Source organism: Mycena indigotica (assembly GCF_014461135.1).
Source record: "Mycena indigotica strain 171206Taipei chromosome Unknown Mind.scaff0002, whole genome shotgun sequence".
Taxonomy (NCBI): domain Eukaryota; kingdom Fungi; phylum Basidiomycota; class Agaricomycetes; order Agaricales; family Mycenaceae; genus Mycena; species Mycena indigotica.
The window spans coordinates 1,581,738-1,646,927 of NW_023503001.1; the positions used below are offsets into that span (position 1 = coordinate 1,581,738).

Genomic DNA, 65,190 nt, shown 5'->3' on the forward strand with positions numbered 1-65,190 from the left:
CGCAAAGCGCGCGCAACAAGGTTGTGGTGGAAGAAAGTAAGGTGTAGATCAAGGTGACGTGACGGTGACAGTGATGATGGCTGGCATATTTTCACACACAATTGTAACCACATTGGGAAATTTCGCACACGATTAGGTACGATTGATTCAAAGTAGACTAAAATTATCACACATCCTCCGATTCGACTGAGAGACTACTAAGGCTACTTGTATCCGAGCTTTCAACCTCAACTCTGTGTGCGGCTTAATAAGAACAACGATGAGCATAAAGATGATAACTTACTTCGCCCGAGCCTTGCCCTTTGCCTTGCCGGTCTTTGCCGTCGGAATGGGCTTGAGGGTCACAGTCTTCTTCTTGGCGGAGGGGCCGGCTTCAATTGTGCTGCCGGCCTTGGCGGACTTGCCCGCCACGTTGCCCGCCCGCGGCTTTGTCGGCTTTGCCGGCCTTGTTCGGCTGGGCACCGAAATCAGGACGGAGATGAGTGTTCAACTGCTCAAGAAGTTCTGCTTTCGCGGCGGCCTCCTTGTTTGCCGCGGTACTCGTGCTGTGGAGACGGTGGATAAGGAGAGCTTCGACTGGCCAGTTGCCCATGTACTTGGCGAGCACCGGAAAAGCTTGCTCAATCTATAAACGGGTTAACTTCGACACCATGCTGATCAGCTACTAACTTTGTGATAGACAATAGCTAGCTGCTGATCGTCCTGGCCCTTGAAGCTTTGTTTTGTGTCGAGATGGAGGCTGGCAAGCGATCGGACTGTGTCCTGTGAAAGATCGTTCAGATGACAAGTAAGACGAAGAAGCAAAACACACTTTGAGTTCCTTTGTAAACAGAGCGCTCTCCTTCCATTCTGCACAGAGGTCCAAGTTCAGTTTTGACAAGGGACCAGGAGGCGGAATCTTCTCAGTTGCCGCGGGCGAAGGAGGATATGTCCCTTGACGACCAACAAGTCCGAGTGGTTTAGTTTTGGCGGGAAGATCGCTAAGACCCTTGGCGGGAAGATCGCCTTTCAAGTCTTCGTGCATCAAAAGCCTCACATTCGAAATGACTTTCGTATCAAGATCCGTGTGGGCAAGACTGAGAACGAGAGGAGGCGGCGGAAGTTCTGTCGCAGCAAACGGGGAGATATGATAGGTGAGTGCCATTTCTTGAGGACGTTGATCATGACAGGCACATATTTTATATGCAAGCGTGATAATACAGAGACAATAGTGGTTGACAAGGTGCTAATAACAAGGGTTGTATGACGAAGCATAATAAGTGACCCAGGTTTATAATGATCCTAGAACGCAAGTGACGCGAAGTTCAGCTATGTTTTTTCGCGCATCACGTTCGAAAACCGGTGAATACAGCTTGCGCGGCGAGCTTCCGCGGTCATACAGGTGCCATTCTGACCATGAGTGCGAACGACGACGGGCGACTACTTGCAAGTGGAGGTTTGACGAATTGTTTTGTCCATATGCTATTACTGAGCGAATGGTAGGAAGCGACGGCACGAAGATTTGGGATATTCAAGCGATGAGGTCGGTAACCGTGCCGAACACGGCGGAAACGTGTGGAGCAACGACGGCTCTCACGTGGGCGGTGCATGAAGAGGTCATGGAAGAAGGAGTCTTTTACGGGACAGAGAGAGGCTATTTGGTCTGTTGGACTCTAGCGCTGGATGATGCGGTTCGTTTGAATCCCAAGTCAGACTGATTCCCATCCTGATTACAGTTCCAGGGCTCGTTGAAGGTTGAGCAGACGCAATGTAAGCGCATCGTCAAGCCAGCAGAGATTACTGGTATGGCTTGGGACTCCGCAACGTCACGCCTCGCGGTTTGCCACCGGGGTGGAGTTATCCAAGTATACACCTTGCCCCTCAAAATGATATTTTCCGTCGAGCTGCCGGGTGTCGTACCGAGAACCATTGCGTTCGGCCAATTGAAGGGCAACTCGAGGGAAATCATGGTCTTCGGCCTGTACAGTGGCGATGTGTGAGGTAAAGTTGAGCAGTTTGACGATTTACTAACCTTTTTTCAAGGTATGTGCTGCACGATGCTGGCCAAGGAGTGGTGGAAATGGATGAGCCGTGGAATGTCGGAGGTCTCATGTGAGTAATGGTCACGACTTTGGGAAGCAATCTTATCGCCGTTGTTTAGTGGCCACGCGGTCGTCGACACGAGAAAAGGGATCGCATGTTTAGACGACCCTTCGAGCGGTGCTAGACTGTATCGTCTAGACAGTTTCAGGCTTGTCAAGACTTTCAGAGTTCCCGTGACGAAGAAGAGGCGCATTCGGAACGTGGCCTTGATAGACGACGCCCAAGTCATTGTTAGCGGCAGCGACCATGGCTTGATTTATGTGTTTAATCGGCGGACTGCTGAGATGATTGACGAATTAAGGGTGCATCCCAAGGAGTGGGTTCAAACAGTGGCAGTAAGTCGTTACGAATGCTGGACTGGGTCTGAACATACACTTAGGTTGCTGAGCGGGGTCGAGCTTGTACGATCTTTGCAGCCAAGTCGCGCGACCTCGAAGGGCCAAATGCCATTACGGTTTGGGACAAGCAGCTCGGAGAAAGAGAGAAAACTAATGTCGGCTTGCTTGCTCTTCGAATTTTGCTGGAAGTCATCGTCGCGGTTGTTGTAGTTGTTGGGGCGATCGTGTACTCGGACAGCATACGTTTCCCACTTCATCGCATGTAGTAGTCCATTTCAATGGAAAATCCCTTGGTTATTAACGCAGGGCGCGTTCAACAACACTCTGATTCAACAACACTCTGACCAGCCATGGCGCAGTGCGCGCGCCCAAGGTGGTGGTGTGGATTAGAGAGAAGACGAAGGCTGTGTTGATCGATGGGGTCACGTGCCAACGACGATTCAGACAAGAAGAAATCGGCGGCACTTATTATTGATTGACAAAAAATACAGCACTTATTATGGATTGACAAAAAATACAGGATATGATACAGCTACTGATCACGCTTGACTACTACGGGGCAACGGTCCAAGAAATAGGCAGAATGACTGGTATGCTTATCAGCGAGAGTCTTGGTTCACCCATTCAGTCGAATCGCTGATTTCCATTCGTGGGATTTCATCAATTTGGCCCCACCTGCACGCATCCCTCGCAAGCGTGTCTGGAACCAGTGTTCGCAATTAGCATTCCACCAACCCGTGTTGAGACCGGACGGTTGGAAACTGCCTGGAGATGGCCACCATGAGATATACTTGCGTTGCGATAAGTTGTTCTCTGTAAAGTGTTGAATTAAAATGGCCTAGCCAGTAAACCAAGATTACCTGTTGGAACCGAATATACTCCACAGATGAGGTCTATCTCGTCATCTTCCAGAGCACATTGATATAGTCCATCTCCGTCCAGATCCAGAATCTTGCAACTGAAAAAAAGGTCTTCGTCTGAGGGGTACGACGAAACCAAGTCCTCCACGTTCTCGATTACCATGCGAGCGAGCCTACCGACGAATCCCCCCTGTAGCAGTGCCAATGCGCCACGCGGTGTACCCAGAAACTCTTCCCGGCGCTGAACATAGGCGTAATAGTCGAGTATGTCGCCTTGGTGCTGCTCCGGTCGCATACCGAGTGGTTTGGGCAGGTACGAGCCATCTTTATATGTCGACATATTAGCACATTTGAAACTCGCAGGTCTGCGCCAAGCGGGGTAAAACTCTGCACCGATGCGGGCAAGATGCCTGACAATCTCGATTGTGCTTTGTTTACCCAGTCGAAGGCATTCTACTACTAAAGCAGCATTGTGAATCACGATGTATGGCTCCTTCAACTCGTCAAAGACCGGAGCAAGGACATAAAAAACATAGGATTGCCGCCGAATTTGCAACACAGAAACCGACCAGCCTTCTTGTTGCAGGACACTTCTACGGTCGGACAAGTCGGACAGGCCAAAAGGAATGGTGTCCGGGGTCTCCTCAACCGTGATGCATTCGAAAAGAACCCCAATGTTGTTCATCAGAATCATCTCCGTAGACCTGCGATTTCCTATTGCCCATTTAACGTCATTGACATTGAAACGTTTCGCGTCATTGGGGGCATTGTTCGCAAGTAGGAATCCATAATGCCGGAATAGCTGGTCCTGGTCGACAACAGGAAAGTAACCTTGGTCTGCAATTTCATCCACTTGATTGTATGCTTTGGCGACCAATGGTATCAAACTATTGACATCGACATCCTCAACAATTTTATGGCCAGGCACGTCTTTAGGGACTTCAAGCGCCTTGCTCGTCGACATTTCGATCGCGGGCAAGTTCCCGTAATCGTAATCTTCGTCGTCATCGATGTCAGAAGATGGTGGTGTTGTTGCTTCGGGGTCCAATTCCTTGGCAAGATCCCATTCATTACGCAGCCCGTCATATTTGCGTTGAGTGGGCGCATAATCATCCCAAACTTCTGCTGCTCTTCTGACATTGTATGGTACACGAGTGGTTATTTCATCTCTGGGATTGACAAATTCCCAGACCCAGACGCGAGTGCGATGTTTCCCGTTCAGAGAAGGGTGACGCCCAGTTGCTGCAATTTGTTCCCGTTGAAGTCGTTCTTGTGCTTGCCTCTCTGTTTCTTTTGCCAGTCGCTGTTCCGTGGATGGCGCTCGCCGAGCCATAAATTCATGGAAAGTCTCCCCTGGTTTCTGCCCGCTGGTTGGATCAACAGCCGGGAAAACCTTCACAGGCGCTTCCGGAAGTGGCCCAGTATCTTCCCAGCCTGGAGGTGCTTGTCTATTTTCCCAGTCCATCCACGACGATGGATCATGAGGTGGAGAATCATGAGGCGGAGTTTGCCTTTCCGCTGGAGTGAAGTGAACACGAGAAGGCTCGGGAGGGCGTTGGAAGAGATTGGGGCGAGGGGCTTTTGGCAGTGGACGTGGCGGAGGGCGAGCAGGTTCAAATCCTTCGGGAGCGTTCCGCAAACTCGTCCAAACAGACGAATGGATGTCCCACGGACTAAACACCACTTCGTGGAGCCGCATTTGCAGATACTCGACCTCCTGTAAATCTGGTACGAGTCCTTTGTCGATCAATGCTGGAGGGATAGGCTCTGTGAAGGGCATTTGATTTCCATAGTAAAAATACAATGGTACTGGTAAGCGGCCGAGTATGAATGGCAAAAGCCAACGAATATGACGAGGAAGACGATGCTCTTGGTGGGATTTGCTCTCGGTAAGGTCAATCATGCCGCCTAGACGTCTGACGCGCATGTCGCCGACGACTGAATCTTGTAAATCGTCGAGCCATTGAAATGACACGCCTGCTGCCCGCTGAACGGAGCTTCTCCAGTCGCCCGTATCGATCTTGTCGAGAATAACGATTGCCATGGTTATCGCTGCCATGAGAGGACGAAATGCATCGCGTGAACGGAGAGCAATTCGGATTGCATCCTCGCGCGTACGGGCCATTCGGAGAGTGTAGCCATATTGAAGGGGCAGTGGGAATGTCCACACCATAGAGTCTCTAATGTGGGTCTCTATGAAGTACCACATTTTCAGATACATTTTCCGAAGTGCGCCTTCGAGGTGTGTCCACTCGTCGATCGTCTTCTGCGTCAGACCCCAACGCTCTATCCTCCGGGGACGACTGGCAATCTCGACATCGTCGTCCGCACGTTCGACAATTACGGTTCGGGCTGTTATGTCGAGACAGCCGAAAATGGGCCCTTTAAAAGGGTTGTCGACGCGCGGCAGAAAGAGGAGGAATGGATAGCTGGGATGAATCCAACTTGGGCGTTCGAAGTCACCTCTTTGAATTCTCGAGGAATCCGGCAGTGGCGCGCGGTCTTGAGATGGTATATCCAACATAAAATATGGGTCCCCGCAATGGACGCCGAAGATACCTTGGGCGTTGCGGAAGAAACCATCGAATTCGTCCAGCTAGAGATGTGTCAGTGTAAATTCAATAGAGAATTGGTCCAGAAACATACCTTGGGGAACGTTGGGATGGTCGATGAGCGAAATTTAGACATGGCTGTTTGCCAACCACGGGGGAAGATTCAAGACGCTGCGCAGTGCGCGCACACGTTTGCTTCTGTCCCAAATTCCCAGCGATGAACCGAAGCGCAGAGCGCGCGCTCTCGGATTCCTCGGTGGTGATGGTCCAAGTCAGAGTTGTTTTAGATTCGTGATCGCAGTCACTGTTCTGAATCACGACTCTGAGTCGCGTGCAAGTCGCGTCAAAGTCCCGTGCCGTTAGTCACCATCAGTCACGTCACATCAAGCGATTTTCTTGCTAAGTCCACCACCACCGTTGGGCGCGCTCTGCGCCATCGGTGGTTGGTCTCGCGTCTGGCCATTGTTGGGCGCGCTCTGCGCTAACAAACCACGGGCTCATGACACCGCGTCGTTTCCATAAGGGCGAATCACCCTGAAGACGTCGGCTACTTGCTTTGTCCTGAGTCTTTTTGTCTCGAGGATTCAAAAACAGTATCGCTGTCCTTCGCTTCCACCCATCTTTGCTTCGATGAGCAACAGTCTCACTCAGGCTACCCCCAATCCCCGTGCTTTGCGCATTAGTGCTTCTGGTTCTTGTAAGTTTCTGAACTTTGTCCTCCGCCCATTCTAACCGTTTGTTAGCACACCATGTTTGTCACCACTGCAATACTTGTAGTGCTTGTGGCTCAGTCCCCAACCCGCTCGTTCTTTCTGGCTCAGACTCTCGCGCCGAACTAACGGATTGTAAGTGTCCTAAAGTGTGGTCTGTGCTATCGTTGATCCTCCTCCAGATCATCTCCTGCCCAAACTTCCCAAACTGCCGTTCGCATTTATGGTCCTGCTTTTTTTCATCCTGCTCATCATGCGGGTGAACTGGCTCCTGCTCGTCATATCTTTCGGTGTAACGTATTATCTTACGTTGGGGTGCATGTGAACTCTTTGGAATAATAAATCACCCTTTCCATTGTCTTACATTGTGTGAAAGACTTGGCATACTCCACCCACTTTGTCCTGGACGTCTTGCGTCTTGACAATTCCTCCACATATGCCCCCAGGTGGTTCTCGATACTACAAGTGTTTAAAATGCCCATTGAACGACGACAACGCGCATTTCGAGGAGGTCACCCGGCGTGGCATACATAACGCCGAGATTTCCGCCCAACGGGCCCTTAGGGACCTGGACAGGCATGCCACTCTTGTAATGGGGCTTGTTGTGTCAGACGACGGTCCCAACGTCAGAGGACAACAACACTCCAAACTATTCAGCCCTCGCGACGAATTTCAAGACTCACTTTCTCGTGTACCAGTCCAACTCAAGGCGCCTTCGTTCCAGGAAGCTACAATCAGCCTGAAAGCTGTAGCTGTCCCACCAAAACGCGAGCCGCAAACAACCCGAAAAGAGCGCCGACAAATTACCCTTGTTGAGCTGCTTGGTCGCCTCCACGCAGCGCACGAAGAGCTTGATTTTGCCCGGGTCATCTATGATGAGTCATCAAATGTCGATGCGACGAGAGCGGCTTTGGATGCTGCAGCAAAACTGGTCGATGAAGCGGGCACAACCTTGGCAAAACAAAAGGCTGCGAGACGAGCACGCGAACCTGAGACCCAAAAGTTGTGGGACGATGCCTATGCGGCAGCCTTGAAGCTCGACAAGCTTGTAGACTGTGTTGGGGCTCTTCTCCCTGAGTTTGGAGCAGTCGCTGTGGAATCTCAAGTATACGATACCGGTAAGTCGTCGATCGCTAATCTTATAACCGAGAAACCTCATATTCCTTTTTGCAGCACATCATTTCGAGGATCCAGTGGGAGACATGAACGTCTTATCCCAAATTCTCATCCTTCTTGCTGTTATTGCCAACATAATCATGGGCTTGAGCAGGGAGGCTGTCAACTTCCTCCTCGACGTTGTCAACCTGGTCGTTCCGATAAGCATGCAATCGTCGCCGCCGCATGAGTTGACAGCTGACCAAGACCACATCATCTCCGAGCTTCCCAAAACTCTCGAAAGTGCATTGCAATCGTTCCAGCTCGAGCCTAAAACCCGAATTTTTGCTGCTTGTCCCGAATGTCACCACACGCACGATCCAAAAGTGAATCGACTGACCAAGGAAGCAAATTATCCGAGGCTTTGCCAGAACAAAGTGTTCCGAGACAAACACGGGCCGGCGATGCTCTGCGGGACACCATTGCTCGAAAGTCGTCAAGGCAAAGAACGCCCAATCAAGCCTTTCATTTATCCCGAGTTTAAAGATTACTTGGCGGCAACACTTTCCGATCCCGATGTTGTTCAAATGTGCAACAGCGCCTGCGACAAAGCTTGGGAAGCAGTACATGCATGCATGGATACAGATGGGAACAAGTCCGCCGAACGAGTCAACGACATATTTGAAGCCGAGTTCCTACGGAGCTTCCCAGGTCCGGTACCCGACGAGCTTTTCATTAACCGAGGCGGTCGAATGAGACTGGCTTTCGAAATACTTATCGACTTCTTCAATCCACACGGCTTAAAAAAGCGAGGCAATCACGATTCTGTTGGGATTATGGCTGTCGCCAATCTTAACATCCCCGAACATCTTCGATACAAGCCGGAGTTCTTGTGGCTCAGTATCATCCTCGGCCCCAAAGAACCAAATCACGATCAGATTGGCTCTTATATGCGTCCTTTGGTCGACGAATTTGTTACGGGCTGGAAGGATGGCTTGAGTCTTTCCCGCGTCGGCGGCACTGACGATGCTGATGGGCCAATTCATGTCGATATCGCTATCGCTCTGACCATAAACGACCTTCCCGCTTCCCGCAAAATCCTTGGTCTCGCTGGTGTTGGCTCAAACCATATATGCACCGTCTGTAATTGCAAGGGTGCACGGAACGCTCATCGGACCGATACTGACCACCCCGACTGGGCAAGGAGAGATGTCGCAGATCTTCGTCGATGGGCACTTCGAATGGAAGAACGCCGAGAGTCAAGCCAAGCGAGACGAGCTCTTTAAAGATCATGGAGTCCGTTGGTCCGAACTTTGGCGGTTACCCTATTGGGATCCGACCAAGATGGGCGCTGTCGACTCAATGCATTGCATCCTCGAGGGTCTTGTGCATTATCACTGCCGTCGCGTATTGCGAATCGACCACGACGTTGGAAGAAGAAAGACAGCCCGAGTATCGCATTCCACCACGATTGGGTCGACTACGAGCCTTCTGATTTGCCTGAATCATACCACCTCTCCAATCCTGATACCGAGTTATCGCAAATATATCGCATTCACAACACGCTTGTCCAGTCTCTGCAAGACACTCCAGAGAACCAACAATCACTTAACGCGCCCAGAGGCAATGAAACCCACTCTGTAACCGAGGCAGCAATGGAAAAAGCTCTCAAGACCAACAATATCGCCGCTCTCCGATTTGTTGCCTTTACTCTCGGGGTTGATACTGAAGGCGCCACGCAACGGGCTCATTTCGCTGCCAAACTCATGGCCTGGGTAAGTACTTATTCGCATTATCTTAGCAGCATGCTAATGAGCTCACAGCGTCGCACCAAACCTCGGAATGGTAATCTGTCCAACTCGAAGGCAATCAATCGCGACCAACTTAAGTTCATCCAGAGGGTTATTGCGGATACTGCTACTCCCTCATGGGTCAACACAGTACCCCACAACTATGGCGAGAGTGCAGCGGGTACCATCAAAGCGGACGAGTGGCGAACATTGTCGACCTTGTACCTTCCGATTGCCCTTGTCTTACTTTGGGGCGATCGTCCTGTCGATGAACATACCCCGCGTCTTACTCGAATGCTTCAACATTCTATGGCACTATTCGCCGCCGTCCTCCTTGTTTGTCGTCACACCATGACCAAGGAACGTGCTGAGAGCTATCGAGAACATCTGCAGCGGTGGGTCGAAGACCTTGCTGTATGCTATCCCCATACCAGTCAACACGCGGAAAGACCCAACATCCACATGGCATTCCATATTTACGACTTCCTGCTTCTCTTCGGCCCTGTCACTTCTTGGTGGTGTTTCCCATTCGAGCGGATGATTGGTTATCTCCAACGCATCAACACCAATAATCGTGTCGGAGGAGATCTCGAGCGCACTCTTGTCATCTCGTATTTCAAAGGTGCCAAGCTGCGTCGCTGGCTTCGACGTCCAGATTGTCCAGAAATCATCAAACAGTTCAAAGCCCTATTCGATCGAACCTTTGCTCCTCGTAGTGAAGCTGGAACTTCTAACCCACCAGCTAAGGAGGGTGAGCGCGCATACTACAGACTCAACGGTGTCCAATACGCGCGTGCTTCGACCCATCTTGGGAACAGCCTTGTTATATATCATCCCACCCCTTCAAGTGTCGCAGTCGCGGGAAGCATCGAAAGGATCATATATAAAGATCAAACGACTTCATTCGTTATCCGCCCACAACTTCCCCTGCTCGAAGGAGAATCAGATCCTTTTGAGCCTTTCCGCCCATATTTTCCCGCTTTTACTTATTCATCCAATATGATGGAACGCACTGATACTGTTGATCCTTCGCAGGTCGTTTCGCATTGCGCACGCTATGAGTTTAGCCAGAACCGAGCTGTAATACTGAACTTATCTAGAAGTTAGCATTCTCATGTACTCTTATCTCTTGTAATCTTATCTCCATAATCTCATCACCGATTGTCTATCATTCGCTGAGTCTGATCATCATGATATCAGCATCACCTCATCACACCGTCACGCACTTCTCTCTGAACCACCACCCGTAACAGCCATCAAGTCCCCCACCTTCCTGGACGCGCGCTCTGCGTCAGGAGTCGTGGGGGTGGCATTGCTTTCTGTGGGCGAGGAAAACTGTCGCGCTCGCAAGCTTATCGCTTTCGGAACCCGCTACGGTGGGGATACAGTATATACTGGACGCGCTCTGCGTCAGTATATACTGTATGATGTCTGCCCAGCTGCTCGCGGTACTCAGTCTTGGACGTACTCAATGCCGTTAAGATTTTCTCCCTGCTTGTCAGCACCGGCTGGTTATTTCCGAAGACAATTAGACAATGCAACTTTTTGATATATAATTCTTGCTCGTCTTGTCCTTTCGAGTTCGCCTCACCGCTCCTCTGTCCCGTCTCCTTTTCAAAATGGCCCACGGGCGCATCGCTATGCCATCAACGGTGCGTTGTGTGCCCCCAATTTCCCCTGAAACTGAAAAGTATCTAGCGAAAAACGTGTTCTGCGTGTCAGGCTTTATTCCACTGACCGCCGTAGTCCGCTCTGTGTTGCGGCACCTATCGTTGCTCAGCCCGGCCTGCGAAATTGGCAATTGCTCGCTGTTGATGCTATCCTTGGCGGGCATGAAGTTCAGCCTCGGGTCCACGAAATGGATGTCGGCCTTCGCCACGGACGCGCAATACACTTACTTCAAAGTTTTTTACAAAGATCACACTCGACTCCCGCAAAATAACCAGCTCGGTGTGAGGGGTGATATGGCTGTGGTCAAGTTGGGCAGAAACGGGTATCCAACCTCAATTGTCAGTAAGCATGACTGCTGTTTAGCGGATTTTGTCGCGATCTCGTATGTAACCTTCCATTATGCCGCCGCCGTCCTGACTTACTTTGATTTCTCAGCGCCAGCGACACCGTCCAAGATTTCCAAGACTATCAACGTCGTGCTCCACGAAGAGGTTTCGCAAAAGCGTATGATATGCCCAGCAACTTTGTATCATTATGGAATGCGTAGTGTGTACACTTATATGTTAGTATCTTTACTATTCAAATATTTCTACCCGTCTCAGACCAAGCCTTGAGTTGACTGGACGGAATTTTCATTTGATCATGATTTGATCATGATCGTCACGTCAGCATGTCACATCAAACCCCTTCTCTTCTCTTCCTCACCACCCCGCCCTCCTGGACGCGCTCTGCGTCAGGAGTGGCGGTGGTGGTGGCTCCGACATTTCCCATCTCTCCATCCCCTCTCCATCGACATACAGACCCGGGCGAAAAACTCGTCCCTGACGACGAAAAATCGTCCTCATCGACGAAAACAAACCACCCACCCGCCTTCCTGGACGCGCTCTGCGTCGGGAGTGGTCGTGGTGGTGGCTCCGGCATCCCTCTTTTCCCCCTTCCCATCCCGCCTCAATATGGACACTTGGGCGAAAAATCGCCCTGTCGGCGAAAAATCGTCCATGTGGGCGAAAGATCGTCACCACCCTGCATTCGTGGACGCGTTTCGCGTCGGCAGTGGCGAAGCCCTTGGGCGATTTTTTTTTCTCCTCAGGCCTCAAAATTTGCATGTAGGCGAAAAGTCGTCCAGGCGGGCGAAAAATCGTCCACATCGTCCGGCAGGAAAACTCCACGTATGTGCTTCAATTTGAGTGCATTATGGTATGCTAACTGATACTAGGGATCTTAGACGGGCCCGCCCGACGAACACCAACCCGTTCACGTCATGTCTTTCACGTCGGCGGCCTTCCCCAACCACCGACCAATCGACAGACCCCCGCCCGCAAATCCCCCTAGCCATGCTTTTCGTTGGCGCGGATATCATCAGCGAGCCAGCCAGTCCCTCTGCCCCCCTCATCGGCTGGCATGGCCATTCCAGCGCTGCTCAGCGCGCCAAAAGCACCCCCTGCCAAGCTCCGGGCCTTATCCGGCAACCGGGCCGTCGGGCCGTCCACACCCACTCATCCGGTCGGCCCACTCGCGCCGTTTCGGGATCCGGCCTCACTTAGCCGGTCACCGGGCCGTTACTCCGTTCCCGATTCACCCGCCCATCCGCTCCTCACTCCCGCCGTTGACCGACGCGTACGCCCGACGCTATTTCCGCGTTACTAGCTCCCATCGTCACCGTTGTCACCATCGTCACCATCGTCACTCGCGCTCGTCGCGCTCCCGCCGTCACACCTCCACTACCACTACCACCCATGCCGTCCGCCGAGAACGCTTTCACCTACCGCCGACTCGACCTGCGCTCGCGTTTCATCGCGCGTCAGGTTCTCTCGGCGTACCCCGTTCCCACTACCCCAGCCGAAGTGGAGTTCCTTAACTCTGAATTCCAAGAAGCCGTTTTTCGATCGCGTTTACACCCTCGGCCAACGTTATATCCGTGTCAACGACAACAAACCCGGGCAGATCTATGTGTTGGAGGTGGTGCTCGATGATGGCCGGCTTGCCTTTAAAGTTGGGTACTCGACCCGGTATAAAGAGCGGTTGGGGGAGTGGGAGCAGTGTCGTCCGCGCCGCTGGGAGGCTGTGTGGGAGGTCCCCGCGCCCGAAGCGGTTCGGTACGCCGGCAGGGATTACCGCAGGGCCCGGCGTTGATTCGCGTTATAGAAAAGATCGCGCATTCGTGGTTGCGTCCGGCATGGCTGCGCCGGGTGCCGTGTCGAAGGTGCCGCAGAAGACATCAAGAATTATTTGGGTTCGCTGCTTGTGGGGGCCGAGTTGGCGTGGTGAGGGCGATGACGTTGATTCTGGAGGGCATGGATGTGCCTGTTCGGCGCGTATATATATAAAAACTAAATGCAATACAAGCGCTTTTCGCGCGATTCCGGGCGCTCTCGGGCGAAATCGCCCTCCCTTGGAAAAACTTTAAGTTTTTATTTCACCACATTCGGCCCAAAAAACTTGTTGTTTTCCGGTTCAAAAAACGGATTGAAGTACCTAAAGTTTTCCGGTTCGGAAAACGCATTAAAATACTCGACATTCTCCGGGTCAAAAAACGCATCTAAATCTTAGATGTTTTTTTTTTCATTAATCGGGTCAAAAAACGAAGTCAAAACACTTGAGCTTTTTCGAGCAGAAAAACTCATTCGAATACTTCCCCTTTTAGAATACATTTTCCCTCGTTCTCAAAACTCGTAGAAAAGCCTCATGTTTTTAGATGACTTTGTAGCTAAAGAACATTTGTAGTAATACTTGCCATTTGTAGCGCCAAAATACCTATTTGTAAATTTTACTTTGTCCAATAAATTTTTCTCCCCCGAAAACTTTGCCTTTTTGGTCCAGTTTGTATGATGAAAACGTGGGTTAAAAAACTTTGCCTCTTCCCACTAACGTTTCCGCCCTCAACATTTTTGAAACGCGGCTGTGAAAGAAAAGATGAGGTGACTGTGACGTCGGGCAGCATGGCAACAGAAAATTTGCTGTTGCCTGATGGCAAATCCGTATCAAATCTGCTGTTTCACCTGATGGAATGATGGTTTTGCCAAGTGATTACAACCGCAATGGGCCTGGCCGCCTGAGTTTGACATAGGCCCGGCCCTAAAGGTACAATCTGGTGTCTATATAATATATTGCGGTGTTCAAACTTCCAAGATGTAATTGGAGTATAGTGATTAGAGTAACACTACAATAACCATGTAATTCGATGTTATATATCTAGGTGAGACTTACTGGCACTGAGCTGGCAACATTTGCTATTCTGGAGCCCACTGGCTCCAGTTCACCCAGTATCCCAGTTCTTCCAGCTCCACCCAGTAAATTTGGGTTTTCCTGATGTGGTCAGACACCCGGTGCTTGAAAAGGATTTGTTATGTACATACTTTATACCAGCAGTGAATCTATGTCGATGTCGACTAGCCCATGCGAGATGAGGACGCTGATGTTCTATGTGGATTTCAGATGGGCGCACAAAACCCGCTGCGGTTGTCCGAGTCGGGTATCGAAGCGCCGGGAAAGACCGACAGATGGAGACAAGCACGGGGCTATGCGCGGTGGATCTGCCGGCCGCCACGTTTTTGTGGCAACACCGACGGTGACCGACCGGGGGTCTCACCATTTGCTCTCCACTGGCATAGAAGCAAGTATGGCGCCTGTTCTCGTCGGGAGCATGTCCATATCTGTCAAGGCAAGTGCCACGTCCGAGTCACTAGTGGATGGCGCCTAATCCATCATGAGGGGGAGGCGCCAGCAGAAGCGCGCGACGGATGGACCGGCTGAGAGCGGGCGCGTCAAGAAGGAGAAAACCAAGACGCGTCATCGTGCCGTCATCAATTCACACAGTCACACGGTGATGACTCAGCGTGTCAACAAACTTTTCCTTCCGCCTTCATGACAGAGGCCGCCCTCCTTAGCCGCAGCCGCTTTCCAGCCTCTCCGTCCACGAGGCTGAGGGAGCGACCACGCAAATCCATGTCCTCTCTTCCCAGCCTCATGTCCCGCGGCCAAGCCGGACCCTGAAGATGTCAGATAACCTGGCCACGCCGGCGGGATTCTTCATCGATTTCAGGGTAAGTAGGGTCCTCTTCTTCCGTCACCCGGGTTACTTACATGACATGTTCTGTGTATCCTCCCATTACAGACATGTTTCCTTCCAATTCGCCTGCGCCGACTACTCCTACGAACGCGCCAGTTTCGCCAACCCCTAGTCAGACTGGTGCCGCCCCGGCCGCCCAAGAGCAACCGCACTCCCACTCGCATGGTCAGCCGCATACGCACGTGTCGCACGCCATGCTCATCACCGTGCTCACGCGCGCGCTGGACGACAAGCAGCGCGAGGTGGACGGGCTAAACCGCGAAGTCGAGCATCTCGAGCAGCACCTTGCCAAGGCCGGGGCACGTCCTGACCTTATTCTTGTCATTTGTTCCTCATGTTCATGTTGCTGTAGCATGTCCACTCCCCCCCTCGTCAGGCTGTTCCCGCCCCTGCGATGATGCCCATGCCGACGCCGACCCCGATGCCGTTTCGCGTCGAAGAGGGGAGCTCGAAGGGCAAAGGCAAGGAGGTGGGCCGTGCACGCTGACGTTGCCATATCGCTCATTGTCACCAAGAAAGCGCATTTCCCGGCGGCCGACATGATGGGATTTGACTCCGACTTGCTGCAAGCCCTCGACGACTACAAACTCGTGTGTCCCTGTCCGCTCTGCTTCCGTCTATGACCATCTCCTCCAGAACGGGTCCTCCCCCCAGCAAGCTGAGAATATCAAGGCCCGGCTCGATGCAGAGATCGCACAAGTGCGGGGGTCTTTTGGCGGTCCGTTTTTTCTCTGTCCCATCCGTGCACTAACTAATTCTGTCTCAGGGTTCGGGCTACGCCCTGCCGGATATGCTGCCCATGAGCTCGCTGGCTCACCAGGTGCGGCCTAGGGGCGCGTCTTCAAGCTTAGTTGCACAGTAGCTGATGCTCTAACAGAGCCCACGGGACCAGCTCGAAGAGGAGTACGAGCGCGCGATAGCCGAGTCTGAGAAACTGCTCCAGGTGCCATCGCTATCGTTGTGCTTTCAGAAACTAAGTGTTTTTAACAGTCACCGTCGTCGGTCCTCAGATCGTCGCCTCCCTGGCGCCCCCATACGCACGCCCAGTCGCACATGCACGTGCACGGTCACGCTAAAATCCCAGAGCTCGCACCGGGCCCGCGGAACGACGCATTCCTCGCCCAGCTCACTCGTCAGATGGTGGGCTACGTGCCAAGGTGATTGTTGGGATTGGCATAGGAACTGGGGCAACTTGAACTTGATTTTGCAATCATATGGGGTCATGAAAGCTTTGCCCAATATCATGGCAGAAGGGGAGTCTTGGGAGAGAAAGAGTGAGAGAAAGGGTTCAAGGGGAGGTCAGGGAAGAAGTTCCATTTTAGATCCTCGCAATTCTGATCTGCCCGCACTGGCTAGATCCGGCGAATTCTGATGCTGTGGCTCGGGGATCTTGGCGCTGATCGGCGGGCTAAAGTTTTTTTTCTATCAAAGCCATTGCAGTTATAAGAGACTCAGCCCTTCCTGTCCGACTCATCACAAGACAATGGGAACTTCCCCAGGCGACCATGAGGACACACACTGGCAGGCCACCGACCGTGTCTTACGCGCGTGCACGCACTGCCGTGCCAGCAAAACCAAGGCAAGTTGCCACCCCCCTGTCTTTGCCTATGACAGAAGCGGGACTGATCACGAGTTTCAGTGTATGACGGATTCCCAGAGTCGAGAGTGTCTGCGCTGCCGCAAGAGCGGCCGTGTGTGTATCTATAAGCCGGTGCCAGCGCTGAGGGCGGAAAGCTACCATGGCCGGCGGCCACCGCGGGGCGGAGTAAGTCGCAACGCGCGCGGCGCAGACCCGGGGTCGGGGCCGTCGGAACAACGTGCGCGCCGAGGCAGAAGACGCTTGCCTAAATCACCATTTCCCCGAGCCGCAATAGACGCTGCGGCCGGTCCACCGGCCCGGTCTAATGCGGCCCGTGTTACCGCACCATCAATGACTGAGCCTGAGACTGTTCTTCAGAGTACTCGTTGGGATGCCGATCTGGAGTTTCCCTGGCAATTCTCCGAGTTTACGGATACAGAGTCAAGTTTCCACTCACCGGCTGCCTCTTCTACATTGACATCGACGATGTCAGCCGTTGATACCCATGCGGTGCCGCTTCAGGACCACTGGCTAGCAGCCGCTGTGCCGCCGCTGCGACCGGCGGAGCCACTGCCGACCAGTGACTTGAACTGGCTCGGCACAGCCCATTCCACCGCCGCGTACTCAACAATCCCACCATCGATCACTACCCATGAGTCCGGCCTGCCGAGTTCCAACCCCGGCGTTGAGCGGCAATGGCTCGGTGCCAGTATTAGCAGGGGCGACGTTGACTTCCTCCGGCCGAGCCAGGCTTTTCACTCCGGCTGGAAGCCAGCCGACACCACAGCATCGGGAAATCCAGGTTTCAATAGCACTTCGGATCCATTCGGCGCAGCTCACGCCACCGACGCCACGCCCCAACAACCGGATGTTGCCTTCGCGCCCAGTCTGGTTACCGGCAGTGCGGCACCCGCACACTTGCAGTGGCAAACGACTCACGCGCAGCCTCAGTGTCTGTGCCACTCGAGACTCGCGTGGCTGTTGATGGCTTGTACCCCAAGCTATCCTAGTACCTTCAATGGACTTGTAAATACGAGTATGAATATGTATACCCTGGGGCCTAGATTCCATGTCGACGTCGACTCGGACTAGTCCGCAATGAGGATTGATAGTTTCTGTGAATCTGTAGTGGTGTATGTGGTGACGCACGGCTCACGTTACGGATGTTGCCGTCGCGAAGCAGCATTGCTGTGTGGCGCCATCGGAAACCGGCGGATGAATCATGATGGACTGCCAGTGTCACCCAACGTGTGTGTATAACAGTGCACCGTGCAGCGGAGGAAGCGCGTCGGGGATAGTGGGTGTTAAGTTGGTGTGGAAGCGCCGCCGGCGTCCAAAAGAGCACATCACACCGGAAAAAGCAAAATATCAGCTCGAACAGAAACTATAATTGATTTTAAACCAATCTGTAGTAGAATTAGGCCGACTTAAATGCAAAATTTTAATTGAGCAGAAACTGACTCAGAATTTGGACAAATATGTACACAAATCAGCTCCAACAAAACCACTTCTTTCTTCTGACCCGAAACGGCCACGGAAACTACGCCTATCAGCGCTAGTTTCCGCGCCATTGAAAGTGGCAACTTATAGCTCACTGATTCTTGCACAGAAACCCTTTGTTTCTGTGCAAGAATCAGTGAGCTAGAAACAAAGCACTTTAACAATGCTGAAATGCGAACAGAAACAGTGAGTTTCTGTGTCCATTTCAGTCCTCCAAAAACAAAGGAATTCATTCACATGTATATTGTTTCTGAAAACAAAGGAATCAATTTTCCATATACTACAACAAATACGACTAATTTTAGTGCCACAGAAACCAATACAGATATGAGCAGTATACCGGTGACCTGTGGGGGTACCTACAGGTCAACCATCAAGTCCACCTTGCAGGTCACAGGAAGAAGGCAACTATTGTCAATTCGCTGTATGTTGGTGGTGCTATGTACATGTTCTACACTAGTATTAGCCTATACACGACGCAATGAAGAACAGCAGAGGCACTAGGCATCGCTCAACTCAGAACCGAGAGAGACAGCGTCGGGATCCTTCTCCTGGCGTGCAGCGCCATATTTCTCGTGCCATTGAGCAGCTCGCCGCGCGTCTCGGGGACGAACGCGTTTCGTCGTCTGGTGCTGACCCAAATCTTGCTTGATTCTTTTGGAAGGAGGGCCGGCGTTATTACTGGACGAAGCAACTGCATTCTCTTGCGACAAAAAAGTCGCCACAGTTCGCTTGAGCCCCGAAGATTGCTGGTCGGTTTGCACCCCTGCGCATATGCTTTGTTGACGAGGCGGCTCGTCGGTCTGAACGCCCACACTTTTCATCTCTCGGATGGCAGGAGAGGCCTGGACAGCCTGCGAGTTGAATTTCGGCCGAGAGGCCGGCAACACCGCTGGAGCTGGCTTCGGCACTGACTTTGGAATCGCGGCTGGCTGTAGAGCTGGCTTTGGCGCCGGGCCGGGAGTCGGTGCTGCCTTTGGCTCTACCGTTCGTTTCGGCGGGCCAGGAGTTAGGGCCGACGTCGGCGCCGGGCCGGGAGTCGCAGTCGAGTGCGGGATGGAAGTACCGACGCGGGATGGAAGTTGCTCAGGCTTGGGAGTTGGTGCCTTGTCGCCATGTGCTTGCCGATGAACCGGAAGCGGTTGCATCGACATGTAGAGCCATGTCGTTGGCGCCACAGGCTTCCAATTGGCGTGCTCATCGCGGACAAACGCATACATCCCGGGAGGAGGCGGCAAGCCGAAACGTTCGGCGTCTACCACGCCTTGCGGCGGCGTATAATGAGGGATGGAAATTGTGCGGTTGTGAACGCGGTCGTAGTACTTGACGCCCGAGCCTTTCTTTCCTTGAAACATGGCTTTCTCCATGTTTGCCATCTCCTGGATGAAGAAATGCGTGGGTTTTATTTTGGCTTGTATCCTCTTCTTCTGACCAGCGCTAGCCTCCTTCGGTTGTGGTCTATCCGATGGTCGGATATAAACTGGCGGAGGGACATACCACGGCACCCTGTCCGGATGCAAGTGCATTAGTTCCGGCTCAGGTGGTTGGTACGCCTGCCCCGAAGGACGTTGGGGCGCGGTGCCTCGTGAAGAGTCATCTGACCCGTAATCCGACTCCGAGTCCAGTAAAGCCGTGTCGCCAGTCAGCCTCCCAAAGGTTGTGGGAGGTGCATTCGAGATGGGGGCAATCGTTGTCGTTGGCTGGACAACTGGAAGAGGGGCTTCGGGTTGCTGCTTCTTTTTCTGGAACTTCAGATTGCTGAAGAGTCCCGGACTGCGAGGTCGAGCGGAATAACGCGAAGACGCCCGCGACAGTTGTTCTCCGTTAGCTACCAAACTGGTCCCAAAACGAGTGGATCCTGACGTCGTGGTGATAATTCGCGCGTTCTCTTGGCGAGCCAGACGCATGTATGGGTTATCCAGTTCTAGACGTCGTTTAGTTGCCGTGTCCTCCAAGAAATTGGGGTGAATTTTCTGGTGTGGCGGTAGGTCGTTGAATTGGACTTTGGCAACCACGAAGCACGGAATCCTGGCCAAACGTAGGCCGCGAATAAGTTCAGGCGATGCTCCGTTGACCCAAGTGCCGAGATAGCCTTCGTCCGCCAAAGGAAATGCCTCGTTAGATTGAAGCGATGTCCGCATCGCGACCCATGTAATCCACGCCTCTCTTCGTCGCAAGGCCCATTGCAACCGCGTAAAGTCGTCTAAGGCGGACTCCCAGTTTTGCTTTCTGATCAGCTCGCTCAGGGTAGCACCTTCCGTCCATTCGGGAATGCATGCGCGGCGTCAGCCGGGAGATTTTGCCCTGCCTTCAGCAAGTCGATTTGCTGTCGGATGGCTAGCATCGCGGCTTGAATTGCATTGTGGCCCTCCGCATTCAGCTGGCCATGACTATCCCCGTCCCAAAACTCCATTAAAGACCCGTAACGGGCGCGTCGAGGATCCTCTGTTGGCACCGATTCAGGTCTTGAATGAATGGCGCGTAGGGAGGAGGCGCGGAAACAAGATACTGTGGGCATATAGCGTAGTCAAAACGACCAAGCGTGCCGTCGTAACGTCGATCCTTCATGTTTTTCGGCGGTTCGAGTTTGTAAGTTGAATGCGGCAGTCCGGGTAGGAACTCTGCCCTCTGAGAATTTGGCGACCATAGCTCAAACCACATGTTGTCGACTTTGGCGAAGCGAGACGACGCAACGTTGTCGTTGATGGCCTCATCGAGATGAACATTCAGGCCGCTGGCGGAAGAGCTGAATCCAGCAAGGGGAGTGAGACGGGGTTGAGTGTATCGGCGTTTCGAAGCAGACTAGATGAAGTTAGAAGAATGTTCATACAAGTTTGTTCCGTCCACCGACTTTGGAAGACATGAGCTGTAATATAGATAAGCGTCGTGTTTTGAGAGTCGGACTTGAAGACGAACCGGATAGCGTCAGGTGAAAATTTGGGAAAAAAAACTGCAACCGCAGACAACAGATCCTTAGTGGGGTTACCGCTACTAGAGGATGAGCAGGGAGAGAGCCACTGCGTTGTTGTAGCGGTTGAGGCAACCAACTGAATAGCGAGCACCGATAAGTCCTACGTAGGGGTTACCGCTACTGAAGAACACGCAGGGAGAAGCCGCTGCTTTATCGTGGTCGCGATACGAAAGAGTAGCGGTTGAGGGAGCCAACTGAATAGCGAGCACCGATAAGTCCTACGTAGGGGTTACCGCTACTGAAGGACACGCAGGGAAAAGCCGCTGCTTTATCGTGGTTGTGGTACGAAAGATCGAGGGTCACACGTCGGGTCACGACGGTCGGGTCACACGTCCAGTCACGGCGGGTCAGGTCACCGATCCTGATCCGATTTCTGTCACGTTCATCTGTCCTTCATCGAGACAACCACCACTTGGCAGTGGTCTTTCCCTGCGTACTGCAGAAGCGCGGTAGTGGTAACCCTCCGTCTTCTCAGTCGAGTGGTAACGGCTCGCGTGGACTCGGAAACTGCACAACTTGTTATTGTGAAGCTATTAGACGCGTTACAATTGTTCTAGCAATATAATACACATTGTGAGACCTACACATCGTCCCTATCACTGCTCTCATTATCCGCCTCCTCCTCGTCGTCCTCTGCCGGCATTTCAAAATCCACAAATTCAAAGAATGGTTCGCGTATTCTGAGAACCTCTTCTATCTGGGGATCCAGCTCTCGCTCTTCCTCAAGCCATTCTGGATCAAAAAGGTTTCGTGGCAGACCCAGTGGTGGGCGGGAGGTGGAAATCTCGTCACCCATCGTGCGCTGCGTCCTGACCCCTCTCGACACAGAGTGGTCTGCATACCACTGGGCTAGTTGAATGATTCGATCGGCCTCCTGCGCACGCCACGGAAGTAGCTTGGTTTCGAAGGCATTGACCCTTCGTGAACGTCCCTTGCGCGGCTTTACAATACATGTCGTGTCTTCTTCTGAAGACATGCCTTCGTTGCCGAGGGTGTCGATAACCAAAGCAGCATTATCCAAAATCTCCCGAGAGTTAACGTTTCCCTCCGAGTCCCCACGATAATGGGACTTGGCCTTCCTCACAGCCTTTAGTCTTGTCTGTTTTTTCTAGGAAGGGTTAATTACCAACAAGCGATACAATATTGGTAGACGAACCCGCGCCTTTCTCGAGTTTCCTTTCACATTTTGACGTCGAGACGTTTGATAGCCCTGCGCGCGTTTATGAGCTTCTTTCTCGCTCTCGTTTGAGCGAGGATGAAACAACTGATAGTGGTCGTTAATTCTGGTCAGGTTGTTGACCACCAACGCGTCGAGATATTTGTCGGTTACTCTTGGCAAGTCCGCGTATACAGACTCATCATCTTGAATGCGGCGGACTCGTTGCACCAGGCGTTCAATCATAATGCGGTTCAGTACATATAGCTGCATCTATGCAAAAGATGTGGGTACCATCCCAAGGGGGTAATGCAAAAGATGTTGTGACAGATGTATTTCATGAATTTCTCACTGGAATCAAGAGCTATAACTAATATAAAAATACATATAGGAAGATAAATCACCTTTTCTTTGGGCCGAATATTCGTAATATTATTTTTGGGACTTATAAGCCCAGGGACCAAAAAATTAATAATCGATTAACTAAGGTTGATGTAGCAAGATGCAGTCATCAAAAACTCTGATGGCAATCAAAAATTGTTCCACATTGATCAACATACCTATATGCCATTGATCCCATCACTGATACCTTGATATAGCAGCCACAAACAAGAAAACAGTGTTATTTAATTTAATTTTCAAGCAGTTGCCCTCATCTTTTGCATTACCCCCCTAGGATGCTACCCACATCTTTTGCATAGATGCAGCCATATGAGCTGTGCGGTTCCATTTGCAGGAAAGGGCACCGTTGCCGAGGAATAATTGGTAAGAGCTCCCAGGAGGCAAAAGTATTCCTTCTGTGCAATCCTCCACCAATTTCTTTGAAACTGAGGCATATGTGAGGACGTCTTCTTTGGATCGCAGTCCAGTAATATCGCGGAAAACCTTTCGCACCAGAGCCTACATTCATGTGTCAGCGCTAAGTGAGGACCGTGACTGCTGCGATAAGTACCTTGTACCGGAGGTCATCATAATGGGCTATCTGACTCTGCTGCTCTTTACGAGCAACCGCAAGACGGGCTCGAGGCGGTCGCAGAGCCAGCTCCCTTTGCTTATTCTTCTGCTTTCGGACCGCTTCTTGTTCATAGTAGTTCCAAAGCAGTTTGGCTTGCTCTGGCGTGAGGCTGAACTGCATATCCGACGTTGACGCTGGGCCCGGGCCTGGAGCAGAGCTCGAAGCGCCCGACGCAGTTGGACGTGCCGTTGGGCCAGGACCAGGAAACAAGTTAAGTTCGTTGCGATGCTTGCGGATGTATTCATCTTGAGCATCACGTTTATTAACATATGGGGCAGTTTTAGAGCCAGAAGCTACGGCCTGTGTAGAATGACGATTGTGAGAGGTCATCGTGGCCATCCTGGCTGCCGTCTTGGTCCGTTCGTTGACCATGTCTTGTTCATGGTTTGCCCGTTCGTCGACCATGTCTTGTTCATGGTTTTCCCGATCGTTCTGAGGAAATGTGAGTCGTCAAAACAACCCGTTGATCATCGTCTACCTGGCGCAGCTTCTGTTCGTTCCGTAGCTGCACGTCTTTATCTCGAAGACCTGTCTGAGATTTCCTGTTAACGATAGGGATGACATGTCTGAGCATAGCATACCTGGAGCTCGCGAACTTGAGCTTCGTGATTGCGGACTTGTTGCACGCGTTGTTCCTCTGCATCAGCTCGGACGGATGTCATCGTCTCCTCCAAGAATTTTGACGCCGCTGCCATTGCATTCTGGTCGGCTCTCTGCGAGTATGCCTGGGCTTCTCGTTGGAAGTTCGTGGTCAGCTGCGTGTTTAAGTGCTGTAGTCGAGCGAGTTCAGCTCGTAAACCAGCGTTTTCATTTTCTTTGTCCTGAATTTCGCTCGCGGTGATGCTGGGCCGATACTGGTCGTTCAAGCTTTGATTAAGTTGCTGCACTTGAGCCAATTGCGCCCTCAGAGTTTGGTTCTCGTGCATTTTGTGCCGGAGCTGGGAATCCAATTGAAAGTTCAAGCTTTTGCTGTCTGCGATCTAACTCGATATTAAGGGGCATAGATAAGAAATTAAGTTGAGACTCACTCGTGCCTGAAGATCTGTTTGACGATTCTTGTTTTTTGTGCGGTTATAGCGGTGAACTTCTTCGGGATCCCACTGGGGTAGCGGAGAGACGCTACTTTCATATGCATCATCTACGGCCTTCATCTTCCCTTTGGATTTTCGTCGAGAGAAAGCTTCGTCTTCCTCATCATTCCGCGGGCGACGCCTGCCAACCGTTACGCCAGACGAGGGGGGGGGAGACTCTGGGGTCTGTAGCATATAAGTCATACCGTCGGTTGGAGGATAGGAGGAGCTGGCGACGGATGCTGGAGTAATAGAAGGCGGATTGACAGTTTGACTGGTCCCCGAACGCAAATCGAGCATTGGATAGTCCTCTGTAAAGGTTTGGGTTTGCGTCACTGTCGGCGTGGTCTGCCTTGTTGGCGCCGCGATGCTCTGCCTTGTCGGCGGCGCAACGAAAGTGGTTGTTAAGGCTGGCGATACTGTCGGCGTGGGCTGCCTTGTTGGCGGCGCGACTGTGCTCTGCCTCGTCGGCGGCGCAACGGAAGCGGCTGTAAAGGCTGGCGATACTGTCGGCGTGGTCTGCCTTGTTGGCGGCGCGACTGTGCTCTGCCTTGTTGGCGGCGCAACGGAAGCGGCTGTAAAGGCTTGCGCTTGCGACACCCTGTCTTCGTCGTTCGCAGAGTGAAATGAGTCGAGTGACTGGGAGGAAGGAGGCCGAGGAATGCTAAAATTCCCTGGCATATGGTCATTCGGGTCGTCGATGTCCATGGAAAGAATGGATAGAGTGCGGAAAGGTGGGTCAATTATATGACATGGCTTTCTTTGTTCAGAGAGTGACCGGTATTGCGAATGCACAAAGAATTGTGATTCACTGCAACAAAGGGGACAATTTTCTGAACCCCAAAGTTCTCGACGGTGACCCAACGACGCAGCGTTTTTATGGGATTTATAGATTACTGCGCAAATATGTCTACAACTTGGATGAACGGGGAATGGTGGTCGCGTCTATTGGGGGAACGAGCGTGCGCGCTGTATAGTCAACAGCCTCGGAAGGCAACGACGTCCCCGCCCCTGGAAGGCAGCTACACGACTCCGAAATTCAGCACTGTACATGAATCAGTTTGAAAGAAATCAAGGAGCACAAAAAGACGCACGACTCGAAGATGTAGTCTGTCATAACTGCATGCCGTCCTCCCATGCTGACCAGGGACTTGTTGTCGACTCCACCGAGGCGAAGAAAGACGATGTCGCCCACCAGTTGGATAGGGTCGTCGTTGGTCCCGTTCCCGAGCAATGGACTTATTGACAGGGAGAGTTTTTCCTCGTTTGAGAAAGACACGAAAGTGAGAACGACTGCGTCCATGGTAGAGAACAACGTCGAAATCATGAGTATGAGCTTGGAGGTGTGCGTCGTCAAAGTTATCCTCGATGCGTGGATATCGAGGCGCTTCGAGGGCAGCCGATTCACATTCTGTTCTCGTATCCTCGAAACACGGTCTGCGAGGAGATGAATGATAGCGACGGCACCATAGAATACGTCGGCAGTTCTACAAGATATAAGAAAGATCGTTGTAGCGAAAATTATCGCTGACCTCACGCTTCTTCTGAACAGGGCGACGATTGTTGACCATGGTAAAGAACGACTAGCCAAACAGACCGCCCAGCTGCACCTTTCTTAAATCGGGTCGTGAAAGGATCTGGCTGTGAAAGGGATCACAACACGTTGATAGTCGGCCAACTCTTTAGAACGCGGGGAGATACCGCCGCAAGTTCCGAAAGATTTGGTCGACATGGGATATGGCGGGAATTGAGACGAGTAAAGCAGGCTGGGAGAGGTTGAGCGTAGTGGAAGGGAAGGAGTCGTGGCAGCTCAGCACAAGTCAGGCCAACTCTTGAAAACGTGGGATACCCCACAAATTTGGAAGAGTTGGTCGACGAGGGCTAAAGAGACGCGGGGAACGCATGCGGGGGATACCACCACATGCGGGGAAGCCACCGCAATTCGTAGAAGGTCGGATATGACTTGAAGATATGAGCTTGGAGTTGGTCGAGAAGCCCAGCCAGCTCTCGGACGCGGGGAACGCATGGGTGGATACCACCACTGGGGAAGCCACCGCAATTCGTTCCAAGAGGGAGGGAGGTAGAAGTTGGTGTAGGTCGAATGTGACTTGAAAATATGAGCTTGGAGTTGGTCGAGAAACCCAGCCAGCTCTCAGACGCGGGGAACACATGCGGGGGATACCACCACATGCGGGGAAGCCACCGCAATTCGTTCCAAGAGGGGAGGGAGGTAGAAGTTGGTGTAGGTCGAGTATGACTTGAAGAAATGAACTTGAAGTTGGTCGAGACCACCCAAGACCGCCCAGCCAGCTCTCAGACGGGGAACGCATGGGTGGATACCACCACATGCGGGAAGCCACCGCAATTCGTTCCAAGAGGGGAGGGAGGAGTGTTGGCGAAGAAGGTCGAATATGACTTGAAAAGGTGGGCTTGAAGTTGGTCGAGACCGCCCGAGACCGCCCAGCCAACTCTCAGACGGGGGAACGCATGGGTGGATACCACCACACGGGAAGCCACCGCAAGGCAAGTCGTTCCAAGAGAGGAGTTGGTCAAATTTTCGAGTCGAGTTGATGTGACCGTGACCTGCAACGTGGCTGATCACTCGGCGTCGGGTCACCGGTCATGCTTAACCCGTGCGATGTGACCCGAAAATTTTAATTTACACGCAAACTTTCAAGCAAACAAGTCAGAAAAACTTCAAGTCACGTATTTGTATCGCGTATGTACAAGTCCATGAATTCAGCAACGGCTCAAGCATCCGGCTCTACTTTTACCAATCTCCCTTCTTCTTCTTCTTCTGCTTTTACCAATCTCTTTTCTGCTAGGAACTCGTAACAGCAGAAATGACACAGGCGAGGGCATTCCTCGAGGTCCATTGTGTTGTCTCTGACGCGATGCAAGATGGTACCCGGAGGGTAGTCTCTAGCGCACTGATCCCCGTACCCACAGATCCCATACGCGTCAGCCAAGGTCGATGGGTAGAAATAGCGGTCGTAGCTGGGTGGAAAATTGAGAGGGGGCGACATCGAAGGGTTGAATCTTCTCGATGCTCCGGGCTGCCGAACCAAAACGACGGCTGGGCGCGTGTGCATGACACCTTCATCCTTGTCGTTTGAATCGTAGTTGTCGTCGTTTGAATCGTAGTTGCTGTAGTCCTTTTCAACATCGGAGTCGTTTTCAACATCGGAGTCGTTTCCATCATCGGACTCGTCCTCAGGATCAGAGTCAACTTTCTTCTTGCGACGCGGTTTGTCTTGAAGGGGACGAGTAACTTCCAACAGTTGCTGCGCTCGCTGTGAGGAACAGGCCAAAGAGAAGGAAAAGATCACGTACAAGTATCTCGTTATAACGAGTTGCATTTTCGTTCAGAATTTGAGCATCGTCGGCCAGCTTGTCAATCGGTTTGGGAGGTGCATTACGACTCAGATTCCAGCGGTTTCGTTGTGCTCTCCGTATTGCGGAGCGGCCGCATCCGAAAACCGCACAAAGGTGTCGCTCAGAATGATTCCCAAGTGCCCGACATATAACACGGTCGACGTGCGAAAGACCACCGTTGGGGAGGCCCCTAAGGGAATCAGCATTGCCAGAGGAGATTAGACAGGGCGCACGGCTTCTTTTTCTTGTGGGATGACCGACTTGTCGGGCGACTCGCGCGAGTCATGGTGGTTGGAAAGGCAGAGACGTGGCTTGGGTGGCTGTGAATTATGGAGTTAGAGTTAAACTAAAATCATGGTGGACAATACCATAGGTGCTGCGCGCAATCTTTCTGGAACTTTTGCGCGACGGGTCACGTCGCACGGGTCATTGGTGATCAGTACGGGATGACCGGTGACCCGACGCCCGAGTGATCAGCCACGTTGCAGGTCACGGTCACATCAACTCGACTCGAAAATTTGACCAACTCCTCTCTTGGAACGACTTGCCTTGCGGTGGCTTCCCCGCATGTGGTGGTATCCACCCATGCGTTCCCCGCGTCTGAGAGTTGGCTGGGCGGTCTCGGGCGGTCTCGACCAACTTCAAGCCCATCTTTTCAAGTCATATTCGACCTTCTTCGCCAACACTCCTCCCTCCCCTCTTGGAACGAATTGCGGTGGCTTCCCCGCATGTGGTGGTATCCACCCATGCGTTCCCCGCGTCTGAGAGCTGGCTGGGCGGTCTTGGGTGGTCTCGACCAACTTCAAGTTCATTTCTTCAAGTCATACTCAACCTACACCAACTTCTACCTCCCTCCCCTCTTGGAACGAATTGCGGTGGCTTCCCCCATGTGGTGGTATCCCATTGTGTTCCCGCGTCTGAGAGCTGGCTGGGTTTCTCGACCAACTCCAAGCTCATATTTTCAAGTCACATTCGACCTACACCAACTTCTACCTCCCTCCCTCTTGGAACGAATTGCGGTGGCTTCCCCGCATGTGGTGGTATCCCCCGCATGCGTTCCCCGCGTCTGAGAGCTGGATGGGCTGTTTTCGGGCAGTCTCTTCGCTCGCCATAAACCTCGACCAGGCGTTAAAATTGTGAGCTCCTACTCGCACTGAAATGAGACAACTACTAATAAACTATTACAGGTCATTCTCGACTTACTCTAAGCACATATTTCAAAGTCATATTCCACTCATATTCCTCCTCTGACAACTTCTACGCGAACGCGACATCACTCCCGCTATTTCCCGCTGCAACGACGCTCAAGACCGTGTCATCAGTCTCTTCCGAAACCGGATATGATGTCGCGCTGAGCGTCTCCTCATTCTCCGCTAGAGGCTCTACAACGCTCGTGACCATTTCGCGGGGCGTTTCTTTCCTTGTCCACCAGGAGCTCGACAACAACGCTCGAGACCATTTCGCGGGGCGTTTCTTCCTTGTCCACCAGGAGCTCGACAACAACGCTCGAGACCATTTTGCTGGGCGTCTCTTCCTTCCACACCAACAACTCTGCAAGAGCGTTCGAAACCATTTCCTGAGCCGCCGCCGAAACTTGATAAGGCACCGAGCGAGGTATCTTTGCCTCCCCCAGCCAGCGAGAGGACATGAACGCGACCATGCCTATCCCAACTTGGGTGTTTTGGATAACGAACCCAATGCAGCAAACCACAATTGCGACGTTGAATAAGAACAGGACGCTCGCCTGAACGTTCCAGCGAGCCTTCGGTCTCGGTTTCAACTCCTCCTTCCGCTTCCATATGCAAACTTCAGTGTCGCCATCTTCTGAAGGTGCTGCAAAGACGGTTGGAATCTCGTCGATCATCGCCGTCTACCACAGTATCAAGCTTGGTCAATGAAATAGAAGTTTTCCACATACCGCTACGACCTGCACCCACTCAGTCGTTCCAAGATCCAATTGCTGAAGACGTCTTCCCGTCGACAATTCAAAGATGTGAACATAACCATTGTCGGAACCGCACACCACGATTGAGGCCCCTTCACCAAAGCGCACGTTGCGAACACGGGCATGATTGCGAGTCGTCGGCACATTGAAGGTGCGAACTCGCGATGAGTCCATATAACGGAATAGAGAGGGCCCGCTATAAACGTTATCCACGAGCATCAGCCCCGTTGCCCAATCGATATGCACATCCCCACTTTGTGCTGATGAGCCGCGAGTTCAATGGAGCAAATTCAACTCACATCTGGCTTCCCAGCGAAGTACTTTCGATTGACTCGCCCGTCTTTCCCCGGAGTCGCAAACTCAATGTGATATTAGATCGCAAGTGCAAACATAAATCTTGCAACTCACATGGGGCCAATGTTGTTCTGTCCGAAGACCAGAATGTCTTTGTCTGGTCCGTTGTCAAAACCCACAAACGACATGGCTCTCGGGGCAAGGTTGACGATCTTGCGACTGAAGACGGAGGTCAAATGAGCGCGACCTGTCCCGCCTTGCGCAAGAGTCCAAGCTTGGACAGTACCAGCAACGCTGCAAAGGACCAGGCGATTGGTCGTTGGATCGAAGGCCATCCGGGCGATGTCAGCTGGCTCGCTGATCTGTTTCACCAGGATCTCTTCCCAGATCTTACAATGTGAGCGTTGTACAATTTGGGGAGCTCAGCACGTACTGTGTTGTCACGATTGCGCCAAATGAAGAAAAAGCCCAGCGTCGTTCCGCTGAAGATGATATCCAGGGGCTCATCGGCACGTCGCGCACATGTAATAGCCGTCGTCGCACCACGATTACCGACGAACGCTGGTCGAGGGAGCATTTTCAAACTCTTTGTGTCGAAAAGGCGGGTTCCACCCGATCCTGACCAAAGGTAAATCGAAGGTCATTCAAGATCAAACTGAACTTACCTCCAGTAACCAGAGTTCTATTGTCTGTGGTTATGGCGAGGGAGAGGACGTTCCGGGATGGTGTTGCAACCCAGCTTGGCGAGAATACGCAGGCATTGTTGTCGAGGATACAGGAAGAGGGACAAGATAGATGAAGTGCGTCTTCTTTGACCCTTCGTTTATAGCCAGAATTAACGTGTTTCTTTGTGCAGGTGTTCGGTGACATCCCTGTCCCAGTGTTCGATGAATCAGTCCACTCCAGGAACACGTTATTGACCGCCTCTTTGTGCGACTGGGCTTGGCCCAGCGTCCCGGTCGCACGGTCAATTTTTTGTAACCCGACTTCCCTTTGTGCCGCTTTCTTTGTGGCGAGGACTTATATTTTGCTATTTGGCACTCCCCGTTGCGACCCAGTTCCTTCCAACTCCTTCCAACTCAACACCAACCATGGCTGATCACAACCAAGATCTCCGCAACGAGGTCCCAAAGCACGCACTCTCCAAACTTGGCAACCCTCCTCCTCGTGTTATAGTGCCGATTCTCCATACCAACCTATCTTTTCCCGATACCGCTCCGGGTTTCGCTGACCCGCGACATAACCCCGCCGCCGCCGGAAGCCCTTCTTCCCCAGGCAGTCGCACATCTTCTTTGGCACCCAGAGCCTGACTCCAGCATACTGCCTCGGGCAACATCGCCAGCCCTTTCGATGATGTCTGAATTGACCGAGAGTTCTTCAGCATCTGCCGAGTCGGAGGAAGGGGATCGCCTTCGCAGCTGGGTCCTCACTGGTGCTGGCGAGATCGAAGCGCCTCCCAAAGCTCCCAGCAAAGCGGATGTCAAATTGCTTCTCAAACAGCTTTACGGCTTGCGCGTAGAGTTCGAAATCGAGGACAAGTATACCGAGTTTCGTGTACGTCCGTGCTCTATACCTTTTTGTTCTATCTCATCGTTCAACACCAGACTGCGATGGACACTATCGCAGCACGTACGCTTCAACCCGAAGTCGTATTCTCCAAGCAGAACAAGGAGGATATAGATAAGGCCTTCAAAGAGGTGTGTCAACCATTCCACCCGGTTTTTTTTCGCTAAACGAGACTAGATCGGCGACATATACACCTGGTTTCATCGTTGCCCTGATGGATGGCCAGCCCGCCCATATCTTATGGGCCGACAAAGCAACCGTTCGAAGCGCAAAGACCTAAGGGCGGCAGCGGCAGTGGGGCGTGAGGCGAAGAAGGTTCTCGGGAGATTTCCTTCAATGCCAGCGAAGACGGCAAAGGAGATTACCTCCCTCCCACTTCGGAAAACCCGTTCTAATTCTCGTTGTTAATAAGTAGATTGATTGCATGTATTTTCGAATGTGTTACACGAAGTCCAATAGTATCAGTAATCCTACTTTGCCAATTCTAATACAACTGCTCGGTCATTTGAGAATTTAAAGCGTGCATATCGACCAATGATTTGATGGGGCTCGATGATTTCCGTTTCCGAGGCCATTATAGAGGAGTATGTGGTTGCAAGCATGTCCGGAAAGCGCTTGAATGGATCCTTTTTGTTCCTGGGTAGAGGAAGTTGTCGACGAATGGCAAGTTTGGCCCCAGATTGTGTGATGTTAATTGTCTCAATGCTGCCAGGGAAGACATTCCCGCTCACAGGATCAAAGTACATGATGAGGCTGTTCCCAACATGTGTTTGTGCCCTTGAATAGTGCGCACCAGCATAGTTGAAGTGGGCGGGGGACCTCGATGAAGCATTTTCATCGACGATCTGAGTTTGATGGCTCAAACTGACACCGAGATATTTGGTGAAGATTCGATGAAATTCCTTGAGAAGAGCCGGACAGTCAGGTCGATTTATCCATCGTCGAAGATTTGCTGACCGCATCCAGGAGTTGATCACTGTGCGTTCGTGTTCACCACCAAGCCGACCATTTGTCGTAATCTTCTGCAATAGCCCAATGAGTCGTTCCAATGGAAAGCACCACCATCCATGGGCAGGACCAAATAGGCAGAGAAACTCGTCGATATGCAATGCCATGTGAACAACTGTTCTACGAGCATGCTGCTGGGTGTGAGGATGCAGTTGGTATAGGTTGTCAACCCAGGATTTCATATACTGACGGAATTTCTTGGCCAACTGTTCATTCGTTCCATAACGACAAAGAATCGATGTCGCTTGGAAAAGAGCCATGCTGTGGTTCAGTAGATCCTTGAACAGTTGTGCGTGTTCATCATCTCGCTCTTCCCATAGAATACAAAGAGCGATGGGAAGGAAGATAGTTGCCAGTTGCCGCCATTCGTCTGCTTTAAGGGACCCAGCAGCTTTATCTCCGTAGTTTTTGGGTACATGACGAACTGTTGTTGGTCGCTCTGTTTCAGAAATGACCTTCTGGATGAATGAGAGGGTTTCAGGCGAGATTGCCTTTGGTCGCGGAACGTAGCTCTCGTTCACTTTCGGATGTGTTAACCGCTACAGTGAATATTAGAACAGAATTTTCAAACAGAGGAACAGTACTCACCCAATCAATAAGGCAATTGACCAGTTGTTTCTTAAGTGTGTACTGGTGCGTGAGCGTCCCCACTAGAGTTAATCGAGCCCATTCTGCTGTGGTTATTTTGGGCGCCCTTGGAGGTTCTGGCGGGTCTGGAGCCGATGCACGTAGTTTGAGGGCCCAGCAAACCCAAACCAAATCAAGGCGTCTTTGGGGAAGTCATTGACTCTTGTGCGTAAGCGGTCAAGGGTCAGCGGCTGGGGTGGCTTCCGTCGTCTGTTATCCATATTTTCATCAGGCTCATGGCTATCCTCCTTGGATTGACTGTCTTCATCTTCTTCCTCATTTTGAAGACCCATTCGTCTTCTTCTACCTCTTCCTCTAACTCTCGTTGCAACAATCTTTGGAGTCGCCTAACTTCTTTATAGTTTTTTTCGATTGGTCGGACTTTCTCAGGTGCTTTAGCTGCTGTTGCTGAGCTGAGCGGATACCAGTCATAATCAAAGGCAAATGGAGCTGGATCTCGTTTGATTGCAGCATCCTTATCGATTTGGAGTACGCGGCGGCAATGATAGTGAACAACACCTTCAAACATTGTGTGCATTGGGTCAGGGACCAGCATGGAGGTTGGGTCCCAATAAGGCAGTCTCCATAACTCAGACCATCGTACTCCGTATGTCTCGTAGATTGTGTTCTGCTCAGAGATAGTGTTCGCGTCCCTCCATTTCTCAGCTTGCTCACGCAGGGTCAGAACTGACTTGCATTTCCACCGATGAAAATCCGTGTTGTAAACGGTTTTTCTGTAATGCGCTTGACAACGAGAACAATAGATTGTATGATTATGATGTGTGAGACCGCCCATCTGACGAGCTGCGACAAGATCGTTGATGGATAAGGGCAAAGCCAAAGTAAGAAGACGGCCTTTTGGATACTTGGCGGTTCGAGTCAGCCAAATACCACGATGCCAGGCGTCAACTGCGACGTCGATAACAGGCTTGAGATAAGGATTGATGTGGGCGCCTTTGGGAGATTTAGGACCTGGAAGCACGCTGACATACACATTCTCTGGAGCATTTCTAAGAGAAATGGGCAAGTTCAAGCATGACAGCTTAAGAACGCCGATGCTCGCAGAAGATGAGTGCAAGGTTGCCCCCTTTGGCGGAAAGTAGTCAACACCAATCGAAAAAGCAACAGGTAAGCGACCTGGTTGCTTGATGAACAACGGCGTTTCCCCTGGTCCTTTGAATTCACGGATAAGTTTAGCCTGCAGGACAGTATAGACCAAGTCCGCATCTGCCTGAGGAGAATTAGGATCAATTTCATCCCAAGAGTTCTCGATGAACGTCTCGATGTCTGGGTTTGAGAAGAGGCGGCGCCAAGTAATCAAGGAATGAGGGCGAGAGGAACTGCTTCTTAGGACGCCCGCGAGAATCTAACAATTCCGCACGACAAGGAGAGCGATTCTCTGCTCCAACAACAACGTTTTCGCAATGGCTGACCCATGCTTGAACCTTGGTTGCGGTAGAAATGGGGGGATGGAGGTGATCACAAGTGGGGCAGACGGCATATAATGTAGTTTTCCCTTCGAGGTTCAATTTGTTCATGGTGTCGTACAAGGATGTCGGCAATTGAGAAAGGATGTCTTCTTCCACGACACCATATCCAGCAGCAGCGTCTGGTGAGGCCGACTGGAATGCCAATTTGATCATTAATCGAACCATTCGGATGATGAACTCCACAGGTTGTGTGGCCAGACCAAGGATCGTACTGCAAACGAGGGAGAACAGGATCATCATCTGCGGCAGAGGATGCAGACGCTTGATAGGATTCTCGAAGACATATGCTGTTGAATAAATGTCAACAGCGGACAGATACATCAAGTCAAGACGCTTACCGGAATCGTATTTCACAGGGCGGATATCTGCGGGCAGCCGGTTTTGCAGCAGGTCCCGCTGACGTTGCAGAAACTGCAAACGAGTCAAGGCCGACCCCTTCTTCAGCGATTGCGGCAGTTGCTGAAGGGAGGAGATGATGACTGCAATGGCCTCGTCTGCTTGATCTACCTTGCCCCACAGGATGGTCGCGTCCTGAATGGCGGCAGATGAACGGAGATCCTCGATTGCAGATTCGATATCTTGAGCAATATCGGAGACCAGGCGCTCTTTGCGTTCCTGGGCCGCGGCTTGAGGTTTGCGAGATTTTTCGCCAGGCTTAAGGAGTGTATCTGTAGCGTTCCACATCTGAGAGTATGGATGAATGATTGGGGTTGTCAATTGGCGAGTCATGAGTTGCTTCAGTGAGGGCAATGCGCGCCGCTTGAAGCGCAAGTTCATTCTGAAGCGCATAAGTTCAGAATATAGGGATAGAGCTCGGGACTTACGAGGTCGGGGTCAGTTTCTGCTCGTCCCGCCTTGGACGCGCGAAGCTCAGCCTTATGACTCTCCCAGTCCTTGAGGTCAACTCGGTGTGAATACGGGCGCAACGAGCATGAGCACTGCCTGTAAGAGGGCATTTGTGTCCGCCGAAGTGCGAAAGCTTGACTCCACAGACGGGTGGTTACCACTACCGTGCTGCTGCAGGACTGGCGGGGATACCACCAACCAGGACCGCTGGAGAGCAAGAGCTTGCACGCGAGCCGTTACCACTCGACTGAGAAGACGGAGGGTTACCACTACCGCGCTTCTGCAGTACGCAGGGAAAGACCACTGCCAAGTGGTGGTTGTCTCGATGAAGGACAGATGAACGTGACAGAAATCGGATCAGGATCGGTGACCTGACCCGCCGTGACTGGACGTGTGACCCGACCGTCGTGACCCGACGTGTGACCCTCGATCTTTCGTACCACAACCACGATAAAGCAGCGGCTTTTCCCTGCGTGTCCTTCAGTAGCGGTAACCCCTACGTAGGACTTATCGGTGCTCGCTATTCAGTTGGCTCCCTCAACCGCTACTCTTTCGTATCGCGACCACGATAAAGCAGCGGCTTCTCCCTGCGTGTTCTTCAGTAGCGGTAACCCCTACGTAGGACTTATCGGTGCTCGCTATTCAGTTGGTTGCCTCAACCGCTACAACAACGCAGTGGCTCTCTCCCTGCTCATCCTCTAGTAGCGGTAACCCCACTAAGGATCTGTTGTCTGCGGTTGCAGTTTTTTTTCCCAAATTTTCACCTGACGCTATCCGGTTCGTCTTCAAGTCCGACTCTCAAAACACGACGCTTATCTATATTACAGCTCATGTCTTCCAAATTCAACGACCTAGCGCCACACCAGAAAATTCAGCCCAATTTCTCGGAGGACACAGCAACTGAACGACGTCCACAACGAGATCACCCATACATGCGTCTGGCTCGCCAAGAGAACGCGCGAATTATAGCCACGACGTCAGAATCCACTCGTTCTGGGACCAGTTTGGTAGTCAACGGAGAACAACTGTCGCGGGCGTCTTCGCGTTATTCCGCTCGACCTCGCAGTCCGGGACTCTTCAGCAATCTGAAGTTCCAGAAAAAGAAGCAGCAACCCGAAGCCCCTCTTCCAGTTGTCCAGCCAACGACAACGATTGCCCCCATCTCGAATGCACCTCCCACAACCTTTGGGAGGCTGACTGGCGACACGGCTTTACTGGACTCGGAGTCGGATTACGGGTCAGATGACTCTTCACGAGGCACCGCGCCCCAACGTCCTTCGGGGCAGGCGTACCAACCACCTGAGCCGGAACTAATGCACTTGCATCCGGACAGGGTGCCGTGGTATGTCCCTCCGCCAGTTTATATCCGACCATCGGATAGACCACAACCGAAGGAAGCTAGCGCTGGTCAGAAGAAGAGGATACAAGCCAAAATAAAACCCACGCATTTCTTCATCCAGGAGATGGCAAACATGGAGAAAGCCATGTTTCAAGGAAAGAAAGGCTCGGGCGTCAAGTACTACGACCGCGTTCACAACCGCACAATTTCCATCCCTCATTATACGCCGCCGCAAGGCGTGGTAGACGCCGAACGTTTCGGCTTGCCGCCTCCTCCCGGGATGTATGCGTTTGTCCGCGATGAGCACGCCAATTGGAAGCCTGTGGCGCCAACGACATGGCTCTACATGTCGATGCAACCGCTCCGGTTCATCGGCAAGCACATGGCGACAAGGCACCAACTCCCAAGCCTGAGCAACTTCCATCCCCGCCGGTACTTCCATCCCGCACTCGACTGCGACTCCCGGCCCGGCGCCGACGTCGGCCCTAACTCCTGGCCCGCCCGAAACGAACGGTAGAGCCAAAGGCAGCACCGACTCCCGGCCCGGCGCCAAAGCCAGCTCTACAGCCAGCCGCGATTCCAAAGTCAGTGCCGAAGCCAGCTCCAGCGGTGTTGCCGGCCTCTCGGCCGAAATTCAACTCGCAGGCTGTCCAGGCCTCTCCTGCCATCCGAGAGATGAAAAGTGTGGGCGTCCAGACCGACGAGCCCATTAGTGCACCTGTCGAGATGCCATCCACAGCCCACGCGATGCCATCCGAAGCCCACGCGACAGCACATCCAGACTGGGATAAAATTTTGGCGCGCCAACGGGAACTTTGGACGAACAAAAAGCGACGCGCGGAAAGCCTTCCGTCTACCAATCCGACTGCTGCCATTCTCCCTCCCCGCAAAAAGGCCAAGCCGGCCTCGGCGGAGCCCTCCTCCTCCAGCAACGACAAGACTTTGATTCGTGGACCCCCCACTGCTCGTAATCGCGCTCGGACCTACGCACGGCGAATGGCGCGGCTCAGTCGTGATCAGGATGGGCCTTCCACAGGGGATCATCTCTGAGTTTGGTGATGGGCACTTGTAGCATATAACACTCCGTCGTAATGTACATTCTAGTAGTCGAATATCTGATTATTACTGCTTTTCAGTCCCTTGCGCGTCGAACGCGTTGTGACCTGCAAGGTGGACTTGATGGTTAACCTGTAGGTACCCCCGCAGGTCACCAGTATACTGCTCATATCTGTATTGGTTTCTGTGGCACTGAAATTAGTCGTATTTGTTGTAGTATATGAATAATTGATTCCTTTGTTTTCAGAAACAATATACATGTGAATGAATTCCTTTGTTTTTGGAGGACTGAAATGGACACAGAAACTCACTGTTTCTGTTCGCATTTCAGCATTGTTAAAGTGCTTTGTTTCTAGCTCACTGATTCTTGCACAGAAACCCTTTGTTTCTGTGCAAGAATCAGTGAGCTATAAGTTGCCACTTTCAATGGCGCGGAAACTAGCGCTGATAGGCGTAGTTTCCGTGGCCGTTTCGGGTCAGAAGAAAGAAGTGGTTTTGTTGGAGCTGATTTGTGTACATATTTGTCCAAATTCTGAGTCAGTTTCTGCTCAATTAAAATTTTGCATTTAAGTCGGCCTAATTCTACTACAGATTGGTTTAAAATCAATTATAGTTTCTGTTCGAGCTGATATTTTGCTTTTTCCGGTGTGCATGGTCGACGGAGTCAAGATGTGCCGTCATCAATTCACACAGTCACGAGTTGCTGAGTCAGCGGCGTCAACAAACTTTCCTCTTGCCAGTACTTATCGATCTCGCATCCGGCCCGCATTGCATCCGGCCGCGCTCCATCTTGGCTCCATCTCTTTGGACGACGCAAGGGCATGCTTCTCTGCTGCTTCTGTGCCACGCAATCCCGGCCTCCGTGGCTTCTCGCGGCCCTCGTGTTCCGTGCGCCGACCCTGAAGATGGCGGATAAGTGCCATCTGAGCAGGGCTTCTCCATCAACTTTCAGGGTAGAGGCCTCTTTCGTCATTTTGGGCTGCCTTAAATGCCTTTGACCCCTTTGCAGACTCCTTCACCCTCCACTTGCTCTCGACCAAACCACGCTCACTTCTTGAAGAAGAATGACGTCCTCGAGCTCCGAGTCGGAATCCAACACACAAGACGGCGCGAACGGCGCCCCGCCTACACAGAAGTCCTCACTCGACGCGCTGCGCGTGCCGGAGACCCCCCAGGCCTTTGTCAGCGAGGTCAACGAGGAACTGGTGCGATCTTCACGGTCGTGACATTGCACTCACTTCGCTCATAGCCCGGGAAAAACGTGGATGCGGATGTGCAGACCATCCTGGACTCGCGCGCGTCCGCTGGCCTGAGCGACAATGCAGAGGTGCGTTTTCCCTTCATTGACGCTGTTATTTACTCAGTTTAGTCCGGTTCCCAGACAATCGGTTCTCCTGTCCGGCAGGCGGCTGACGAGGCAGACACGCTGGAAGATGCGGAGCTCGGAAGCTCGATGGACGCGTTGGACTTGAACGTCGTCGACGTCGGTCAAATCCCGGTGCGCCATCCCACATGCGGAGTCCTTAAAATGTCTCATCTTCTTCAACTTAAAGGAACTCGTTGAAGCCGTGCCTGAATACACACTGCTCCTCGCTGCCAGTGTGCGTGTTCCGGGCCAAATGGTGCTATTACTTTCTTGCGGCTCTGCCTTAATTGAACGTTCTCAGAGGACACGGACCGAGGCAGGCAGCGACGCGGGAGATAGCGACGATGGCGACGAATACCCGACGGACTCCGACTCGGATTCGGGGGAGCATGATCATGAGGTACGCTTCTGTGTTTTTTGCTCTCGTTGCGCTATTATCTCACGCCGGCGTCACATAGCGCATTATTCCCAGCCCGCGCGCCGTAGATGAGGACGACCTGAGTCCGGAGCCTGAGGCCTGAGGACGAAGAGAGATAAGACGCGGAAGACGCGTTACTCAGTCCGAGTCTCAGCGGGAATCTCATCAAGTTACTTGACTGTGGTCGATAAGGAAAAGCGACGTAGACAATTTTGCATTCCTAGGAGGGATTCAACTCCTTCCACAAATAAAATGTGATCCCCGCTTCGTACAATGATATCGTCATTCTCAATTGAAAACGGAATGTCAGAACACGACGCGACCGGCGAGCCGTGACGGCGGACCGGCGTAAGTGCAGTTGTGCCAGTGCATTTCCTAGGGGTGGTAACGGTGTCGGACGAGGTTTCTTGCTTTGCCTCGTAAATTAACTTTGGCTTTTGGAGGACGACTGGGTCGGCTCTGATGATCCCCAATGGGTGAGGAGAACCACTGTATATATCTATGTATGGCGGTACTTCTAAATGCTATCTAAGTTCCACAGAATGTCAAAATGCTGAGATAATCGGGATGACGTCAGCTTCAGATTTCTCTTCTTACTCTCATGGCGCCGCGACGTCGACAGACGGCGGAATCCGCAATGGCAACGCTGCTCCACCTTCCTCCCGAGATATGCGCGTTGATATGTGCCGTTGTCGAACCCAAGACGCTATTCGCCCTGGCGCGCGTATCGCACACGTTTCGCGACGAAGCACAAAGACTCATCTTCCAGAGCGTTGATCTGCGCGATGGCGGGAAGGCGCTGGCGGCCTGGTGTCGGGCTGTCTCCCGCAATGCCCGGCTGGGCGGATACGTACGGCGATTCACGATCTCCTCGCGGGAGGTCGTTGCTGGCTCGGACGACCCCGCCCGGGTGGCACGTGCGCTGAAGAAGTGCACCGGCCTGCAGCGCCTGGCGGTGCATGCGCCCGCGGAGTTTGGCGGGGACGCGACGCAGACGTGGGTCATCGACCACCCGTCGTTCCGCCTTACCCACTTCTCCAACTCGCACTTTCGCTTCGCGTTCCTGCGGCAATTCTTCAACCGCCAGACGGACATCCGCGTGTTGTCGCTGCCAATGATGCCGATGGGGCTCCAGGACGGCGCATTTCCCTGCTCAGAGGATCAGCTGCCGAAGCTAATTGCTTTGGAGGTGCCCTCCACAGACTTGCTTCCCACGGAGCCACGGCCGCTGCAGCGCATCCAGCTCCGCCTCATCCGCCAATACCTGTCACGCGATCTCACTCGCCTCCAGCTCTTCGCGGCGACACTCACCAGCCTCAGCATCTCCGAGGTCGCCGTCATATCCCTCGAGGAGACTTTTGCCGCGATCGCCCAGGCGGCCCCGCACCTGCAACATCTGGCGCTGACCGAGAACCTTGTCCCCTTCTTGTATGTCAGCACGCCACACTGTAAACCAACGCAACTGACATTCCTAGTGAGGAGAACGACGAGCGATTCCAGCGCACCGAGGTCCAGCCGGCCCCGCGCGCCGCCCTCCCGCGGCTGCGCCAGCTCAAGACGCTCGTGCTGTACACGTACCACACCACCACCCTCGTCGACGGGCTGACAAACCGCAACTACCCGCTCCTTGAGCCTGAGCGTGTCGCGGAGCTCTTCCTAGAGATCGCGCCGGGGCTGAAATCGGTCACAATCGGGGCCTACGCCGGGTCGCCGCGCTCAGGCTGGCGGTTCGTTGCTGCGGAGACAACGTGCACCCTCACGCGCGGGGAGGGATCCGCGGCACATACGGTGAAGATTGGAAACGGGTACGACTTCAATGCGGTGTCGCAATTCTGGGATTAGGAACACAAGTTTCCGCGTCTGGGTATCTCGGATCTCCAGTTTAAAATTTCAATCGATATCCTCCTCTTTACCCTCTTCAAAGAATCGTTGCTGTCCATGGCGAAGAACATGTCAAACTTCAGTTTTGGCTGGGCTACACTAATTGGCCGCTGCAGCCGCTGCAGTGCCGCAGCAGTGCCGCAGCAGTACCGCTGCAGTGCCGCGTCACTACCGCTGCAGTACCGCTACAGTGCCGCGTTAGTGCTGCAGCACTGCTGCACTTCTCGTGAGATGCCGCTGCACTGCTGCTTATTTAGAATTATGTTTCACAAGGGAATGCTGGTTAGCCATGGTTTCAGGACCTAGTGTAGATCTAGCATACATGGTCACAACTTGAAAAGAAAATTCTTGGCAATATTTTGACCTATATAGACTCAACTAGGCAATGGCACGGGTAGGCCATACCCGCGCGGGTACGCGGGTTTTACCCGTGCGGGTACGGGTACGGGTCAGTGCAGCCCTTACCCGTTGCTTCCTGTTCCCCTCGTGATTTGGTGGTCAAGAGGTTCTCTGTTCGATTCTGCATTTCTGTTCCATTTTTACCGCACATTTCTGGCGTACTTTGGACACTAATCACAGTCTCGTCACCATGCCTTCTTGACTCCCTGCGCCACCCGTGGGTAAAACCATACCCGTACCCGCGGGTATGGGTACTGTGGCTGTGCGGGTAAGGGTACGGGTAGGCCCTCGGATACCCGTGGGTATACCCGTGCCATTCCCTAGACTCAACTCCTCAGTGAGACAAGAGGGGGGGGTGTTTCCACTCCCATTCAGCCTGCTGCCAGTGAGTGGCCAAGTCACTGCAGTTACTAGGATGTACACTCTACCCAAAAAGGAAAATTTTGAATAACATTTCAAGAGCCCAGACCTAACTCCTCCTGGGAGCCCAGTGAGGTAAGAGAGGTAGCTTTAGACTTACTCACCCAATTTCAGTAAATTCTAACACTGGGCACAGAAGTAACATAATTTCCTTTTTGGATCAGCTCATCATCTGACATAGAGAGGAGGGAGGAAATCTCATAGATGTGATATGCAACAAGTTATATATAGAAATATGCCCAATGGATAGTATACCAGAAGGCCAAGTCTTAATATTATGTGCTCCTAGCGGTAACCGTGTGTGTAGCGGCAGTGTACATGTGTGTAGCGGCAGTGTGACGGTCCCGCTGGGGTGCCGCAGCACTGCCGCAGCACTGCCGCAGCACGACCGCCTCATGACCGCTGCACTGCCGCTGCACGACCGCTGCACTGCCGCTGAAGGTCCGATGTCAGCAGCGGCAGTGGGATGCGGCAGTCAGCATCTGCCGCTGCAAAGTGCCGCTGCGGCCGCGTCAGAGCCGTCTGCGGCTGTTTACCAGTGTTTGTCTCAATTTTGATAAGGCATTTTTCTAAGGTTTAAACACAAGTGTACTCTATTCTAGCTGTTCATACAGGTGTAGATTGAATCATTTTATTCAAAATGTAGCGAAGTATAAGGATTCAATGTATATCAACAGCCTACTTGAGTTGCCGCTCACCGTGGCTGTGCAAAGTGCCGCTGCAGCGGCTGCTGCGGCAGTGCTGCGGCCGATTCGCGTACCCCGTTTTGGCTCGTTGGCAAACCGATATGTACACGGGGGGCACACATTTTTGAGGCGCCAAGTACTATTGTTTCGACCTAGTACCGCGAGAACCTTTGGCTCGGAGCGTCATATGCAATTGAAAAATTGCTGTAGAAGGTAGGGTCGTGGCGGAGCCTGACAGAGAGCATTAGCTACGCCGCGCGCAACAATCCTTTGGTTCGAACTTCGCTCTCAGCTGCTTCCCGATGGCGACAACCGCAACATGCACTACGCGTGCGTCATCACAATCACCGCGACACCAGAGAGTACACCATAAATTTTCAATCTTCATTGTGCGCGGACGCCGGACTAGTCGACGTCGACATGGATTCACTAGGTATGATATACCTATTCATGGACCAACTAACTATAACCTGGACCATAGGCCGTTGACAGCAACCAAGCCAGTTTTGAGCACAAACACGGCGGCTGCGCAGTCTGCGCGTTGGTCGGTCGCCACTGCAAGTGTGCTGGTGCCGCACCGCCCGGGCCGAGCCTGCCGGTAGCAAGGCTGGGTGCGAAGGCAACACCCGCCTGTTGATGCCAGTGCGGCGTGGCGTCGGTGGCGTAAGATGCACCGAATGGATCCAGGCTATCTCCATCACTATTGAGGCGTGGATTTCCTGATGCTGTGGTGTCGACTGGGTTCCAGCCGGAGTACAAAGGCTGGCTCGGCACGAGGAATTCACGTTCGCCCCTAGCGGTACTGGTACCGGACCATTGCCGCTCAACGCTGGGGCTGGAACTTGGCGTGCCGGTCCCATAGGCAGTGATCGATGGTGAGATTGCCGAGTACGCGGCGGTGGAAAGGGATGTGCCATAGGCGCGTGGATATCGATGCCCGCCGAGCCAATTCGAGTCACGGCTCGGCACTGCTTCAGCCGTTGTCAGCTGCGGCACAGCGCCTGTTAGCAACCATGGGTCCCAGTATGGCTGAAGCGGCACCGAATGGGCATCAACGGCTGACATCGTCGATGTCAATGCGGAAGAGGCAGCCGGTGAGTGGAAGCTTGACTCTGTATCTGTAGACTCAGAGGCTTGCCAGTGGAAGTCCAGATTGGAGTCCCAACCAGTACCCTGAAGGACAGACTCAGTCGCAAGGGACGCCGTTGATGGCGCGATAACACGGATCTCCCGGCCCGCTTCCGACCGCGCCGGTGGGCCGGCCCTGGCTGCGGCTCGGGGAAATGGTGATACAGGCAAGCGTCTTCTGCCTCGGCACGCACGCTCTTCTGACGGCCCCGAACCCGAATCTGCGCCGCGCGCATCGCAACTTGCTCCGCCCCGCGGTGGCCGCCGGCCATGGTAGCTTTCCGCCCGGAGCGTTAGCACCGGCTCATAGCTACACACACGGCCGGTCTTGCGGCAGCGCAGACACTTCCGACTCTGGGAATCCGTCATACACTGAAGCTCGTGATCAGTCTAAGCTTCCGCCCTACGCAGAGACAAGGGCATTGCAACTCGCCTTGGTTTTGCTGGCGCGGCAGTGTGTGCACGCGCGTGAGACGCGATCTGGAACCTGCCAGTGTGCGTGATAGGCCAAGTTTTCGTCGAGGGGCGTGTAGTCCTGGTCGACTGGGGAAGCTCCCATTAAGTTGAGTCCAATGAGTCGGACAGGACAGCTCTTCCAGTCTCTTATATGGGGAGCTCTCTCGAGCTGATCGGCAGCGTAATATGTAGAACAGCCCGAGGCCACTTAATTTTTGCATTCGCGTGATAAGCACTCGCATGATTGGCACTCGCATGATTGGCACTCGCATGATTGCCCTTTTTGGCATGATCGTTCAGATTCCTTCTGTCCACTGTGAATACCAGACACATTATAGGTGATGGCAACCCAGTTCCGCCACCAGGTGGTGGCTCCCGGTAGCATGTCGCAAACTTTATGCGTGTTTTTGCAGATGAAATACCATAATTTTCTTCCAGACAAAGAATTTATTAGTTTTCTCAGTGAGCAATAGGAAACCAAAGCCAAAATGTCATGCCTGCCTCAGTAGACTAGAGTCCTTCCCTCAATTCTATGGTATATATATATATGGGATCATGCAACGGTGTATATAGTATACAGTATAGCGCATATTATGAGATTCAAATCCATGTATCCGAGTCATTCGCCATGGGGAGATGACATTTTGTTTGTCATGGCTATCGCGCAATGTGGTTATAAATACCTCTGGGTCAAAACGGTCATAATACATATCGGAAGTACTGTAAGCAAAGCATTTTAAGTACTTGCTACACCACAGATGTGATCACTTGCCTTATTTTCATACTCCGTCTTGTCTTGCATGCCCGCCTCCTTAGATGCAGCGATGTCTGCCGGCCCGTAAACTCTATCGCGGCGACGATTCCACAGAAACATGCTGAATAAAAACCCCATATATCAAGAATGGTTTGGGGCCAAATGGAAGTCGACGCACTAGACAAGGAGCATAATCTGGCATCCGAGCTTGATCGAGTATCCTGCGAGTAGTCCAGCCGTCGCATCTTGCTGAACAAGAGAAATCCATCAGATACTCGTTTGGCATGCGTGATCAAAGGCAAGTGATACTTACGTAGAACGGCGCCTGCGATTGCTTGACCCTGGGATCGAACTTGAGTACGGCAGGCAAAAATGGAGAATGAGATAATTCTATACACGAATGGCCCCGCAACATTGCCGAAGCAGTATGCCGTGCTTGCGACGCCTCAGTCATCCTGAGTCGAGAAGGAGGCAGGGAAACGCACAATATCACCGCAGAGGCCACCGTCCGGTGCGTGTACCCGCCCATATTCGAGGACACCATCACCAAGCTCGCAGCCTTCGTATCGCGATTGGTCAGCCGCCTGCTCAATCAAAGCCGGAAGAGATCACGCACAAATCCGACGCTTTGGCAGTTGACGAGCCAGAACGAGACGAGCCGGCCCCAGACGTGGTGTCGCGGGAGGTACGCCATGGTAGCAGCTGACACGACACAGATGATGTTAGCAGCGGTCGACACCAACAAACGGGCTGTTCGCGGGCGTCAAAGGCGATACATTTTGGAGTAGGGGGATACTGACTGTTCGGGATATTCAAGGTGATGACCCCGCCCACGACAAGAGCGACGATCTGGGTGATGTCCCCCACACTCTTGAGAACGGTGGTCTTGGTCGCTGGATCCCTTGTGAGGAATGTTCCGCATGCACAGGCAAGAAGAACAGATCGTACTTGAGAAGCCCATGTCTTTGCTGGCAAAAAACCTCAGCATGGAAAGTACGTAAAACACGCGGAGGACACACATAATAATCGACGAGAAGTTGGTGACAACCCCGTTCGGGATCGCCGCCGCGAAGATGGACGAAAACAGTATCCAAATCTTGATATCCTTGACTGCAATAATATGTTCAGTCAATAATCAAAGGACGAGCGGGTAGGTGCGTACCGGCGACCCAGACCTGCTCCATCTTGAATTTCTTGTTCTTAATCCCTATCTGGTTTCCCGCCACACTTTGTACCGCGAGCAGCCGCATGCGCGGGGACAGCCACCGTGCAGATGCCGGCGAATCAGGTAGCATGAGCCAGACGACGATGGCCCAAGCCATCGTCACAGAACCGAGAATATAAAATCTAACGCAGTCAGTGACTCGAAAAAGCATGTCAAGGCATATACATATGTACATATATTGCCATTGTTCCGGTCCCGGCGCGTTGGGTGAGATTTTGGAGATTCCGGCTGCAAAGGATAATTTAGATGGAAACCAGACCGTTGTAAGCAGAAGGTTAACTTGAAGTACTGTCAAAAGTGCTCAGTGGGCGCTCAGAATAGTCACAGAACATACTAGCTCCCTATGACTCCGCCCCAGCCGAGCCCGGAGTACCCTGTGTAGAAGATCATTCGCGAATTCCGCACATGGTTCCAATATGCACTCACATATGAATTGCCGAAGAGGCAGCTCTCGCCGCGTGTACCACCAACCGCTTACGAATATTAATAGCTCAGAGACAAACCCTCCAACACAACAAGACAGACTCACGTCATGAGAGTCAGACCAGGCGATACACTCGCTTCAAAGATTCCTAAAACAAACCGGTTGACCATCGCAGTTCTGAAGTTGGTGCATTGGGTCACTTTCATCGGCCGCAATCAGGAGGAATGACGGAAAAAATGAAGGAGGATAACGCACTCGTTAAAACGCACAAGCCCCAGAGGAAGATCGTCACTGAGAGGACCTTTTGCGCTGAGTACCGGCTGATGAGGATCTGAATCGGATATTGTGCAACGGCGTAGCCAAAGTAGACTTGTGCAGAAAGCCAGCTGGGCGCAAAGGTCAGCGTCAACTCAAAAAAACAGAGATAGATAGAGACACACTTGAACTGATTTCCCTGAAGATGAAGCGCTTTCTGGAATCCGAAAAGATTCGCATAGTTCAGAGCGGTTTTCTTTCAACATGTAAGTGAATGAACTCAAGGAACACCAAAACACGCACATCCAGGAACTGCAGCGTCTGTGTGATCAAGAATATAGGCATGATGATGAGGTCGATGCGCCAGCGGACCGCTCTGTCGTCCTCAGAGCTTATCTCGGCGCCGTTCTCCGCGAGACCCTGCTTGTACTCGTGGTACCCAACGTTGTCCGCCTCTTCCGCCTCTGTGATTGCGTAGAGCGTGCCGTCGGCGTCACGCGATGTCTTCTCCGTTTCTTGTTTGTCGGCGGAGTAAGAGGTGACCGTGGCGACGCTGTCTGAGCGGGCGAGGGTGGTGGCCATGACGGTGTGGGGCTAGTATTCGCGCGCTGCCGACGCGTTTCATGTCTTCTAATTTGGTCGTGCGTCCTTGGGACGGGCCTGTCCGAATACTGACATGAGGAACAGCGGCAAGAAGTGACTGTGGGTGAGGAACCGCGTGTGGCCCCGAGTTTGGAACGGAATGAAAGGACAACGCCAGCCTGAGCCCAGAGCGGCGCGCAGAGAGAAACAGCCACTTGTTCTATCAAGTCCGCACTATGTGTTTTGTGAAGCAACGACCAGACATATCCAGGACGAACTCACCGTCGTTTATCTACTCATGGCGGTCTAAAAACAAGTGGTGGTGACGCGACTTCTAAAACGGGCAATCTTTACCCACGCTCCCGGGCCCTTCCCGCATAACCACCACCAATGATTTCCTTCCACTCGGGGCCACCCCGTGTCGCCCTTCCTCTCTCTCCACGTCTGTCATGGCCGCAGTGGACCCCGTCATCGCTACCCCGTCCGCCGCCTGCTGCCTCGAAGGCTACCCGCACACTGGCTCGCCCAAAGGCGAGTTCGTCCACGTCGCGGAGGTCAACACATACGTCACGCGGCCTCCCAGCAAGGCGCAGGAGAACCGCGTTATCTTGTGGGTGTCCACTCATTCGAAAGTCTCTGCCTCAATGTGCCATAGCTACTTCCCCCGACGTGTGGGGCATCGATATCTTCCAGAACGGCCAGTTGTTGTGCGACTACTTCGCGTCCAACGGGTTCTTGGTGCTTGCGATGGACTACTTTCGCGGCGTGCGTCTCACACATCCCTTTACAAAGCTCTGCTTGAATGCTCTTGCAGGACCCGGTCACTTTGCACCGCAAAGAACGGGGGGACACGACTATGGAGCCCTCGTTTGATTTCGAGGCGTGGAAGGCGAAGCACCAGGCGTTCGCACAGGTCGCTGTTCCGAAATGGATTGCAGAGGTCAAGGCGAAATACGGTGCGCTCTACCACTCGCTTGCTTGTCTAATATACCAATCATTGTTTGTAGGTAGTGCAGACACCAAATACGCGTGTGTGGGCTACTGCTTCGGCGCGCCATACGTTATGGACGCGCTGAGCGAGGACACAGACTGGGTGTCTGTTGGCGCATTTGGGCATCCCGCATTCTTGCATGAAAGTCATTTCACCAAGTGCTCCCGTATGTCCCGTTTTTCTTTGGATGTTCCTATTGCTAAAGCTAGTGTCTAGGCCCGCTGCTCCTCTCCTGCGCAGAGACGGACCACACCTTCCCCGCCGAATCGCGCCACCGCGCAGAGGCGCTTCTCACCGAGCGCTCCCACCAGGAGCAGGGCAAGAGCCTCCGATTCCAAATCCAGTTTTTCTCTGGGGTGAGCCACGGGTTCTGTCTGCGCGGAAACATGGAGGATGCTTGGGAACGTGCGTCTGCTTCTCTAGACTTTGTTGCTCGGGAAATACTAACGGAGTACTGTGTAGGCTATACGAAAGAGGAGAGTGCGAACGCGATAGTGCGTTGGTTCAAGTTGTTTATGGACTGAGTTACCGTCAGTAAGGATATGTGAGATAGCAATGGAAGTTTTGCGGCGTCCTCTTCACATGAAATTGGTACCAGTTAATACATAAATGATAAGTTCGACCTGGGGGCCTGGGGCTTGAGCCTTTGCCACTGAGCCTGAGCAAAGTAGAAGTTCTCTACCGGAAGTTGGACTAAGAATATACTTCGAGTGAACACTGATTCGGAAAGGATTACTTCGGTCTTCGCCCAAACAGGCTATTTTTACCCACGCTCCTTTCCGCATAACCACCATCGCACTACCCATGCCTTCTGAGTCCCTTCAAGTTCCACTCCGTGTCACCTATTATCGCTCTCTCCACGCACTCCCATGGCCGCAGTAGACCCCGTTATCGCCCAGCCCTCCGCCGCCTGTTGCCTCGAGGGCTACCCGCACACCGGGTCGCCCAAGGGCGAATTCATCCACATTGCGGAGGTCAACACGTATGTCACCCGGCCGCCCAGCAAGTCACAGGAGAACCGGGTCATATTGTGCGTGCTGGCTTATCTCAGTTGACCTCACTGCAGCTGCGCGCCAGGTACTTCCCCGACGTATGGGGCATCGACGTCTTCCAGAACGGCCAGCTGCTGTGCGACTACTTCGCGGCCAGCGGGTTCTTGGTGCTCGCGATGGACTACTTCCGCGGGGTGCGTTCACCGCGTCGTGGCAGGTTTCCGAAAGAATTTATTATTTCGGGTACAGGACCCCGTCACGCGCTATCTCAAGACACAAGGGAACCCGACGACCGAGCCCGGGTTCGACTTCCAGGCGTGGACGGACAAGCACCAGGCGTTCGCGCAGGTCGCGGTCCCGAAATGGATCGCAGAAGTGAAGGAGAAATATGGTGCGTTATTTGCATGCTTAGAGTTGTATCTCTGACACGCAACTCTCTTACAGGCGGCGCAGACACTAAATACGCCTGTGTGGGCTACTGCTTTGGCGCCCCCTATGTCATGGATGCGCTCAGCGAGGCCACAGACTGGGTGTCCGTCGGCGCATTCGGGCATCCGGCGTTCCTAAACGAAAGTCACTTCACCAAATGCTCCCGTAGGCCCTTGCTTGCAAAAGATTTCCGCTGAAGCTGTTCCCAGGCCCACTCCTCCTATCGTGCGCGGAGACGGACCACACTTTCCCCGCCGAATCGCGCCACCGGGCGGAGGCCATCCTGACCGAGCGCGCCCAGCAGCACCAGGTCCAGAGCCTGCGCTTCCAGATCCAGCTGTTCTCTGGGGTGAGCCACGGGTTCTGTCTTCGCGGGAATATGGAAAACGCATGGGAACGTATGTCTGCTTAGTATCCTGCCCTGTCGAATGCGAAATACTAACGGAATGCTGGGTAGGTTTTACGAAGGAGGAAAGCGCGAACGGAATTGTCCGTTGGTTCAAGATGTTCATGGATTGAATTATATCATGAAGAAATGGTCCGATGAGAATGAAAATCGTGTTTGGCTCTCAGGCATTTGGTGTTAAGAATCAACAGAATCTTCTGTTCAGTCAACAACTGATCCGGCCCCGAAATCATGATACTTAGTTACTGACTCTACAGCAGCCGGCCCCCGTCTTGCTCTCTCTCTCTCTCGCTCTCCCACCTCACCCATGTCTACATTCTCCTTTGACTCCCTTCCTCCGGAGCTTGTCTTGTGCATATCCCCCTGCCTCGTCACGTCCGCGCTAAACAGTCTCGCGTCTTCCTGCCGTCGTCTGCACGCTCTCCTGCAGCCAGAGCTCGAGGCCCGCCTGACGCCCGACGTTGCGCAAGATCTAACAATCTGGTCCATCCGCAGCCACAAGCCGCATTTCCTCGCCAAGCTGCTCGCGCCGCCGCACTCGATCGACGCAAACAAGCACATCAAATGGGACCACCCGCTGCTCGTCGCGGCAGCGTCACGAGACCTCGACTGCGTCCGCCTTCTACTTGACGCTGGCGCCAACGTGTCGGTGGACAACGGCCAGGAGGAGAAGCAGGCGCTGCACTCGGCTGTGCAGCACGGCGACCTCGCCATGGCCCGGCTGCTGCTGGCCCGCGGCGCGCACGTGGACGTCCCCTTTGGCTGCGACGGCGTGAGCCGGAACTCTCTGCACGTGGCGAGCGAGCTCGGGAATATCCCGCTGGCGCGGCTGCTCCTGGACGAGTTCGGCGCGAATTTGGAGGCGGACGGGCACTACGGCACGCCGCTGGCGTTCGCGGTCCACGCGCGGCAGCTCGAGATGGTCCGATTTCTGCTGAACAGAGGCGCGAACGCAACTGTGAACGCGCCGCTGTTCATTCTGCTCACCGGCGGCCCGCCGCCGCCGCTCAGCTCCGACCTCATCTACATGGCGCTCGGCCTCCGCAGCCCGATCGACCACCACTTGCGCGAGCTGTTGCGGCGATATCAGGAAACTAGAGGGGTCACGGTCGGCCCATGGGCCGGACTCCCGCTGACGGAGGATAAGAGGGAGCTGCTCGCGCTGCTCACGCGGGCCGGCGCGAGCCACGAGAAGGCGCTGCGGCTGGTGCAGAGACACGTGACGAAGTTGGCGGAATCGGCTATGTGTAGTGAGGCGGAGCTGCTCGAGATGGTCCGAGGAATGTTGAAGGAGGCGGAGGACTTTGTGCCGTCGCTCTCCCAGTGACTATGACAACTTGCAAGTGCCACAACCTTGAACATACTTGCATTATACATATACTGAGCCTGATATTTTTTGCACAGGTTGTCCTTAGCCTAAGTTGATGAAAGTTGTGCGTTATAGGATGAAGTTGTCTTGAGATAAGTGACACTTGTATCAAAAAAAAAAGGTGTCAATGATTAAAGTTGTGCAAAAATTATCCAGAAGATGTTGTTTCAGAGAATGTTACAGATCATCACAAAATGAAAGGTTTGAGTAAACAAATAACTGTCATTATGTGACTTATAGTGGCGTTTGCTTTGAGTGGCTTAGTCAGCTGTCACAATTTGGTTGTGACTAGGCTGTTGGCACCATAGAGAGCATGGCTTTGGTCGAGAGCATGGCTTTAATCTAAGCAAGTTCACAAGAGCAAAGTGTAAACTTGTTTGTCCTGTCAAGAGTCAAAATTGTTGCATGGCCAGAGTCTTCAGCCAACACAATAACTTTGTAAATCAGCCATCTACTGTCCTATTTCGATCAACTGTCCGGGTTACGCGTTACGCGGACACCCGGACAGGACTCATTTGGGCCTCGTTACGCGTTACTTTGGGCTCCGGACACGTAACAAAATGAGACCAAAAATGGAAATTTTTGCCAAAATTTTCTACGATTAGTGTGAATTACTTAATGGCCTTCCCAAACCTGTGCATCGTAGCGCGAGTTCGTGGTACGTACTCGGTGACCCCGACCAAAGATCAACTCCGCCTTCGCCACAACACTCTCCTCAGAACCATCTACCGCTTGCTCCTCTGCCTCAAGAGTCTCGGCCTGCCCTGAGCGCGCAATTCCGCCATTCTCGCCGAGTGTAAAGTTGGGAAACTGGGTTGCAGTGCCCGAGATGACAGCCTGAGCTACGTCGAGAGGAGTATCAGAGTCATCCTCGACACTCTCCGAGAATGTTGGCTCCTCGACCTCGGAATCAGGGATCATTGCTGTTGGAGCCGCTGTCTCCGTCATGCCCACAAGCTCTCTATGGAAAGCAGGGTTATCAAGATGGAGACGTCGTAGACGAGCCAGAGTGGTGCTTGACGTGAGACTTTCATGCGAAAGGTTCATGTCGGAGGTGCTGACACGACACATCTCGAAAGCCTGCAAGGTGTTAGCAAAAGAAGATCAATGACAGATGTCGACCCCATACCTTCTTAACGAGCACAGGATTATTAACATCGTTCATTGCCTGTACAATCCAGCCAACAGAGCGGTCCCGCAGGGTACCAACGGTGGTGTCTAGCCGTATCTCTGCCGGTGATCGTCCCACATTAATCTCGGCCAGCGCTTCCTCGACAATGTCTCGATGGGCAGACCGCTTGATGCTGAGCTTGAGAACACGTTGAATCCCAACATCGAGAGGCTGGAAAATGCCAGTGCATCCACCAGGAACGAAGATGACGATGATATTTGAATGGTGTTGTCGCATCCAGGTCAGGAAGTCGTTGGAACGGTGGACAGACCGCCACCGATCTTCCAGATGGACATTTGCGTCGAAGGGAGTCCGAGCTCGGTTTTGCGCCGCTCAAAGTATGGGGCGATGATGTCGTCGACGAGATCGTGCATCGTCTCATGGTTCGACCAGTAGGACGGCCCTCCTGATTCGGTAATCTTGTTGCCCATTTTGTTGGATTCGTCGTATCGTGGAGCTGACTTGGAAGGACACGAGGCCTCCGTTTTCCCGCCATATACTGTTTGTGTTGGCAGCAGAGTGCCGTCCGCTGCAATCGATGGAACCAATGTGAAAGCCCGCTTCTCCTCCTGTCCTACCACTGCCACCTGCTTCGCGCCTCGTTCATTCCATGTCGTCCCAGAACCCTGTTGATAGACCACTTGCGTCTGGTCGGTGTTGACACGCAACGCGGCCGGAACATTATAGTCGCGAATGACCCATGCCTCGCGAAGAAATGCCTCCTCCAATAAGCGCTCGTGGTCCTTGGGAAGTTTCTGAGCAGCCTTTGTAGCTCGTCGCTCACTCCATTTCAGCTCTTCTCGTAGATAGCGTCGAACGAAGGACTCAGAGCAGCGGAATTTGCTCCCATCGGAGCCAACTTTACATTCGAAGAGGTGAGGGGCGTCGTGTTGGATATGGGCAACCATGATACCACGAGCAGTTAGGACGCTGACCGGAATGCCAACGTTTCGTAGAGCTTTGAGCTGGTCGTTTATTTTCTTGCGCGTGAGAGGATATGGCGCCTAGAAAGAGATTCAGAATGAACACAATAAACTAATTGTAACGCACCAGAATACCACTCCGGGAGCCCTTATGGCCAGCCGCATTTCCTCTCTCGACCGCTCTTTGCACCGCCTCAGTCCACACTATTTGTTTCGCGGTTGTCTTATCTCGATCTATCCAAAGCTTCGAGGCGAGCGTCGACCCAGTTGTCGCTCAGCTGCGTAAGAGGTATGTCTGGGTCTACGCGGTGCTGTAGACTGTTAAGCGAGAGCATGCCACAGGAAAACCCGTCCGACTGTCGCCCAATCTCCAACGCATCCACCTCCACCTTCCTAGCTGTGTGCTGCGCCACCCACCACCGGCAAGCTTGGTCTAATGTCGCTGGAATGGCTTTTTTAAACGAGTCGCCGTACGATATCTTGACAACTGGACCAGAGAAATCGAAACTAACACTCGTCCAGTGCGGATTTCCATCGATCTTCCCTAGATGTGTTATCGACAGCAAGACGGCGCCATCGTGGACAAGACCATCCCCAATCTCGCGTAACCAGCGGAAGTTGGCGTTTGACTGGTACGCCTCCGTTCCTTTCTCGTACCCCTCGATGAGCTTGTTCGTGAAGTTCACGTCCTTGACGCGGAACTTCCATTGAGCGTCAGCACCGCTAGCGTCGATCTGACGCTGCAACAACTCGAGCAGGTCGTTTATCTGGCTGTCTGCCAGCCAGCTGTTTCCCACAAGCCGCGACATTGTATGGAAAGGCTCTGTATCCGAGAGTCCAGCCGGCTTTGCGCAACCCCACGGTATCATCGACAGCATTTGCTTGGCGGTCTCGACCATGACAGCTCTCTTTGTACCCCTACGCGCCCTCTTCCCTTGTTGGACCAGGAAGTCTGACGCCTTCATCCACTTTGCCCGCACATCCAGCTTCAATGTCAGAAGTTCCATCCAGAAGCTCAGCACCCATAATGGAAAGCGGGTCGAGCTGCCGTTGCAGTGACTGTACATCACGGATGTGAAGCCATCGAGACATGCCTGTCGACTGCTATTGTATAGCTGTCGCACCAGTTTGGCGGTGGGGATGGGAAGGTTCCGGAGGCGGAGAAGCATTGCCTCATCAACCTGGTCTGGTGCTTCTTTGCTGAAGAATTGGGCTGGGAAAGTCCCCGTGTTGGCATCGGAGATGAGGGGGAGTGGGAACTCGAGGAGCTGGGCAATGGACATGGATGATTTGGGAAGGATTCGGGTGGCGGACGAAGTGGGAATCCAAAATGCGGCGTTGATATGGCGGCGAATGCGTCGCGGCACCTCTGACATCTTCTTGCCAACACCGAACCATCTCTTGACCTCGTCAGCACTGGGTGGTTGCTCCGTATCGGAATCGGGAGAGGTCTTCGGGCGCCATTCTCTCGTCGAAGGGGGCAGAGAGCAGGGGTATAGATGAAATGGTATTAATCTTTGTAAAAAAAAAGTCTATCACAAATCAAAGATGTTAAGCGAGCACGGAGAGGACATCTGAGACACAATCTGTTACAGCTTGCCGCGGCGGACACGGACACTCTTTGACCTGTTACGCGTTCTGGCACCCTTCGGACAGCATTGATTGCGGACAGAGTATGTTACGCGTTACAAGCCGCGGACACTTGATCGAAATGGGACAGTATGCTTGAAACTCTGATCACAAAATGTGGACATCTTTGCCTTTTGCTTCCCAAATTTCATTGTGAATTTCATCCAATTGAAATGTACTGAGAGTAATGCAAATACCATTATAGACAAACAGTCAAAAAGAATTTCCAAGATGCCAAAGACTCGGACTAAGCACTGGAATATTTAAATGCATGCCTACTTAAAGTGATTAGAAGGCTCATTCAAAGATCACTGGCATGAAGATTTATGAGTGCCTACAGAATGGAACTTACTGGAAAAGTTGCTGCATAGGCTGTCAAGAAGCAAAAGTCATACAGAGCATGGAATGCAAGTATAGTAGCTGAGATAGACAAGGCAGGAGTTGACTATATAATTATATATTGTCCTGGAGGCTCACCAAGGTACACACTGTTGTTATTGAAATTGTCCAATATTTGCCATACTTTTGTCAGTAAAGTTTTCTTTAGGTTCTGATTCTGATTCTGAATAGAGCTAAGGCTAATTTCTACTCAATTTTAAGTAATGAAGTTGTTGGGTTTGATTGCCTACAACTGTACCACTGATTTGTGGGCTAAACAGCTGTTTTCTCCTTGTTTTAGAAAATGTGATTTTTGTTTGTTTATAAAGAATCAGGGGGATGATTTGTGCAACAGTTTGTGCTGGTCAAAAAATTGAAGCATTTAACCAGCAAAAATATTGAAAAATATCTTGAATTTCTTTGCTGCTTTTTTCTTGGCAAGACTAGTTGCAAAAACTTGAAATTACTATCCTAGTTTCTTCTCTATATATAGTCAGACATTTTTCTTACTAATGATCAGGTCAAAAATATCAAGTCTTTTTTCTCATACTTTTGAGGGAAAAGGTTGCTGAAAAAAATTTAAATTTTTTACTTAGAAAAAAGTTTATTTAAAATTTTCAAATTTCTCATCTAAGTTGAAAATCGTGGACACTGGAAATGGCCCAGTGTCAGTGCCCTCTTGATGATAGCCTTGGGACAGGGCCTGTAACAATACTCTGCTCAGAGCAATGATCATCCTTGGCACACTAAGTATGCAGTATAGAATCAGCTACTTAGCACAGTTTCTTCTTCTTTCTTTGAACACATACTATGGTATTTGAATCAGTTTTTCAGTCATGTATTATATGCACCTTGATTTGACAATGTTTTTGTCAGTCACACCCCTAAAATTTTGGCCTCTAATCTGTCTTAAAAAGAGGGATCTTCAGCTGAATAAGTGCTGAACTTCCCGAATGGGGAATGTCAGCATGTTATGACAAGGCCTTCGGACAAGATGATGAAAATGTAACAATATAACCACAGATATCTTACCAGTGACTCTGTAAGATCTCAGGTATCATACAGATTCATGCTATATAATTTGAATGTCACAGGTCACAAGGGTTTCTCAAAGACTCTGTCCTTAATTTCTCTCTTGGATTATCAGATTTTCTGCCAAGAATAACTGATGCAATTGATTTTATCAATTGAGTATAATGGCACATACACTGTATTACTCAAGAGTAAAATAAATGTGACTAGAAATATACTAGATTACCTTGCTTCACAAGGTCCCATCTATGATGATCCGGTTGAAATTCCATGAGCCAAACAAGTGTAAACGTCAGGAACAAACATGAACAAACAAGTCACACTAATAGCCTGCGTCCTCCCAGCCCGCTTCTCTGAGAATCTTTTGAATTAGTTTATAGTGCTTTCCTGGCTTCTGGCTAATATTTACGACTAGTGCCAGTGAAGCTCCAGCTCATGCCAAGCCTCAGCTGGACCCCAGCCTTTACGCACAATTTGATAATGGAAATTTAGAGTGAAGCAAGGTCTCCACCTGCGGCTGCATGCACCGAAGGTCGCTAGTTTTATCTGTCTATTTTTTTTTATATAAATGATTATTCTTTATTGAGCCTGCTAACTTGTCCCCTACTGATAGAGTCACCTTGTGAAACAGATGCATAAGCCAGCATCAGTCCTCCTCTTAGCAGCAGCAGTAGCAGAAGTAATAGTCTTTATGTATCTACTTTAAGTTATAAGCTTATTTGGTTAGAACACCCTAGGACAAAATTTTGTTCATATTTTTTAAAAGGTCATATCATTGTTTGTACAGAAAATTAGAGAGTGACAAGTGTGCCCTAACATGTAGCCACTAATTTCAGTACTGTATTTACCAAAATCATTCTTTTCTCTTCGCGTTTGGGCAGAACAGAGCAAGTTGGAAAATTAGATCAATATTTGTTCCTTTATGTTAATTCTAGGAAGTATTCTGAAACGGGCTACACTAATTGGCCGCTGCAGCCGCGGCAGGGCCGCTGCACTGCCGCCGCCAGACCGCTGTAGTACTGCAGTACTGCTGCTACACTGCCGCTGCCCACTGCCCACTGCCGCGGTCACGGTGACCCCCCCCCCTGAAGTTGTCTGAAGATTGAAGTTGAATATACTGCTCTCAACTTTGGTCCATTTTGGCGCAGCGGCGGCCGTGCTAATTTGCGTACCAGACTGACGTCATGCGGCGTGGCGCCCAGGCCGCTTAGTCCTGGCGCATGCTGGCGATGATTGCCCTGCGCCAAGCGAGGAGACTGAGGAGTCAGGCATACACATCGGCACGCATGCGGGCTGGAAATTGCTGGCACAGGGCTGGCTAGATAGCAGCGGGAAGGAAAGGGAGAGCTCGAGGCCCATATCCGCCTCACACTGGGGCCATCATGGGCCTTTCATGGCCGGTTCCTCTTGACCGCGCTCTCGAACGCCGGCGCGAAGTCCACGTGTATGTGCCGGTGACTGCCAGCATGGTGTCCTGTCATACGATGTACAGGTCACTAGTAGATGTTGCCGAAGTGCAGTGTGGTCAAGAAGCAGCAGTATTGTGACATTGCAGCGGCAGTGTGACTGTCAGGGGAACCTCCCTTTCGGCCCGGAGACGTGCCCGATTCCGGTCCGACTCCGGTTCCGACTCCGGTCCGGCCCTCCATCTCGCCCGCACAATCACCGATCCGTCAACGCCCTCCTGACGGTCGCCCTGGGACCTCGCCTGCGACGCCGCCCAAGCCTTCTGTGCCCGACAGCGGCAGCTACGGACAAGCAGTATATAGTCAGCTACCTAGCAGGCGGACCCTTAGAGTTTCTTCTCTTTGGATCCTCCCCTGCTAGGTCAGCTTCATTTGTATTCGCTTACCAATGTTCACGCCTTTGGATCCTCCCCTGCTAGGACCTTGATCTCAGGTGTGACGGACCATTATAGTAGTAAAGTACAAGCGCAGGCGTAGATATATTTTTGTAGATAATCGCAACGCGCGTGACTGTGACAGCACGCTAATATTACTTGAATCTTGCCTCCATCTCGTTCCGCTCGCGAACCGCCTGTGTCAATATCTGTACGACAAACCTTGTATCCACGCGCGCTCTCTCGCGCAACAACCTCGACCCTCAACTCCTCTCCTCCCATCGTGTCGAGTAGCTGCGGGTATCCGCGGCTCTCGGCTCTCTCACCCGTTCCCGTTCCCCGCGAGCAGCGAGAACCCTCAAAGTTCTCGTGTTGCATCACAATGGAGCCCACCGCGAGGGGGTTCCGCTGCTGGGGACAAGGGTGAACGGAAGGCTTAGGCCGCGCGAGCGTGGCTAAGCGACGTCAAGCCCGGGCGGCTTGAAAATTTCATTTTCATCAATCACTTGTCTTCTACACCCATGTCGGAAAAAAGCAAGCAGAAACAGCCCGCGGAGCGCGCGGGTACCCGCCGCGCTTCGTCGACTCAAGGCGAGCCCCAGCAACCGGCCCCGCCAACTCAAGCGTCAACTAGCAGGACGCCACTCCAATCAGCAGGAACTCAAGTTCCGGCTACGCCTCCTCCAACCTCTGGCGACCACAAAAGGGATGAAAAAACATGGGGCAGTATCTATTCTGACTCCCCATTCACGGAAGTGCCGGATACCCGCACACCAGGGCCGCACATCCCATCGTCATTCAGCGCGCAAGACAGCAGTCATCTCGCCTCTCAGTTCTCTAAGTTTACGGCTAGAGCGTCAGAAAGGACGGCTCGCCAACCCTCGACTGCTGACGACGGACGCGCTCGGGCAGCCAGCGGTGCCTCGTCTAGCACGATTCGGCCAGTATTAGAGGAAGTCGAAGGTTTGGATGAGTCCCCGGTTCTAACCGGATTCCCGACCCCTTCGACAGGTACTACGACTACCACGTTAAGTCCGTCGTCGTCTTCTCCAGACCAGAGCCCGCTTTGGGTCCCGTCTACTCAGGGTGCGGCTCCGGACTTCTCTGCCGAATCTATCCCCGCGGCGCTGCACCCTTCGTTCTCCACTCGCAGAGAGGACGAGACGAACCGGAACGAAGAGCCCCCGAATGTGTTCAAGTACACGGGCAGAGTCCTGGGCGTATACTTGGAGCCGTTGCGTGATGCTGTAGTCCGACATCATGGGGAATTTAATACAAACTCCCCGCACGAGTACGACCCGCTCATAGATTTCGGGTACAACGAGGGAGCTTTCAGCGGGTATCCGCTGGAGCTACAAGTGTTGCTCAGAGATGTGTTGTGACGCTTATAGTCGCCCGCTCCGCAATCTCCTCTGGAATAGCGTGCCGTCCGCAGTTGAACAAATAGAGCAAGTACAAAGTAATGGCAAATTGATTACTCCTTTGTTCTCTGAAGTGAATGAGCCGCTCTACACTCTGGAATCGGGTACCTTCACCCTCGTAGCGCACTTGGTGTTAGCCCTACATCAGATCTTGGAAGGAATTGGTCAGTTCACGGGTTTGAGCCAAGCTCACTCATACCAAGTCGACCCTAACTTCTCGCTGGTCACGATTCTGGAGCGCTCCCCAGATCCCAATGACATCATTGTCGCCTTCGGTACCCTACAATTGCGCATCAAACTGGCCAACAAGAGGGCGGAACACACGTTTAGAGAACTCCGCCGGAATCTCCTCAATGACTCTACTAGCAACTCGAGCTTGAGCACCATCGCATCGACAACATCGGAAGTCCGAAGGCTGTACGGCTCCGCTGGTCCTGAAAAGGATCTGAGACATTTCGCGGCTCAACGCGACTACAGATCCCACCTAAGCTCCTTCGACGTGGCCGCTTTCGACAAGGTCAAGGCGAAGATGGAGCTCGACGAACTCCAATACACGTCCCCGTATAAGCTTCCGAAAAGTACTGGCGACTTCAAGAATTACGATGAAGGTCCTATCTCAGGCGTCCGGTTTGCGGATCCACCCCCTCGGAATTCAAGGGCCATACCCAAACCCGCTGTTAGCTCCCTGCCGGGCAACGACACTTTCCTGCATAACAACCTGAAGACTGGGGGGCCATCGGTGATGCAACCAAACACCAACGCTCAAGCTTGGGCGGCGCGGGTTCCCGTGTCAGCATTCACCCCCAAGACACCATTCGGAGCACAGTACAACCACGCTACTACGGCGCCGAAGAGTTTCGCCCCCATGGACTATATGACTCCGGGGCCCGCTGGAGTCAGCGCGGGGCCCAAAGCGGGGTCTTCCTCCTACGGATTCCGCCCGGCAGCGCCAGGATCATTCGCGGGAAGCCGCGGACCTGGTTCGGCCCCTGATACATTGCCACGAAGGAACAGGAATCCCTTGCCAGGGTATCCAGCAAGCGGCGTAGGTGGAGGGTTCCCTCTACCTCGTTCCTCGCTACCTGGCGGATCGAATGGTCCCCCGGGCGGCGGGCCTCCTGGTCCAGGACCTTCTGCCAATACCCAGGTACCGCAATTGGATCCAGCGAGTATGTGGCAGATCAACCCCAAACTCAACACAAATATTGTCCCCAAATGGGACGGAGAAAGTGAATCGCTGCCGGATTATGTGGTTCGAATGGGGGGACTAGCAAGGCTCAGCTCGTTGATGCACGTGCATATAGCTCAGATTGCTCCTGAGCACTTCTCCGGTGGCGCCCTCAGTTGGTGGAACGTTCTTCCTAATAACGTTCAGGACCACTACCGCTCCAACTGGACCAACCTGCTTCAAGGAATAGCGGACCAGTTCCTGACTTCGAAATGGTATCAGGACCGACTGCGTCAATTCCAGAACATGTACTTCCGGCAGAAAGGACATACGACGGAGAAACCAATCCACTTCTTCCAAAGGCGAATTCAATTTCACCAGTTCTTATTCTCCTCGGAACAAGGTGCTATGGCCATCGAACATATCCTGCGAACTCAGCCTGATGGCTGGAAGGATATGGTGGACGAGCAGAGATGCCCTGATATTCCTGCTCTTCTGCAGCTGGCAGAGCACAATGCTACTATTCTGGAGACCAGCTGGGTTATGGGTCAGAAGATGGAGTCAATCCTGCAGATGGCGGAGGAGCCCAAGCCCAAGAAGTTCTTCCACTCGCAAAAGTCCAATGCCAACGCGGCCTCGCGCTCACTGTTGGAGGGGGGGGATTCCTCACCAGATAGTGGCAGTGAGGAGGAGGACGTGGCGGGGGAGAACCGGAAGGAGGTCCACTTCGCAGGCAAACGATCGAACCGCTCAAAGATTGAATGGCCCCGCGGTAAGGACTACAAAGGGAAGAAGTTTACTCGAGACGACTCAGTCAAGACGGATCCCAAGCCTAACGGGGACTGCTTCCTGTGTTCGAGCCCCTACCATCATGTCCGCCAATGCCCGCACTACGATAAATGGGATGCCATCAAACGTGTGAATTTGGCTCAAGCCTTTATGGACTTAATAGACGAAGCACGTAGGGAGGAGGATATGTTGGTAGATACTGATGTCAATAAATCCTCAACTTTGCCTTACCTGGAGCCCGATCCTGCTGAGAAACCAGCAACTTCTGAGGGGTTTCCTTCGGAAGTGGCGATGCACCGAGTAGTACTGATGGCCATCACAGGCAACCGTAACACAAGAAGACGGGAGGAATTGACCAAGAGAATTCCCAGTAGATGGAAGGGCAAGGGTAAAGCCTCAGTCCTGGCAGAACCAACCATACCTGCAGAGTCCCTGGAGAAGCTAGCGGAACGTATCCTGACTTCTCGGGATCAAGTTCATAAGAATGCTCTAGGAGATGAGTTCATCAAGATCCGGAGAAATCAGTCACCAGACCCCGACTACAGGAAAGATCGCCGCTCCTCAATTGGCAGCTCATCTGGGAAATCCGAGAAGGCAATACCAATGGTTCAGCCTAGGCAGCTGCCAGATGGTTTCAATTCCCTAAGCTCCAAGGCCTTGCATGTCATTGCCCGTGTTGGCTCATCGCAAGCTAAGGCAGTAATTGGCCGCCTGGATTCAGGTGCTGATTTATCCCTTATGTCAGAAGCATTCTACAAGTCCATTCCTGGAATCGGGAAGCTCCGAGCGGGTATCCGTATAGAGCTTTATCATCTCACGGGTCGAGCCAAGGTTCTTGGTTACGTGCGGGTGCCACTGTACATGACCACGCTGGAGAACGAGCTGATTAAATTCACCCTGGAAGCCTACGTAGTGCGAGACATGCAGGTCCCCTTGCTTCTTGGGGAAGATTTCCAAACGGCTTATGAGATTGGAGTGCGACGCCATGCAGATGGAGAGAGCGAGATGCTGGTAGGTAACACCAGACATATTGTGCCAGCCTCCTCAGCGCTGAACGTGGATCTCGGATTTCTGATGGAGAATGCGAACATTTCAATGGCGGCAAAGCAAGCCAACTCTTCGACGGCGATACCCAAGTGGTCTAAGGACAGTGTAGATGGCTCGCCCGTTGTGGCCATGGAGGATGTGCTGATATCGGCTGGAGCGGTTCATAACGTCAAAGTCTCTGGAAAATTCGAAGGTCGTGAGGACTGGCTGGTGGAGAAAGCTCTGCTCACCATGGACGATGGCAGCGTCTTAGCTGCCCCGACGACCTGGGTGGCCTCTGAAAGACCTGTCATACCGGTGGCCAACACGAGCGCTCGCCCTTGGTTTATCCGGGCGGGTGATATCGTTGGCATTTTGCGTGATCCGGAGCAGTACATGGACAAGCCCGAGACCGAGATGCAGTTGCGAAAATTCGTGGCTACTGCAGAAACACTGAAGAAGGTTATCCGCCTCAACCTGCAGACACAGGGAACATCCGAATCTGAGTTGAAGAGCGGGATACCGCTGGACGCAGAGGATGATGAGCTATGGGGGCCAAAGACCACCGCTGTCCCTGACCCTGACCCGCTACCAGCTGACGTGGACATAGCGGAAGCCGTGCAGCTGGGTGATGATGTCCCCGCTCACATACTTCCGAGACTCAAAGAAGTCTTGCAACGTAACATAAAGGCTTTTGGTATTGGAGGGCGATTGGGTCATGTGAAGGAGCAGGCAACAATACCAGTGAAGGAGGGCACACATCCGGTCTCTCTTCCTATGTACGCTATCAACGGACTGCGACGGGAGACCATCGATAAGCAGATGGATCTGTGGTTCGAAAGGGAGGTCATAGAGCCTTCCACAAGCCCATGGGGGGCCCCGTGCGTAGTGGTCTTTCGGAATGGGAAACCTAGGCTGGCGGTGGACTACCGTAAGCTGAATGCGAATACAATCGCAGATGAATTCCCTATCCCTCGTCAATCAGACATTATACAGGCTCTGTCGGGATCTCAGGTCCTCTCCTCTTTCGACGCGCTGGCTGGGTTCAATCAGGTGGAGATAGCCAAGGAGGACCGCCCAAAGTCCGCCTTCCGGACGCACCGAGGCTTGTGGCAATTCCGCCGCATGCCCTTTGGGTTGCGCAATGGGCCTTCGATTTTTCAGCACATTATGCAGGGTGTACTTGCTCCCTTTTTGTGGCTATTCGCTCTGGTTTACGTTGACGATATTGTGGTCTTCTCCAGAAATTGGGAGGATCATTTGGGACATCTGGATCAGGTTCTTGGGGCCATTAGAGAGGCAGGTATTACTCTCGAGCCCAAGAAGTGCTTCATAGGCTTCACTTCCATTCTGCTGCTGGGCCAGAAAGTGTCAAGGCTGGGTTTATCTACTCACAAGGAGAAGGTGGCCGCAATTCAGGAGCTGGCTCGCCCTGCATCCGTAGCTGACTTGCAGAAATTCCTGGGGATGATCAACTACTTCTCTGCCTATATTCCTTCTTATGCTTTTATTGTGAAACCTCTATTTGCCCTGCTGGCTAAGGGTTCGAAGTGGGACTGGAGAGCGGAACATGAGGTTGCATTCCGGTCAGCCAAGGACGCTCTATCCCAGGCCCCCGTGCTCGGGCA

At 52.5% G+C, this 65,190-nt stretch overlaps 6 protein-coding genes across 6 annotated transcripts; all 6 read left to right on the top strand.

Annotated features, from left to right (window-relative positions):
* Positions 1-15,214: 15,214 nt before the first annotated feature.
* Positions 15,215-16,328, top strand: MIND_00193000 (uncharacterized protein; the record flags this gene model as incomplete). The annotated part of the gene is made up of 7 exons (XM_037358838.1): positions 15,215-15,487; positions 15,520-15,636; positions 15,683-15,757; positions 15,804-15,866; positions 15,934-15,987; positions 16,045-16,110; positions 16,158-16,328. 7 exons carry the CDS (start codon positions 15,215-15,217, stop codon positions 16,326-16,328), a joined length of 819 nt encoding a protein of 272 aa, XP_037223933.1.
* Positions 16,329-17,097: 769 nt separating this feature from the next.
* Positions 17,098-17,756, top strand: MIND_00193100 (uncharacterized protein; the record flags this gene model as incomplete). Its single annotated transcript, XM_037358839.1, has 2 exons — positions 17,098-17,647; positions 17,698-17,756. The coding sequence occupies 2 exons, from the start codon at positions 17,098-17,100 to the stop codon at positions 17,754-17,756; spliced, it is 609 nt and encodes a 202-aa protein (XP_037223934.1).
* Positions 17,757-39,068: 21,312 nt separating this feature from the next.
* Positions 39,069-39,891, top strand: MIND_00193200 (uncharacterized protein; the record flags this gene model as incomplete). The annotated part of the gene is made up of 6 exons (XM_037358840.1): positions 39,069-39,209; positions 39,254-39,331; positions 39,374-39,502; positions 39,558-39,626; positions 39,672-39,770; positions 39,829-39,891. 6 exons carry the CDS (start codon positions 39,069-39,071, stop codon positions 39,889-39,891), a joined length of 579 nt encoding a protein of 192 aa, XP_037223935.1.
* Positions 39,892-40,371: 480 nt separating this feature from the next.
* On the top strand, positions 40,372-41,630 carry MIND_00193300 (uncharacterized protein; the record flags this gene model as incomplete). Its single annotated transcript, XM_037358841.1, has 2 exons — positions 40,372-41,216; positions 41,264-41,630. Exons 1-2 carry the CDS (start codon positions 40,390-40,392, stop codon positions 41,628-41,630), a joined length of 1,194 nt encoding a protein of 397 aa, XP_037223936.1. The 5' UTR covers positions 40,372-40,389.
* Positions 41,631-48,388: 6,758 nt separating this feature from the next.
* On the top strand, positions 48,389-49,513 carry MIND_00193500 (Dienelactone hydrolase; the record flags this gene model as incomplete). Its single annotated transcript, XM_037358842.1, has 6 exons — positions 48,389-48,608; positions 48,654-48,763; positions 48,813-48,954; positions 49,006-49,155; positions 49,206-49,394; positions 49,452-49,513. 6 exons carry the CDS (start codon positions 48,389-48,391, stop codon positions 49,511-49,513), a joined length of 873 nt encoding a protein of 290 aa, XP_037223937.1.
* A 345-nt stretch (positions 49,514-49,858) lies between these two features.
* MIND_00193600 (Dienelactone hydrolase) lies at positions 49,859-50,929 on the top strand (the record flags this gene model as incomplete). Its single annotated transcript, XM_037358843.1, has 6 exons — positions 49,859-50,019; positions 50,067-50,175; positions 50,231-50,372; positions 50,426-50,575; positions 50,620-50,808; positions 50,868-50,929. The coding sequence occupies 6 exons, from the start codon at positions 49,859-49,861 to the stop codon at positions 50,927-50,929; spliced, it is 813 nt and encodes a 270-aa protein (XP_037223938.1).
* Between the last annotated feature and the right edge of the window lie 14,261 nt (positions 50,930-65,190).